Below are 71,082 nucleotides of genomic sequence, written 5' to 3'. Positions count from 1 at the left end.
GTGCAATTAGAAGATCGTTAAGCATTGATTTTAGTTGGCCGAGGAAAACTTAAATAATATTTTCAGTTTTCCATGTTTTGATAAATTCATTTCAAATATGGTTTGAGTGTACTTAAAATAATTAAATGCATTATTATTCCAATTTGGTAAGTTACCTTTACTTGAAAGTTCTGTTCGTTCGAGAAATAATTTTGTAATTCAATTATTCGTTGTTTGTTAATAAAAACAGATGTATTGTTATTCATCATAACATAATTTGTACTTGTTTTCGAACTTTTCTATACTATACGTCAAATAGTTATAGTTCGACTCACCATTTCTCAAGTTTGTACGATCCCAATATGAAAACCTGAATTTTCTTTAATTAAAAACTAATATATAGAAAAAATGTAGGTATACTACATACTAAAGAAAAAAAATCATTATAAACTTTTTTATTGACCTTAACTGGTATTCATCTTAACACCACTACCAGCTATATCAGTATATCCTCTTCTGCGTCCCATCAAATAATAATAACAGTATTGGTTTTCTTTTGCACTGTAGATACGAAATCGAATATTATATAGATACTATTTTTAATCATGTACGTAGGTATTAAGTAAGACTTAATCAACATATGTTATTTTGTAAAAGTTATTGTCGAAAAAAACCAATTGTTTATTATTGGTATTCTTATTAATATTCAAAATTTAAGGCAATTACAGAACTTAGTTGGTATATAGCTTAGCTTATGATAAAAGGATAAAATCAAACTTATCGTCTCGTTACATAGGTTTTAGATTTAAATCTTTGCCAATTACAAAATGCATTAACTATAAAGAATCTAACATTACATTATCAAATTGTGTAATTAATATGTATGTTATAATAAGTTGGCGAAATTCTTCAGAGAATTTTATTAAAAATAAAATAAATTAGTGGGTAGGTTCTAACAATAGTTTAAATACTGAGAAAAAATACCTATATATCATACATAGATCATTGTAATATATTGATCAACATTTATTTTGTAATTGTTTAAATATGTCATGTTAATCTTATTTGAAAGGTACGATAGTTTAGCTAAATTTTTTTTTAGGCAAAAATATAGGTATGATATATTTGAACATCGGTCTTACCTCGTTGCCTATGTGCATGCAGAAAGATAGTCATATATAGTCACCTAGTCGTATAGAGACGACACACGTCACTTAGACAGCTGACATAGTTGGTGAGTAACCTAACTATAATCGCGGGTTACCTGGTTACTGCATTATGGTGGACATCTATAAAATAAAACAATATAATAAATCAGTCTCCTGTGATATTCCCCTTTAATATTCGATCTTATCCCGTCGAGCCTATACCGTCAATTTTTCAAAATATACTACATACCTTATAATTTGTACCTAAATTTGATTTAACTAGGTCAACAGTCAACACTGAACGACTTATGGATACTCATGCCTATACGGCTTACGTGTAGATACGAAAGCAAAAAATGAACAAAGCGGCATTTGTGTGTTTCGGAACTTTCGTTACAGTGTTCAGATATCTGTTGGCGTCCGCCACAATCGTCCAGTCAGTTATGGTGATGGACATGAAGAACAATTTGATCAGTCCGCTCCGAGACTGGCTGTCTAATCTAATTTTCTATTCGATTTTCTCTTCGCTTTTCGTTATATCGGTGACCGCCATCAACTCAGTGGACTATGCGGAAAAAAACATACACCAATTCAAGTAAGCCGAACCTACTTACATAAATAATAAATTTCAATTATTTTATATCTGTCATTTTTGTTTTTTTAAATTTTTTTGGGGGGGGGAAGGTGATATAGAGATATAGTCATTAGTCATACATATTACGTGTGGGTATGGTGTATCATCATAATTCATTATATAATTTTTTGTTATAGTTTTGGTGTATTTTATATTTTATTGTTGAGATGTTGCAGCCAATGCGTTTGTTGTCTCCATGCGTTGATTGTCTCCGTCTTACAAACGTTTCATTTTCGTTAACTAGTTTCGACAGAGTGCTGTTAGTTTGGATGTTAGAGTGAATTGATCTATTATCAAACTTTTGAATAAGAACATTATCTGTGCTTATACGTCAGAGATTTGTTGATATTTTAATTTTCAAGCAAGATATGGGTAGGTACCTACTTGAAATATCACAAATTAAAATTTTTCATATCTTGCTTGACATTTAAAATAGGTACCTACTGAATGAATATATATGAGCAGACGCTTAAGCACAGATAATATTCTTATCTAAGTGTTTCACAATAGGTCAAATCTCTCTAATATCAAAATTAACAATACACTATTGAAACTAGTGAACGAAAATGTGCTACACTGCAACCTATGTCGTTTTTGTGTAGACAACAAATACATGGTTAGCGACGTACCTAGCGTCCTCTTAAATATTAAAATTAGTTGGTTTTTTTTTAATAGTAATACAGTGGCATTGTTATACTGAGTGGGAGAGAACAAATGGGGAAATTTAATTTTAAAAGATCTAACTGGGTCGTACTTACCTATAATTTATTAATTTATAGTATTTTTCTTACATTGTCCTGTAGTTTTTAGTACTTTTGACAAGTACCTAATCTATTCAATTTTTCGTTATGGGTTTGTACTTATAGTAGACGGGATTCTAATTTTAAACATTTTTTACAATACAGGTGAGAAATAAAAAATGATGTGAAGCCTGGTTTTAATAATCTATACTCATATTTTCTCCTCCGATCCTCTTATCCTTCATATTCGATATTCAGTGTTATACTGATGAAGGTGCTCAGACATCAACTCCGTGATGATTGTCCAAGGTCCTGACTGCCCCAAGGTGTAATGCCCTCACCAGCTTTCATATCCACCCACCATGGATTGCCGATTACCATCTAGTTTGCCAAACAGCATATTTTTCCTCCCTGTAATCTGTAGGTACACTTTTCCATCGTTTATGTTGGTGGTACCTACCAATCCCGGCTATAACCTGTAAAAATTCTATGGCTATAGTTTTTATCATCAGCCTCGCGAGGTTTTTTTTTCTTAGAATCGTTATTTTTGTACTATAATACACTCTATAATTATTATTACTTATTAATAAAAAGCCCAGTACACATTATTAAGTCAAGACCTAACCAGAGAGAACAAAAAAAATATCAATTTTTATATACCTACGTAGTCTATAGTGAAACTTCTAAATACCGAATATTCTGTATTTCTGTCATTGAAATGTTCGCAATTCGAAGGCTCTTCAGAGGGTTCAGTTTGTAGTTTGTTACCAAAAAAATGTTCGTTATTTGGAGGTGTCTGTTAGGGGAGGGTTCTTCTGTATATAGATTTAGTCATGTAGGTAAATTACCTACATGTGTAATTATTTGAGATGATGTAATATGTATATTGGGTATAATAATACAATAGGGCTCCAATAGATTATAATACCTAACTATATACCTAGGTACCTTTTTATTTTCCTTGTTATCGAGAACCGAGGGAGGAACTGCTGCTGGCATTGCTGCTCCCCTGGTCAGTGGTCCCCATCGTTTATTGTGTACATATTATAAAATTAAATAAGATACCAATGACACACTATGTTGCGCCTCTCTCCTCTACCAAATGGACATTCCCCATCGCTAGGCATATGTCCACCTGGAAGCGGAGCTCGGAGCGCTTACATTCAAGTAAAACAAACAGAACTATATACGTACCTAACCTAACTATATAGGTACCTACCTACCTACCAGCCAAATAATAGGTTTTTAAAAATTAGTAAGTAATTTCAGTTAAATAATAGTAGTTAAGTTTAATATTTCTACATAATGCATAGGTAGCAAAACTAATTATTTTTATTAATTAAGAATGATTAACCATCATACGTCTATCGACTACCTAATATAACCTTATTTAATTTGACGACTACATTTACTTCAGTATAATATTAATATTTAATAGTATATAATATAGAATATATTATATTCTAAAATCTATGGTATAACATAACCTATTAAATGTACCTACAAACATTTCAAAATTAAGACATTCATCATATTATTAACATACCCGTAGTTGATAATCAAAAATAACTATTACCACCTTTACGCTCTACCTTGCAAATTGCAATAATTGCAATAATTATTATTAAAATTGATGATTCCCCACAATTAATTGTTGAATTAATAAAACATTAAAAAAAAACAAATATGTCCAAAATATTCCTTAAAATCAAACGTAAAATTGAAAGTAGGTATGTTTGTTTAAAATTGTAAATACATTTGTTTGTATTATTTTACATTATTTTCCTGTAGTTAGCAGACCGTGTTAAGAATAGCCACGTGCTTTGGTTTGCTCAACCCTGATATATTATATTATACATTTATTTTTAGTACATTTAATTCAATTAACACATTTATAATGATTATAGAAAAATATTAAATTAAATAGGTACTTATTACAGATATTGTATTTTTTTCTTTTGATATTATGCCAAAAAGAAAATAGGTAGTTTCTAACTTTAACTAGATATACGATAAAAATACAATCAACTATGAATTTTTCATATTTTTACAACAATTTTACAATATTTATACAAAAAGTAATTCATATTACACTATTTTATTTTAATTTTAACAATATAAAATATAATATTCACAAACATGTATGATCCCCTTACATCAATAAAATGTATTTGTTATACCTGAGGTAAACACCGTAGATAAGTGAACTATGTAAAAATAAAACATCCAAATTAAACAAAGTCGACACATGGATTAGATTCTAAATTAGAAAAGAAAGAAGAAAACGTATTCCACAAGAAAAAACATTACTGTATTAAATTAATAATATAAAAACAAGATAAGTACTATGGTCTAACAGCCAGGCTGTTATTATCATGTAATCACGTCACTACTATATTGGGAGAATATTTAAGGACCGAAAACCATCAGTGGGTCTTGTCAGTATATTTTCTCTATGAATAAATACATTATATACACACATATAAATTTGAAAATAAACATTGACATAGTTAAAAATATATAAAGAAACCAACATATTTGCAAAATGAAAAAATTATGCAATATAATTATATTGATTAGGATTATCTTTGTCTCTCTCCATATAGTCTCGGTCAATAAGAGACTCTATGCGTTTCTTTAAATCAGCTGGCTTGGCAGGAAACTTGAGTTGATTAAACAGTTCACTGATCAAAAGATTATGCATGAGTGACTTGCGCATTTTCATAATTCTCACAATAGCTGCATCCATTTGGTACTGTCTATCCTGGTAGACTCGTTCTTCAGTTGCCTTCTGCTCTTCATTTGTCTCCTTCATCTGCACTTGGTTGATTTTTATTCTATATAGTTTATTACAAAAATCATTGTTGATGGAAAACTGATCAATATCACCTATTTCCCGTCCTTTGGGCAACTTTATCAACACTCTAGCTTTACCACATGCCAACGACTGCAGTGTTCTCCTCAATTCAGTATCTTCCATGTTGGTCAAAGTTTTTATTTCTTTAAAAGGGAGCGTTTGATAATCATTAAACAATAACAGCACCATTGCCTGGAACAAGCTAACCTGTAGTTCTTTATTACCCTGCTTGAACTGAGAACGCAGCACACAATGACCTAAAGTTGGTTGCCACTGTAATTTTCTACCATTGTGTTTGGCTAGGTAAAACTTATTAAAACAGTCTTGGTATTCAATAATTTCATTGGGCATGGCCACTTCTGTTACGGCATAAGTTGGCCAGTGCCCCATAGTTAATATATTGACGGTCATGTCAATAACAGAGAGTTGAACATCTTTAACATGTGCCAAATACTGTTTGTAAGCCACATTTATATCTTTACTAATTTCCATATCTTTAAACATGCCTTCAAGTTTGGACGTAAACCCTCCACCACATTCTTGCTTTAATTTGGACAGCATACTTTTTTCAGCATCCACACTCGCAGATTTCCCAAGTAACAATCTTTTAGCTAAATCCTTTTTGTAAAAAGCTTCAAAAACATCTTTGCCATGAATGAATCGAAACAGAACCATAATTTTATCTAAAAGTTTCTCTAGCTCTTCTTCTGTAGATTCTTTATTTCCAACTTTAAGTTTAGAGTCAACAAATTTGGCAATAAGCTCAGCTGGTTTATTTGTTCGTTGGTTAACAAAATGTTCAAATGCTTCTTTTAAACTGTTACCAAATTTTTCATTTGCTTGAAAACATTTTTTTACAATAACGTCCATTTTGTCTTTGAAATCTAATAATTCTTGCACCATAGTTTTATCCTTTTCTGGGTCTATAACAATAGTTCGTCCATACTTTTTAATGTAAGCATTAAAATTAATACAGAGCTCTGTAAGTCCTTTTTTTACACGTGTCAATAAGCCGTACATTAACTTTAGATCATCAAGTCTATTCTCATTGAGCAATTGTTCCAATCCTTTTTGTAATATGGAGCTAACGTGTTCACTTATCAACTGTTTTTCAACAGTGTGTATTAAAGACCACTTTGTAGATGTATCTAAATAATGAATGAGACGTTCATTTTCTTCACTTAAACGCTTTTCAACATGATACAAATATTCGGAAACTTCAAGCTCAAGCATTAACCGTAAACCTTCAGTTGCATAGAGACGTTCAGTGGCCTGTAGGAACTTTCCTTCAAAAGCATCTTGATAAATTTTCAAATCAGAAAGCATTCTAAGCAATGATTTGAGCAATGTTTTATCTACCATATCACCTTGTCTTTCTTTTTCTATGAGTAGAAGCAAACCATCAACTGCTCGGTTTTGTACATTAGTGTTTAACATAATATGATGACGGAACAAATTCAAGCCCATATCCCAAATGGAGTTAACATTAGGATTTTGAAGTACATAAGTTCGGTCAAGAAAAAGAAATATACTGCGTATCATTAACATTTGTTCACAGTGTGATGACCAATGATGGTTTACTTTTTTTAAAAATATGATTTTATCATTTGTTACTTCAGTAAAATTCAATAATAGTTTTTTAACGTGTGTTTCACTAAGCTCAATAAGATTATTATACAATGCTGCTCCCAAATTATTGTTGCACATATTTTCCACAGCTTGATACAGCTCTTCCATGGTATATTGAATAGCAGTTGAAGTTTGTATGGCAATAACAGCTTCGCGTAATTTCTTCCATGTTTGTTCCTGGTAATTATCAGGTAACATTGGTTTCATTTTGAGATTTTTCACTACTAGTTTTTTTGTAGGATTAGATTTTAATGATGCATTTAATGACAGACCATTCAATGCCGTTACATTAGACCTTTTTGTATCTGCCATGATTAAGTTTGTAGGGGAGTTCTTCAATCAAATATCAATATTTCTGAAAAAAAAAAACTTTAGTTCAATTACAGATATAATAAAAAGTAATATACTAACAGGTACACAATTTATTCAAACATAAATAATATTCATAAAATAACATTCACTAGTCAAATGAACACACATAATATTTTATACTATGTCGACCAATGATAATTTCATCATTAACATTTGACTGATTAGGTATACCTATTACATTCCCTATACCTGAAATGAAATCCTTTATACCTGTGGTTTCCAACATTTTTATAACCTCATACCCCTTACACATTTTTAAAAATTTTCACATACCACTTAAATATCATGAGATTATAGGAATGTAAAGAATTATCCAAATAAATTAACGATTTGAGCCCGACCACACTGCAGTATTTTCATAATTCTGCGTAGATGTAAAAACGGCCCAGTAGATGTAAAAACGGCTGTTCAGATGGTAACATAATGACGGCCCTTACATAGGTCAATTTATATTAAGGTAAATTTTTAATACAATACTTTTGTTTTGCTAATCAAAAAATGTATTTCTAAAAAACAAAATAAGCTATTATCTACTCAGGTGAAAACCAATTAATTTTGCCTTTTTTGAACTATCATCTTCATTTTATTAATTTTCAATTCCAGTAGGTAGCCAAATTTTTATAAAGTAGTAATGATTCAGTACCTATAGTCTATTTACGAGAAAAAGTAACTACGTCTTAACAAAATTCCATCATTTTTGAGCATCCTCCCTACCTCACATCACCGCTACCCTGTACACGTTTGCTAGCCACTAGTGAAGTGCAACAACGGATTAGTGGGTAAACACATGACTGTTTAAATACGTAGATTGCATATAGAGGGCATTCAATGGTTTGACAGTGGTGGGGAGATCAGTCTACACTAGTGAAACAGACAATAATCCAATAATCAGTTGGTATATAATATTAGAAACACTATTTTGATTTTGTCATGTTAAATACAATTTAATAAGCAAGATTTAAGAAGACTTTCACACCCACATGTGTTGTCAACATACAAGAAAGTAAATTAGCAGAATTAATTGTATGTTGTTAGCTTTAATATTAGAATGAATTTACCTATTATTAAACTTAAAGATAAGCACATTATTTTTATTAATACATTAGATTTCAATGATTATATTTCAATTTTTAAATAAATTATAAGTAGGTAGGTATATAACATAAATTCAATTAATTTTCTAACCTTTATGTTTGATGAAATGTTCATTAATAATACTATAGTTATCTTTTTTAAATAACAACATAAAGTAATTCATAATAACTACCTACTATTTATATTATGGTGGAGTGGGGAATACATTATTAGCCTCACAAAAAAAATACTACCAGAATCCACTTCTACATTAATATTAAGCTAAGTAGAAATTACTAAATCTAATTATTGAATCAAATTGAGGTGTTAATTATTACCGAATTGACCAGTAAAATATGAATAAGGTATAAATAAGTGTAGACAATAAAAGTACTTACTTATTTTAAATCATTTCAACATTATATTTATATTTTATTTGATTCAAACACAATGAGGACAACATCAAGGAGATTAATGTTAAAAATATATTATAAAAACGGCCTTGAATAGTATGAAATATCTATTGGTCATACAACTATTTCCGGAATTTTAGGCTATCTACACACTTTCGATCCTGAATTTTTAAAACGCAACGGATTTGTAAGTTGTCGTAACATAATAAAAACTACAATAATGTAAGAAATAAACACAAACATACAGTAGACATACTAAAACTACTTTACAGATTACAGTCTACAGAGCTGTACAGACGGTAGTTATCTATTTTCAATATATTGTGGTAACTCAAATTTTGGTATTTGGTAACATGGTACACGCTTATCAGGTTTCTCCAGTTGATAACATATCCCCCACTTCTACTACCACATAATAACAACAATGTGATTACCACAATAAAAATTAAATTTGAAATTTCACTTGAATTTATTATTTTATATTATTTTGTTATATTTATTATAGGTACAAATAAATTTTATCATCGGCGTCGGACTACACAGTTTTAACAATCACGACCACGAAATGTGTGTTATATATTATAGTAATAATTGTTATAATGTTGTAAACACGTTATATATATATAATATTTATATATTATGTATGAAGTTATGTTGTATTTTATATTATCAAGCAAACCAACAAGCTATAAACCACGATAGTAATAAGTACTTTAAAATAGTGCGACAACGAGGGTTGAATTCAGTGGCGGCGGCGGCGGCGTTAGTACCGGACGCCGGTCGCGCACTAGAGCGTCAACCGCAATCGGAAAAATAGGACGCGACCGATCACAATTTTGAAACAGACTCGACAATAGTATTTACTGACATGAAACGCGAGCATAATATGTCTACAACTAACTGATAACTATAACATTACCTCTGTCGGTGTGGACGAATACGTCTAATGCCGGTGCATTGCGCGATGGTTTCCTGAATTCGGGCACTTGTTGGATCACAGAGTACGATGATCCGAGGACAAGCTGCTGCGAAAAGTTTTGGATAATCGGACGAAACAATATTATTAATATAATAACAACAAAATAAGAACGAGTAACACACACGAGTATTAATATTTAGTTTAACATTTCAATCGTGATAACCGGGATTCGGAAATTCGTATAAATATGATTATTAAATCTGTAAACAATTGTATATTGTTATTGCTATGAACATGTTGTGCGCGGACGTTGTTTACGGTGTTGCCAACTGCCAACATGCCTCAATCATGCACGTGCAAATGTTCCGGTGCCAGTGTCGCCGCCGAGAACTGCTGGCATTTCATCGTAGAACATCGTCCTAATAGATTACCGCTTACGATCGGACGTGGCCGACGATCATTTAAGCCAAAATATACCAATCTTTTGTCCTTCATTCTGGTCGACCTAGTAATGCTATAATACTTTTTAAAATGATTTGAATTCGTTATTACATATTCCTGAGGTCGGTCAGTCCACTTTTCTCGATTTCACCGTCCTAACACATCATACTAGTATAATACTACTGTACATTGAGTTTGAATATTTTGAAATTTCGGAATTTTCAAAGTTGATGATTATTTGAAATTCAAATAGGAAATTTTAAAATGTAGACTGACCGATCTCAAGTATACATTATAACGAACTCAGATCAGTTTTCCGAAATTTTTTCGCATTATTAGGTCGATCCGTTAGATCAATATGGACAAAAAGTGCATACAATTGTGCATATTAAATTGGTTACCGCTCACACGCACATAATATGCTGTTGCGCTCGCTATTTCCTTTGAACACCGTCACACACACTAATGACCGCTTACTGCGCACAAATGTACTATAGACCCGCATCCATCTATTTAAAAAAATTGCCTATTTCAAACTCCTTAAAAACTATGGGCCACCAATATTTCCTTGATTTATTTTTAATCGTGCTACCTATAAATAGTGAATACTGATCGACTTAGATGTTGAATGCTACAGTGCAATATACTATATTCTAGATACCTACTTTTATACCGTATGTAGACATGTACCTAGTTGTAAAGAGAGTTATGAGTAGGGCGCGGATTTTAATACCCTAAAAAAACCTAAAAATGCCCTAGAAAAAGGCAATTATGACCTAAAAAATTCAATTAATGACGTAAAAAAATGTACTAAAAATGTGAAAAAAAATGCACAACATTTTTTTTATTTTATTAAAATTTAATTAATGACATAAAAAAATAGAATATTTAGAAGATAGCAATAACAGAAATAGCTGATTAGAAAGATATGTAGGTTAAAATAAAACTATATTTCGTTGAAAAACGGAAATTCTATCCTCTGACGGGACTATTAATAGTGTGGCTAGTCCCACTATGTACACTATACACACGTAGTCCGTTTTATTGTTATTGTCATCGACTATTATCATTTAACACAATTCATAATAATATATGAAACAGACGATAAAGTGTAGTTTTCAATAATTTAGTAAAAGAAAAATATTGAATACTTGAAATTTTTTTATTTCCCTCCAAAAATGCTACATTTTTCGAAAATATGAAAATAATAACCTTAAAAGTAGCGAAAATGACCAAAAATGCCTTAAAGAAGTAAAAACGACAAAAAATGCAAAATAAAAATTGAATGACATGAATCTAACACCACTTGAAACGCATTTTTGCCAAACTGAGCATTGCGTAAGGATTTAGGAAAAAAAATGCATTTTGCATTGAAATCCGCGCCCTAGTTATGAGTATTTGAAAATTGTAAATTGTTTGTACAACTTAAAATACTCATGAAGTCATAACTCTCTTTAAAATTAAAATATAATAAAAAGCCCATGAAAAGACCTCCATAATAATCTTACCTTTAATTTTAATAAGACGTTAATTCACTCTAATTTTTAAGCTAACTGAGCTAAACGTGATCTGTTGAACTTAAAATTTGATATGTTACGCTCTGGTAAGACGAAAACAATACGTGTAGCGTCATCTTAAAAGACGTTTCCAAACAATTATTGTTGATTAAAAAATATCAATACTACCACGCGGCCCGCGCCTCATAATTTAGGAACCGCTGATCCAGATACAAGATACTAGACACAATAATTTTAAATAATCATGTAGTCAAGAATCACGATATATTGTACACTTTCAACTTTTCTTAGTATAGATATTATAATAATATATTTATATCATACAGATATTAAAATTCAAAATAGTTTAAATATTTTTTGGTTTTTAAACTACCTCCACTCTCCAGTATATAGCCTCGCCACACTAATAGTAAACAGCACCCAAATCTGGGTCTCAAAATAGATGTATACATAATACCATTGATTATATTATACTTAATTAATAATATATAATCAACGATAATACATTTAGAACAAATTGGGAGTTTTGCTTTTAAAATTGGACGAAGTAGTAAGATGTAGTCAGCTGTAGAATATTTTTCTTTTTAGATTAAGGTGGGGGCTCAAGTTAGTATTTTATCAAGAGTTGTGCCGAGATATTTGACATCAGGGGATAATAGGAATTGAGTACCCTCAACGTAAACAGGTAGATGGTAGGTTCTTTTTAAGGAAAATGGTACATAAATACATAATATACAAATTGTCTGAATTTATTTTAATTCTCCACTTAAGTGCCCAGTTTTCAATTGAAACTAAGTGGATTTATAGTAGGTTGGGATATATATTAATTTGTGTAACAGGGTGATTACTGATTAATAATAATGTCTTTACGGTATGAATCATAGAGTAATTACTCTATGGTATGAATCAATACTGTTTAATTCTCATTAGCCAGGGTTTCTAAAACAGAGCAATTAATTCCCAAATATTATATTGAAACTACATTTTTATTTGTACAAAATACAAATTTTGAATGATAAAAAAAACCAACAAACTTTTTTTGGTATTTAGAAAAATCGAATCTTCAAAGCAAAGTCTAAAACTGAAATCTTATGTTACGGTGACTGCAGTCGAAGCCGTGGTACTCATTTGTTACTGTGCTAATTTACAATTTACTTTGCAAACGATTTCTGGAGAGGTGGAAAACATATTGACCACAAGTCTCAGCAAATATGCCACAAATAGAACTTGGAGATTATTTTGGAATCAATTTCAACAAAAATATCATTGTTGCGGTAGTTCCCAAAATACTGATTGGTTCCAAACAGCTTGGGTTTCACCAATTGCTGTAACCTCATTTTCTCTACTAAAAAAGTACAAAATAATATTTCATAAATTGGAATGATATTATTTAAAGTGTTATTCAAGATACACACAGCAAAATGGAAAATTCATTATACCAGCTGCACCCATAAGTTGTTGTTTACGTGACGCTATTTGTATTACATTCATCGATTGTGAACAACCTGATCCAGAAAAATATTATCAAAATAGTTGCTCTTCAATAATAGCTAATCGAATCAACTCTATAGCATACACAAGATACTCATTTTACGCTATATTAGTTATCCAGGTAATAATAATACAAGTGAATAAAATAGTTAAATAATTGTATAAATACTTTAATAATGATAAATGAAGTAGATACAAGTGTACAACAATATTGAGGTGATATCAAATTAACATTTATTAATTTTAATAACATAAGTTTTTCTCATCTAACAGTAAGTAAATAAAATCAATTAGTTTTCTTTTAAAGGTAATAATAATTTATAGATCAATACTGAATATTTATAGAATTCTTCCAAAAGTTGTTCATATAACATAATTAGAGTAAATTTAGTTAAATGTTTGTGCATATAATTTTATAGTTATAGCTATATCCACATATTAATTTATATGCTTTTAATTTTAGATTATTTCTGCTGTTGTAAAATATGAAGGCTACATAGAAAACAATCACAATCCAAAAACATAGAAATTATAGAAGAGAAACATATATATTTTTTTTATATTCTAGAAGTAGTTAATGTATCTTAACTTAATTAAATTACTTTTACAATGTTATCATTATTTATCAATTATCACATCATTGTTTTTTTAATTTGTCTGAGATATTGGGTTTTCCGAATCAATTTTTTTGTTCTAAAGAAAATGAAAATAATTTTTTAACTTATTGATTTATTTTCAAACAATATCTTATAACTTACATGACTATTTTTTTCAGATTTCACTTGAGATATTAGATCAGAAAGCATGCTAATCAAAGGATGCGTGTCTATTAAGCGATCTTCTCGGACAGCACTACCCAAAAAATGACCATGTAATAATTCTAAAGTGCTTAAATATAACTGTTTTCCTAGAATTGGTAACTAAAAATCATTGTAATAATTAAACATTTTTTCAACAGTTTCAATTTTTATGTTACAATTGATTAATAAAATATAAAATTAAATTGCATACTGATGGTAGTTCATAAATTTTATCTTCGGAGTTATCTTTATTAGTTTTTTGTACTTTTTCTGGAATTTCACAATCCTCAATTAATGTACGTTTGTTAAAAGCCTTTACTCCAATTAATCTTTTTCTTTCTATTTCTTCTTCTTTTAACATGTCTCTCCTTGGACAACTACAAACTTTTACACCAATTTTTTTTCTACCTAATACTTGTCCACTAAAACAAAACAAAAAAGTATTAGATTCATTGTTTAAAAATAATTAAAAATAATTATTATATAATAGACATCTTACCTTAAAGTTTCTAAAGTAAAAATTACATAAATGGGTCTTCGACTTAGACTCATACTACAACTAGATTTACACATAAATTTATATAACACATTGTAAGTCTTAAAATCAGAACAAGGTACAAAATTATGAACAATGGCAACAACACTGTGCCTTTGGCTTATGGGATTTTGTTCATATACTGCATCTATTTGTTCACACCAAAGTATATGTTCCATTTTTTTTCTATCTAAACGCAAATTAATTTATTTGGTAAGTAAAATTAACTTTGAATTAGTAGGTTTATAGCCAAATATTTTTTTATACCACACAATTTATCCTGCATAATATGTATAGGACAACGTTTGATGCACAATTGTTGAAATTCAGAATTTGCAAAAATTGGTAAAGCACGTATTTGAAGGTTTTTTATTCCTAATAATCCAATATCATCAAAACGCCATTGAAACTGAATAGGTAATACTCGATTCATATCAATGTATACTTTATTCAAAGCGGCAGAATACTAAAACATAAAATAATAATATATTCATCAGACAACTTCCTAATTTAAAAAGACACAACATACTATACAGGATACATAAAACATTTCGATAAATTAAACTACTGCAATATTTTAGCTTTACAAGAAATATCAAAAATGGATTTAATGATTTATCTTATTAATTTATTCAAATAAACAGATATTAACTCTAATAATATGTAAAAGTAAATCAACAATTTTATTTATATTTCAAATGCTATCTAAATAAATAAATCTGTTTTTTAATCAGAAAATCACAAATAAAACATTATTTGATTTACTAGAGACAACAAATAGGTACTTGCCATCCAATGCCTTTTAGAAATTTCTGTAACATCTAATGAAAAATCAAAATTAAATTGCCCAGGATAATCTTCAGTACAAATTTGTAAACCGGTTTGTCTTAAATGTTGGTAACAAGATTCCGATTCTTCACTGAAAGACGGTGATTCAGTGTCAGCTTCGCTATTCGCCACCTATTATCATTTGTAGCATACATAAATAGTTTAGCTAAAACTTAATAAATTAACCTTATGAGTTATAGTTATAGGTACCAATTTATTTTTTTTTTTATTGAACTTAAATACTAAAATACATGCATGGATAAAAGTGAATAATAACTCACCTCAATTATTTCCTCATTTTCAAATTTAATAGTATCCATTACATGTACACGTGGTATAATTAAACTATTAAACCGATATGAAATATGAATAGTAAATGGTTACAAGTTTAAAAGTTTACAATTTTGGGTGATTGTGAAGCATGTAATGACAAGCTATTTCAAGTCTAAACAAGTTCAGACTTTCAGAGATAAGATTAAAGATACCGTTGAAACCACAGCCATGGTATAGTAGTTGTTTTCGTTACCGTAGACGACATATCATCGAAAAACACCTTCCACCACAGCAGAGCTGCCTGCAGCTGTCGACGTGCCTCACGGACTACTACAGTTGTAAGTAAGTTGTCCGTGCCGTGCCTTCAACTTCAACACACACAATATTTTGTTCTATTTACTATTTGTTCCAACAACGATTTGTACTTTGCTTTGCAATATTCTTTATGACAATATTCCATGAAAACGTGACTTATCAACAATCAGTCATTTTTATCAGTAAAATACTGAAATGTCTAATATAAACACGAAGAAATACTTACGTATTATAAATTAATAATTATATTATAGTTTTTAAGTATTTTTTAATCGTGATAAAAATTCATAAATGTTTACCCGCTGTTGTATAAAACTATAAACTGTACGTCCGGACGCATAATGTATATGAATGTAATGTGTATAGAACAATAATCCAAAATATGTCTTACAGTATGTATCTACTGTAAAAATGTCAATACAATTAAAAAATAAAAAGAAGAATCTCAATTTTTTTCACTAAAACCTGATCAGTATGGCTGAATTGAAACAAAAACTAAAGAATCTCTTAGATACCAAGGTGTGTTTAATGTTTATGAACTTAACTACTCTTAATTATATCTTTATGTTGCATGGAAATATCTATTTGGTTAACATTTTCAATCATATGTTAATATAGCCATAGGTATTACTAATTATAGTATAATACTGTGAGGAAGTCACTCTGCCACATTTTCTAGTATTGAGCGTTCCTCTTCATTGAGTAGGTCCAGGCACGTGCGCAAAAAAATTTTGGGGAGGGATTCATAAACAAATTGTCACCGACCAGTTATTGTAATTTGTAGTTATCGATGATTGATATAAATAAATTACACAACTATTAATTTGGGGGGGGGGGGTGAACCCCTAAATGTATAATAATTCATAACTATTATTTTGTTTTAAATTTTTATAGACTGCTGTGAAAGTTCCACTCATAGGATCTCAAGACTTTTGGGATATTTCTAGCAGAAAAAGTGACTCACTTTTATTAAAAGCTGTGAATAATGAAAAATTTGTTGAAAAATGTGATGCTGAACTTATATCAAATATAGATCAAGTATATTTTAACAGTTCTGATTTTGATTTTGCTAAATTTGAACTAGAAGTAAGTCTTAAACCATTATTTAATATTATTTATTGTATATAATCTGTTCACCGAGAAAACAAAATATAAATATTTGCTCTTCAAATGTATGTATAATTGTGACACTATTTTCTCGGTGAACTAGTCATTTTGAATGTTATTTAAATTAACACATTACTTCTTCTAGAAATTGCCAAGAGTCCTTGATAAAAAATTGATTGCCAATGACGTAAAAAAACTAAGGGCGCAACATGAAATCGTTGAGAAACAGTTGCTACAATTGATTCTTGAAAATCAAGCTGCATGTGATGACGAATTAGACAAGTAACTAATTTTTATAATTATTGTTAATTATTTATATCATCTAAAAAATTTTTCACAGAATTGGAATGTTGCAAAATAATTTAAAATCTAGTATAGAAAATTGTGAACATGCTAAGAATCGCTTAAAACTAGCTAAAAGACAAATCACTACAGCTGGTTTGGGTCTTTTGGGCAATTGCAGAAAAAAATCTTTAATCCTTGATTTATTAAATTCTTTAAATAGTGTCAAAATGCTGGTAAGATAAAATGCAACAGTTTGTTTTTGTGTTTTCTTTAAAAAAAATGTAAATTTTTAGTTACAAACTGAAAAAAAACTTGAAGAATTAGTGTCTCAAGCTAACTATGCTAAAGGAATAGCATTACTCTTAGAATGTACTCAAGGTGCTTCCTCTTTTAAACAATTTACTTGCATTGCTGCATTATCTGTTAAACTCCAAGATGCATTAATTATGACAGAAGAGCAATTAGACATTGTCTTGTCTAATGTACGTAAAATCAAACAATTATTTAGACAATGTATGAAAAAAGTGAAATAGCAATATGTTTCTTGTATAAATATGTTGATATAGATGTGTTTCAATTTTGATAATGAAAAGTATTCAGCGGTTCAAGAAGCTTATAGACGCTTGGGTAAAACAAGAATTGCTATTGACCAATTGCATATGCATTATACATCAGCAGTCCACAGTACTTCGTTTGATACAATCAATTTATTTGTTAATACAGATAAGGTGGAAAACAATAAAAACTCCTTTGCCCTTCTGTGCCAGGTTATTTGTTATATTTTATATTTTATTTTTTTAACTACTTCTGTGTTTTAACAATGTTACATTATTTTCAAAATAGTGTGTTCCCGATGAACAGTTAATTCCATGCCTTATTGCATTAAGTAAAATATTTTGGAACATATTACAAAGCTATAAGAAAGCGGCAGATTGGCATAGAGAATTTAAAGATATTAGTACAGATAGTGAAGGTATAAATATTATTAGTATCGTGCACACAACTTCTTAACTTTGCATATTGTTGGTTGTTTTAAGTTTTTCGATACTATTTGTTTTTATAATGTTTACCACAAATGTGTTTCAGATGACATTGAAGAATATGTAAATCAAGAATATATAAGTAAAAAATTTGAAATAGGTCCGACAAGATTATGGGGTGACATCATTACCAAAATATCTAATTTAGTATTCAATTCCAATATGACAAAATTCAAATTTGACGACTTTCTTCAAGTGTTGTCTATACTAAACAAGTATTAAAGTTATCTATTTTTAAAAAAAATTAGTTAACCAGACACTTTTTTCTTAAATTATTTTAATTGATGTAGTTTTACACATTAATTTAAATTTTAAACTGCAATCTGGTATTACTACATTATTAGTTAAACTTGTTTATATATAATTTAATGGTGTAATATTTATAGCCATTTCATCTATGAAGTTCTTAGTTTTTTTAATTTCAAAATTTAACTAATTATGAACATTTTGTGTTATTGCTTAACCATATCATATGCTACTAGCTCTGATTACCATACTAAGTTCTTGTGTACCTCTCAAAGTTTTGGGGCTTGGCCTCTTTCTCTTTTGAGAAGATTTGAAAGGAAACCTGATATATATTTTACCTCAATAGCTATCAAGTGCATTTCTGACTTCAATCACCATTTTAAAAGTCCTGCAAACTATATTTCCAATCCATAAGTAATGAATGATGTATTGAAGTACTTTAATTAATTCATTCATTTTTATGGAATTGTGGTTAAACAATTACACATTACGGATGTGTATTTATACCTAAATGCATATATGATGAAAATCTATATACATATTTTCTAACTGAATAATTAAGTCTAAACAAAAGAGGTTTTAGCTGTATATTTTAAATCCGTAGAAGGTAAACTAATTTTCATGTTTTATATCATATTTCTTCAAGTTTGAGTTAGTAATTTCAATACAATAAAATATCAACATAAATACCATGTTATTTATAGTAATAGATTGATAATGTATTATTTTTAATATAATATTATATCTTAGGCATATTAAAATTGGTGAAGAATTTTGTAATAGTAAATCAGAACAATTACAAAATGATACTAAAAAGTCTTGTATCAGTTATTTTCATACCTATCATAAAAACTGTCTAGACGAGCTTACAATATTTTTTGAAAACGAAAGTTGGACTCCATGTCCAGTGAAACGTGAATTTAATTTATTTCAATTGCAGGTAAGAAAATAATAAAATACTTGAATATTTAGTTATTCAATTAAATTGATATACATTTACTTTTATCATAAGGAATTTAGAACAATTAAAAATCATGTTCAAAAAACTGATTCTTCTCGTCAAACTCATAGTAGAAATTCATCTATGGACAGTAGCTCTATTAGTACAAGCGAATATTTTCATTTCGCATCAGATAAATCACCATTTGATAATGATTTAAATACTACATACTGTGAAGATATATTAGATACAGAAGTAATAACAAACATATTTTAATATATTTTGTACATTTTTAGTACTAATATATTGATATTTTTTTTTTAGATGGATGGAAATAGTGTATGTAGTGATGATACCAATAATAGTTATGAAGACACAGATAATTATAATATAACAGCAGATAACTATGAAAGACCACCTTTGCTTACAAATACAACACTGACAGTAATGAGGCATTGTGGAAAGTACTTAAAAATATGTAACATATTAAAATCAATATCAGAAGATGTAGTCACTTGCTTATGTCAGCTGTTTGAATATTATCTATATTCAGTCCATTTGCTATTTACATCAGACATACTGGTAAGAACAAAAAATATTTTCTACATTTTATCCATGGAATAACCTTGTATGTTATTTGTAGCCTCAGATATGTAGTGGTGTAAATAGTGTAAAACTTCAATCAGTAATAACTAGAATATGCAACACTTTGATTCAATGTAATCATGAAAATGAAACAAATCAAGATCCATTTGTAAGTATTTATAATTAAACATGGCTGTGCAAGGTTACTAATATTTTTATCTACAATTGCTTTAAAGCATTATCAGTCCAAAACTCTAAATTAATTTAGTATTTACAATATTTTGTTCATCAATTATAATTATTTTTTTCTTTATAATATATTTTTAATTTATGGAGTTCATATTAGAATATATATTATGGAAGTATCTCAACAAACTTATTTAGCCTCAATATATTTTTTAATTGTGTATTGATCATACTATATATTGTTGTATGTGCTCTATTGCAGATTGCAATCTACCGGTGGTTATGGATGCATGTGATATATTGTGTACTATAGTGGCAAGGTAGTTAATACTTCAATAATAGTTAATTTTAATTTCAGATAAGATTAGTAACACCTGCCAATATGCTATGCTTTATCTTTCTTAATCTGTCCATCAAATTTAACTGGTATACTTGTATTATTACTTTCAATCATATATTTTAAAGCCAATTAGTGATGATGCTCAGATTAATAGGTATCATTTTATAACATAAACATCATGTTTTCAAAGGAATTTTTCTCTATTGTTCATAATAAAATAACTGACTTTTTAACTGGGAAAAACTCTTAATTGATTTTTAAAGCATGCTATACCCCTAAATAAGCAAATTAAGTAACATTTTTAAAAAATTTTAAAAATAATTGATAGAAACCACTCTGCTGTACAGTAGGTTACAAGTGGGTCACTGTAATGGATGGTGTTACATTTGAATTCAATGATTATATTTGAAAAACTATTCTGAGCGGAGACAATCTGTCAGTTATTCTATATTGTAAAAATATTTTTATATTACAACAAAATAACTAAAATTGTTATTCTTTGTTTAAATATCCGATTTTCTCCAAATTTTAATATAAAATATGAATTTAAAAAATAGAGCGCGTTTAAACTATTTTTAAGTGGAGCACATTTTCCAATCACAATTTACAGTGATGCTGATTAGAGTACATACAACAGATAGCCGAATTTAATTTTGTATATTATTTATAATTTTTCTTGTTTACAATTGTTTGTTCTTAATTAGGTCAAAATGAAAAATGTAAAATATTTGTAAGAAAAATTCAATTTCAGATTCGAGAACCTGTAGCACTTCACGTATTAAGTCTGTCAGATGCAAACAATTTATATAGTGTTTCTGAACGAATTGTTGCTGTTGAATCATTAGTGTTTTTAGGAGAGCAGTACAAGCTATTACATTCATATTTGAATACACTATTAACATCGGATACAAGCAGTTATTCATTACAACAATTTTATAATCAAGTACACATAATTATTTATTCTAACAGTGTTTAATTATGAAGCACAATAACAAATTATAAAACTTTTTGGAATTATTGTTTTGTTACAAACATGATGTATTAAATATTTGTTTAAGACTGTAGCAGTGGCAGTAGATTTACGAAAACCAGTATATGGTCGTGTGATTTGTAAATCTATTGATTATAATCAAGTGCTTGGCATGATGACCAAAGTCAATTGGGAGGTTAAAGATATTATGTGTGAACACAGCAGATATGTTGATTATTTCCTACAAGTATGTTGTATAGAATATGAGAATTTTTTTTTTTTTCAATGACTAAATGTCTAATGACCTAATGTTTTTAGGAATTACGGGCTTTTTTTAAAACTCTTAAAACATCAACATCAAATATATATTTAAATGAGCAGGTGTTAAATTCTATTTGGGAAGCTATAGCTGTTCTAGTAACATCTGTTTTTATTGAAGGGTAAAATTTATTAAATAATTATTCAAATGTATTCAAGTTATTCAATATTACTTTTATTTTAGATTTTCATTAGCCAAAAAATGTTCAAATGCTGGTCGAGCATTAATGCAACTTGATTTCACACAATTTATGTCACAAATAAATTCAATTTGCCCTATCAATCCATTACCACATAAAGAACTAGTTGAAGTGTATATCAAGGCGTATTACTTACCTGAAACATCATTGGAAACATGGACAAGGGATCATCAGGTTATATCAATTTATTAATGTGCATAATTAATTAAACATTAATTACTAATTTTGTACACAATTAAATTTTAGGAATATACACATAAACAATTATTAGCTGTCATAAACTGCGTATGTCAAAACAATAAGCGGTCACGACAAAAGCTGACAAATTTATTGGAAGAATCTCTACAAAGATAATCTCATTTTTATTACTAAATGTATTAGTTGTTTATGTTATTTATTTTTAATTATTTTTATTCATTCAGTTATAAATTATTGCAACTATTAATAATTGGTAAACATGCTTTTTATGTCTACTTCAACAGTTAACCTAAGTCAGTTTATTTCATATCCGTTAAATGAAGTCTTTGTTCTATGATTATTTGGTACTGTATTAGTGATACATATTTTATAGCACACTTTATGCTATATTTTTTCAACTTTTTCAGTAACTTCGAAAATTCAAAATGTTCAAAATTAATATTTATATTAATCAGTTTTTAAATCAAAAGTAAATTTCATGAATTTTTTGTCTCTTCCAGTTCTAATATTTTGGAAATTTTCCTTCAACTTATTATTTATTTCCCATAACTTCCTATATTTTTAACATTTTATTTTCTGCATTGAGTATCAATTTTTTATCTGTGCACCACATGTAAGAATTGAGACCTACCAATGTCCACATTAAAAGGTTGTATAGGTTTTACCTTATAAAAAAAAGTAAGTTATCCTATGTCCCAATAGGTAATTTAAATTGAAAGTATATAGGTATAAACTCACTAAGATTCTTATCTTGCAATTTAAAAATAAATTCATGCACTATTCTTTCCTCTCGACAAAACTACCATACTTGTGGTTTAATTTTCCAATTCTCATTTGTCACATTTTGGTTAACTCAGATATTTCATTCATATGTTCAAACTAAACTATCCAACACCATTTTCTTTTAAGCATTCTTGTTTACGTATGCTCTGAATAGTCGCATTGCTAGAAAGTATGATGAAATAATAGATTATCGCTAATCACTCATACATCTTAATACGTTTAAGTTCTAAAGTAAATGTCAGACGACTCATAATTGTGTTTTATCAGAAATTCTAAATTATTCATCCGACAATTCTGATAAACCCTACAACCATATATTATAATATAATAATATTCAATAGTCTATACTCTATACTTTTGATAGTCCTTATTTTGTAGATCAAGGATAACTTCGACTAAATTATAATATAAATTTAAAATTTATTTATTTGTTACAACATTTTTATACATGTTAACATAGAACTTGCTATCTCATACATTTTTTAGTCTAGATCTAATAACATTGTTGTGATGATGTTTTTTAGAATAATACTGAGAAAAGCTAATACTTACAAAAATGCAACAAATTATATATTGTGAGTGCCTTTGAGGTGGATTTCAAGAAAGATGATCTGTCAACAACCTACTGATCTACGTCAATTTTTAAAGGAAACATGTTGATAAATTTGATGACATATTTGTTAAGCTTGCCAAAAGAAATATGCTAAGTGTCAACACTGGGTTCACTTTTTAAATAATCTTCTTACCCTTTGTGTTAATTCGCACAAGTCGACGATAAATTTATTCTGTGTTGTATAATATAGGAATATATGTATTAGGTATAAGCATATATTATGATATATTCATACTAATATAGCTTTTAAACTGGATGGAGAATGTAGGTTGTTATTTTCAATTTTATTCCTTTATTGTTCATATTGGTATTATACTATTATCTAAGAAATTATAATAAAAACTAAGTTAACAATATTAAATTATGAAATAACAATCTGAAGACATTGGTTTTCATTAATTGTTTACTTTTAAAAACTGGTATACAGCGAAATAAATAATAATGAAGAATATTTCGATGTGAATACTTTCTTTTTTCATTGTATATAACTAAATAAATAAATTATATATATTGAAAATTTCAACTTGAGATCTCTCTGCTATAAACCTAGCCTCTAGGAATTAAATCCAAACCTAAAATAATATAAACATGTATATTTTTCTCTCATTACTGGCTCCCAAATTATTTTTTTTAGTTGAGGTTTGTTTTTAAAATGTCTATTTAAACTCATAAAAATAATGTAACGTTTACAAAACGTTTATGTATTTTATATTATGGCTATAGAAATGTTAGAAAAGATTAATATAAATGTTTGGTGAAAGTCTATGGTTACGATTATTTCAACATCAGAAACTATAACTATAGTAACTATAGTATTTCGTAAATAATTATATTTCCATTACTTTAGATTCAGATCGAAAAATGGAGCTATGAATGTATAGATTTTCTAATAGTGTGTATTTTTTTATTTATTTTATTTTTTGTGTCATCACCTTTTGGGGTAGTAAAAAGATTTGATTTTCTTCAATAGCAACTTTTCTGGTTAGTAAGTGAATTTATTTGGTACTCTGGTGGTTAAAAGTGGCAGGAAAAACAAACAAAAAATTAAGGAAAAACTGAGATTTTTACAGAAAACCTATGTTTTGAAAAATGTACTTTGTTTTTTTAGTGTAATTTTTTATATAGATGAAATTTTCCCTGAATTTATATATAAGCAAATTCTATGCAGTACATGCACCATAACATTTTCGAAACAGTGACTCTTTTTGAGCTATTTATAAGCATATAAGAAAAATGCATGTTTTATTATTAGTTTATTTTTAATTATTGGTTATACAACAATTTCCTCTAAATCAAAATATTTGAAAATGTAGTACAAATAAATAAATAAATAAATTGTTAGTGGAAATTAAAAAAGTTAAGAGTTAAATGTTAACGAATTATTTCGAGTTAAATGTTCATAAAAAAATGTTATATTTATATCTATGTATTGCAAATTTAATGCAAGATTCTTCTTAAGCTTTTCGACATTTAATAAAAAAAAATTTACTTGAAAGTCAAATTAAATTTTTAAGAGCTTTTAAAGTTAAACATTGGATATTCACCATTAAATTAATAAATTCCCATACAACGATTTTCTTATTTTGTTGTTAATCAAAAAAAAAGCTGGTAAGTGGATATCGCTCTGCTGTGCATTAGATGTCTAAGAGGTCGCTGTAATGGATGGTATTAAATTTGAATTCAATGATATCAAATTATTGTATACGAAAAACGATTCTGAGCGGAGACGGTAAATCAGTTTAGGATATCTTTTATATTGTTATTAGTTTTTCATTTTTTATTGATATGGTAGCCGGTAAGTTGAATTAATATTATTGATTATTCTTAAATTATCAGTGATGCTGGAAAAATATTAAATACACCTATGTAAAATTGGGCTGTTTTGGAACTGGATTACAACAAAATGATAACCATTATTCTTTGTGTTAATACCCAATTTTGTCTAAATTTGAACGAAAAAATGTCTGTAAAAAATAACTGTATTCATATATTTTTTAGATTTATTATAATTATGGAAAAAACTGCTTAAGTGACCTTGTTTTAAATTTTCAATCCTTAGCTATACAAATTGAACAGTTTATACATTTTTAACTACAAAATCATTTTCAATTTTCAACTTGATAAATATTGTCAAAATTTGAACTTTAAATGCTTGTAAAAATAAATCGTATCAATGTATTTTTAATATTTTTCAACTGCCATTGTAACAATGTATCAATAGTCTTGTATTACATGTTCATGTATTTTTACCCAACCAATACAATTTTATTAACATATTTTATAGAAAAATAATGGAAATGTCCGTCAACACTTCAATAGCCTATTATAAGTCAGAATATTTTGAAAATGTTATGTATATATGAATTGATAGAATAAACATTTGGGGTAAATTTCAAGTGTCTACAGTAATTCGTTTTTGAATTACAACAAAATAAGTAAATCGCTACAAGAGGAATCGAGTGAATATCCAATGTTGTAAAAATGTCCATTAAACGCTCATAAAAATTTAATTTGAATTTCCGGTAGAATTTTTGTTTTGATAAAGGTTAACAAACTTGTAAGGAATCTTTTATTAAATTTTTAAATTTTAGATATAAATAGAACATTTTTTTATGAATTTCTAACTAAATATAATTTGCTAATTTTCTTGATTTTTACAAATTTTGTCAAAATTCTATAAGTTTATACACTCGTAAAAAATTATTGTGGATTGACGCTCAACTTTTTTTTTAATTTCCATTGTCAGCAGCTTACAAGGAACCTTGTATTACATTTTCAATTTTTTTGACCGAGCGAAAAAATTTTTATCGACTTGGGTTTTTTTTTTGTCGTTTATTTATGAAAATTTACAATCTATACAAAAATGGTACAATAAGTACCTAAATGTGAATAATGATTAAAAGTGGCGATGAGGGGAGTACAATGATTAGAAGTTTCACATTAGAAATTCCTACGTGGAAGGTAATTTATGGAGAAATAGTCATATACATGAATACATGATTAATGTTTTAATGTGCGTTGAGAAGATCTCTGGGCCATTCACGTTTGAGGCGTCTGGCTAGGTTGTCTGGAAGAGCATTGGTATGAAGTTGAGCGATGAGGGGATTTGAGTGATGTTCTATATTGGAGTGCAGGTGAAGATAATATCTGATAGCTGTTTGTTTAACGGAGGGGATTTGGAGGTCATTATGAAGAGCAACATTTATGACGTACCAAGGGGCTTTATAGCAATCATGCGGAGGCAAATGGCTTGGAATGCTAGTATGGTTCTAGTGTTCGATGGTTTAGCGGTAGGTACCCCAGAGAGCGATTCCGTATGACCAGATAGGTTGTAGAAGGGATTTGTAGAGTAGTAGACGGTTGGAGATGTACATATTTGATTTCATGAGAGGCCTAAGGGCTAAGGATGTGTAGGCGGCTATTTAGTTGTTTACGTTTGGTTTTGAGGTGGGGGCCCCTGGTGAGCCTTCTGTCAAACAGTAAGCCGAGATATTTGACTTCATTTGTGATGTGACTATGCGAGGAATGATTGCATTCTCAAATGTTATATGAGGACAGTCACCGGATCTACTTGGGTTTAAAAAAAAAAAAAACAAAAAAAAATAATAATAATAATCGAAAATTTCATTTACCTATAAATAGTTCAACACAAATCAAAATATTTTGAAAATTTTGTGATGTGCAGAAAATGCTTACACAAATATTCAGTGAAAATGGCATGTATCTGCGGTTATTTTAGTTAGAGTTAGGTACTATGAAAATCATAATCAATTCGTTTGAAAATATGGTTTTGTATAAAAATTCCCGTTGTTCCTTAATTTTTTGTTTATTTTTTCTGTTGCTTTTGAAAACTATTGGGAATTTTAAATGTTGACCTCCCGAATGCACCAACTAGATAGTGATTTTATTACAATGTCATTATTCTACGGTTTCATTAATTAATTCATCTGTTGTCTATGGCCTCCATAGATTAATTATTGTAAAACATTTAAACATTTGTGTTAATATATTAATGATGACTGGTGGCCACGGTCTTATATATATATATCAGGGCCATGATATATTTTAGTTAGTCATACGGAGTAAGATATAGGTACCTAAGGTATATCTTAGTCCGTGGTTACTAATAAATAATAATTATGACACGTATTCATGACTCATGTACCTACACGGCTATAGAAGCTATTATTTCAAGCCATGAAATATAGTCAAGTATGATGACTAATGAGTAATGACTATAGACGTGATCTTTAGGTACATAGATCCTTGATTATAGACCTTATACCACAGCATTTATTCTGTTTATTCTGTGCTTAATATACTCAGAGTAAAAGTATGGTAAAAGGTCTATGGACTATGATTAATGATTATGGATGCTATTTAATCTATTCTGTGGTGCTATTAAGAATATCGCGTTGGTGGCCTCAAATTGAGACGGAACTTGATAGCCTGACTAACCTGACTTTGTGGTTGGCAGCACTGACCAACGGCCGTAACGTCGTAGCGGCCATGTTTGTTGTTTACACTTGTTTGAGAACTGAGAAGGGAAGTCGACTGTCGAGGCCTGCGCGATTCGGCGACCTACCGCCTGCCTTACCTTCAGATTTTCTTTTCCAACTGCGAAATAAATAATAATTGTTATTCGGTTATCACAATTCACAAAGCACGATATTTTTTCTATGCTCGCAATCCTCCTCCGCAAAGGACGTGTTTAGTGTTCACCCTCAAAACCCTGTGACGAAGAATTCGCGCCTTTCCGCAGCGTAGTGGGTGATGTGTAAAATGGAAACTGCTACTTCGACGACGACGATGGCGGACGTTCACCATGACCGCCATGTATTGAAACAACCGACCAAGGTACTGTTGACGCTTAGCAACGTACTGTTGCCCAAGGAAAAGCTCACGTCCACGCCGTCGATGATCGATGGGTTAGATTTAGAGACTGAAGTCGACCTAAGGATCGTTGGCTGTGAGTGGATTCAGACCGCTGGCATACTGCTCAAACTGCCCCAGGTGAGACTTAGTTTATCGATTGTACCCACTATGTATGTCTTATAATGTTAGGTATAGTGTAGGTATGCTGCTTGTCCCAACTCATTTGGCATCACAAATATGTTATCGTTACAATATTGTCATCTGGTCTATATTTCTGGGAGAATTTCTTGTTGCAAATCACAATGGTGGACAACAACCAAGACAGATATTATTTATTATGATAATATTTTTATTAAACCTTACGTTGTATTCTGAGGCCCTAACCCTAGACTTGCCAGCTGAATTTTCTACTATTATTTTTCACTGTTTTTTTCTATTTGTTCTTGATTTTGACCACTATGTAATGTAATCCATTATGTTTTCACTTCTTAGATAATGTAATCAGCATTGCATTATTGTGGTTTATTGTAGTTTTGTTTCTTTGACATACTTAAATTGTGGCTGTCAAGTGTTAACATTGTAACATTTGCTGCAGCCTATTAAATTTTTCCCAAATAGGTACCTTTGAAAAAATTATTTTTTTGATTCCGTCAATTTTGTGGTTTTGATAAAACAAAGTTAGAAGGAAAGTTATTACTTCAACATGAAGCCTCAACTATGGGGCAAATTTGAAAACTAATACATTTATTTGAAAAATGATAACTCATTATTTTTTTTTTAATAACACAAAATATAATTTTTAGATTAATGTATCCATACTTGATCACATAATCTATTGACAATCTACAAACTTAGTACAGCATTTCCTGGTTGTAAATTATTACTATTAATTAGATTTTTAATAAATACATTTATAAAAGCATCAATAGATACTAATATTAAATTTAAAATGTTGGGAACTAATAAAAAACACTAGTCACGAGATAAAAATATGTATGGTGCATAGCTACTAAAGACAGACTAAAATATGTATTACAGTAGAGTGTCAATTATCTGGATAGTTGAAATGTAAGTAGATATTATATAACTCTTAAAAAGTTACGTATGTATGGAACAATTTTTATATTATACATTATACATATTGTGTACTAAAATGGCAGATATCTTACCTACGACAAAATACAATTACGAGTTATTAAAAGATTTAGGTACTCATCTGGTTGATTGACGTTTGGCTAATCGGTGTTCTTTTGTACTTATTAACATTTAACATCAATAAATTATTAATACATAATAATTATTAATTTGTAACTCTAGCCTCATTTAAAACTTATTATAATCTGTACATGTATTGTTGAAAATATTACTATCTATGTGATAAAAAAAATGTTCTATTTTTGCTTCAAAAAAATAATATTAATTTATAGGTAAGATGGCTTAAACAAAATACTTAATTTTTATTTTGGTACATCACTGAATGGTTATGTCTATAAATCCTGAATTAATTAAATCATAAAATTCACAGTCTTGCTTACCTATTATGAAAACATTAAGTTTTAAACTTGAGTCACTTAATTTTTAATATGCTACAAAAATATTACAACATGATTTTGATTTTTCAGGTTGCAATGGCAACTGGACAAGTGTTGTTTCAGCGATTTTACTACACAAAATCTTTTGTTCGCCACCCAATGGAAATAACTGCAATGGCATGTACATGTTTAGCTTCTAAAGTCGAAGAATCACCGAGACGTATTCGTGATGTCATAAATGTTTATCATCATATCCGTCAAGTTTTAAATCAAAAGTAAGTTGAAGTGGTTTTTATTTTTGATAATTAATATTTTTTTCATTTGAATCTTGTTTAAATATTTTTAATCACAACTGACTAATATGTTAGCTTATGTTTCCATACTTAAATTATCCATTTTGATTTGGACCTTAAGTAGTATTTACTTTATTTTCCAAATTTATCTATTTAAATTACTTAAATTAGGTAAATCCGTAACAACATTTCTTTTAACCTAGAAAGTAAATATATAGGTTCTATCAGTATTCTTTAAATCCTATTCATTATATTATCTATAAATAAAAAGTAGATATTTTAATTTATTAACTTTAGTTTGAGGTAAGTTAGTGTTACAAAATTTCACTAGAAAAACATATTTGCCTTTCTATCTTATAAGGTGTGTACTGTCTTACTAGTATATATTAACCTATACATTAACCTAAGTATAAACTTAGTATACAAACCTCTTAAGTAAATCTTAAGCTTTGACCCTGTTAATATATGTATGTCAATAGGATAGTTAATTTAAATGAGTTTTTATTGTCTTTGCAAATTTTCATTTTAATCAATCTTCTTTGATTTATTGACTTTAAAATTATATTCTTTGCTTAATTTGAACTTTTTATTGTGCCATATCTTTTTCCTAAATGTATAAATACAGGGTTGAGTATATTAATGTATGGATATTCATTTTGATGGATGATTGATGAAATTAATATCTATAATCTCAACTTCTTAATGAAATCAAAAAATTGAAACTATATCCTATATTCATACATATACTTTTCACCTTATAATTTATTTATTTTATTACATTTTTCTTATAAAAATGTTAAGAGACCGTCACACATTCGTTTTTTTAAAGATTTAAATGTACCTAGGTAGACATTTAAAAAAAATCAAAATTTCAAAATTTTTGATTCCATTTTAGGTAGTTAAACTAATTCTGAGTAACTTCACTTTGCAACGTTACTATTGCTACTTGTTGCGTAAACATGAATTCATAAAAAAAAACCATTTTGTGTAGGAAATAACCTTGTACACTACAATTATAGTAAGAATCACTATTTTCACTATCAGAAGAGCTTTTACTGTAGCATATAATTGTATTATTTTGATATCAAATTAATCAAATTTTATAGAAACCAATTATAAAACAAAATTAATTGTTATCGTGTAGTGATTAAAGGTCTTGAAAATATACAAACTAATGTTAAAGTTTTTCTCTTTTAATAGTGAAAATAAAATTATTCACCTTGGATTTTATACCAAGCAGTTCTTGTCCTTTCAAAAGGCTTTGAATTAAGGCTATTGGGCGTGTGGCGTCCTCTTAAGTTAAGATAACTTAAATTTAATTAGATGTTTAATCACTTTCAGATATCCTACAGCAGTCGCAAAATGCACATTCCTTAAACATTCTAATATTTCTATAGTTATAATAAATACAGAATAAGAGAATATATTTACAGATGACATTATATATTTGTACAAGTTATGTTAGCAAAATCCATTCATTTTTTGTGATAAAGGAAAACATATTTTCTAAAATACATTTTCAACATAATTACCAAGTATACTTGGGTTTAAAAAAAATTATTGGTTTTAAATATTTACTTCAACACGTTGAGTGCTACAACTTGACCTGTCACAACTTAAAGAGTACTCCTCTAATAATGTAAATACATTTTAAAGGCATCTTTATTGCTTTAAAATTCGCTCGGGTATCAACTAAACATCCCTTTTTACATGCAGTAGTCTGTGGTTTTTTTTATGTTGCTTGGTAGGTCAAAGTTATGGATATATGGGCAAAACCCGTCAAATATTATGAGGCACTCAACATATTACTGTACAAAATTTTAAAAAAAGATATGGGAAGTAAAGTCATACCTTACGTAGTACCTATACATAGTATATACATTATATATACAAAAGGTTTAATATAACTTGTACTTCTATTAAATGTTAATATTTATTTTATTCTGTTATTTATACTTAATTTTTATTATTATTATTTTGTTAATTTAAAATTAAAATCACCTAAAGGTTACAATGTGTTGACTTTATGCGATATCTGTAGGGTGCACAGAAATCCATTGTTTTTGTTGCAATTGTTTTGTTCTTATTTATTTTTATTTGTAAATTGTATAATGCAACAAAGTCAGTGGTTGTTAATGTTAATCCAAGTGCAAATATAACGCACAAATTTATTTTATAACTTGCGTTTTCGCAGATACTTTCCACAGCTGACCGCCGGGTGAGTTGCCCTCGGTTTGAATTGTGGAGAGGAAAGCGAACGTGGTGGATTCACGTTGAAATTGATGGTCGTCACGTCAAGAACACTGTTGGACCCCTTAAAAAATTATATTGTAACATGATTTAACCAAAAATAAGCTATGTGGTTTCCCTCCAATAAAGTGTTAGGGTCTGTCCAAAAAAAAATTTAAAAATATATATGTATATATGTATTTATCAAAAAGAGAGGTATAGTATAAAACCAATGGCATAACATAATGTGCTCTAATTTAGTGATTGTACTTAACCATAAAAGTTTTGTATCAAGCAACATAGAATTTCACAGACAATTACGAACTGTTTTTTGCACAATGGCAAACACAATTGGATTCAAGATATCAAATCATGTGTGAAGATAAATCATATGAACCATTTGATGGTTATTCTACATCTCACAAGGTACCTACTCTATTTGTAGACGTTTAAAAGGACTTGGATAAAATCAAAAGTTGAAGTGAACTTTGTTTTTTTTTTTTTCATATTTTTGTTTGAAGGTGAATTGTGTAAAACAATTAATGAAATATGGGAAAACCATGCTTTAAGTATTTAAATTAGTGAATTTTAAAATGTGCATGGAATATCAAGCCAAGAATTCAAAACATTAAATAACAGGACAAATTTAACAATTGTTAAATTACCTGATGGTTTGATAAATAATATTTTTTTTTGTTTCAAAATAATAAATGTGTTTTGGATTAGAGATTTATATGGTTTTTTAACAATGCATTACTTAAGCACTATACAACACTATTATTTATAGGGTCTACAGAGACCTAATTATTTTTCTATGAATATAATATTGGTAGATGTGATAATATGATACTAGAGTTTAATTTATTCAATATATATTTAGTGAAAACTTACATAAAATCACTATTAATAGAAACACATCAGATTAACTTAATAAATAGTTTATGCATTTAATTTGTTTAGTAAATAATAAATATACTATTATTTAGAAAATCTAATAATTTAATGAATTTGACATTTTATAAACATTAATATAAGTTTAAAAAAATTAAGTATTATTTATGATTTAAGAATAACTGCAAGTTGATAAAATTAATAAATGCAACAATCAGTTATTAAAAGTCAATAATTGAAGCATTTTAAATACATTATTCTTATTTTAAAAGTTATGTACTTTTGTACAAACAAATAGTATTTCAAAAAAAAATTATTATAAAATAGTCAGTTGTGGTTGATCATACATCCATTCATTGTTGTCTTACCCATGCTATTGCCATGTGATCACTAGTCCAAAACAAGACCCAAAAATACCCCGCCCCTGTTGCAGATTGATTACGCCGTTGGTCCTTGATCAAAATTATGTACAGAAAAAGACGCAGGTAATAAAAGCGGAACGACGCGTGCTCAAGGAGCTTGGCTTTTGCGTGCATGTTAAACACCCACATAAACTCATTGTCATGTACCTACAGGCACTTGGATTTGAGAAACACCAGTCAATAATGCAGATGTCCTGGAACTACATGAATGATTCATTGCAAACTGATGTATTTGTCCAGTTTGATCCAGAAACTATTGCTTGTGCCTGTATTTATTTGTCGGCCAGGAAATTACAAATACCATTACCAAAAAGTCCAGCATGGTACTCTTTATTCAATTCAAATGAAATGGACATCCAGGACATCTGTCGTAAAATACTTAAACTTTATATGAGACCTAAAGTGAGTAGAAAATTATAGTTTGTATGTTCAGTATAACCATATTTGTTTGTAATTATTTTCAGGTTATCACAGAAGACTTGGAAAGGAGAGTGGAAGAGTTGAAGAAAGAATATGATCATGCTAAGGAGAAAGCTAGAGCAGCTATTGTGCATCCAGTAGTTCAAACAGAAGTTGTTGCACCTCCTCCTACTAATGGAATAACTGCTGTTGCCACTGAAAATATTAGTTCAACCACCCCAAATAAGTATGTATTTTGGTACTTTCAAGATGTCACTGAAATATATTTGTTAATTATATTAATTTTTTTTTATAGAAAACCAATTAAAAAAAGAAGTAGAAGTAGAACACCTTCAGAAACCAAGTCTGGAAGTAGAAGTCCAAGACATTTAAAGAAATCCAAAAAAAGAAAGTAAGAAAAATATTGTGCTTAAGTTAAAAATATGTAGTGTTTTAAATGATTAAATTATCTTATAACTTTGTTTTGTATTGGTTAGTCATGAGCGATCTCGTTCCAAATCAATATCAGATAGAAGAACTCATAAACACCACCGAAAATCAAATAAAACCCGTAAACGATATTCAAGTTCGTCCTCTGGTTCATCTAGTTCTTCAGGATATCGTCGTCATAAATCGTCAACCACTAATAAGTATGCATAAAGTTATACGTTAGAATTTATAACTAGGTAATTCAGGTTGTGGACTTCCCTTGTACATTTTAATCTGATACTGGTTTTTACATTTTTTTTAGTGTTTTCTTATGATCATCCCAGTCAGTAATTTTTTAGATTCTGATCAGAGTGATGAATGTATTGATTTTATATTGATGTGTGGTTTTTATTTTTGTACCTGAAGACATTTTTTTATTAGGAAAATACTCTGATCATTGTCTTCAAGGGAGGTTTATGGTAGCAAATTAGACCTAGTTTTTACTTTGATGGATTAAAAGTAAAATCTATCAATAATTAGAAAAATAATAGACTAATATTTGTTAATAATGTAGTTCAAGAACAGAATATTTTAAAATTTAAATTAAAAGTTACTCATATTAATTATTCTACCTATATTTGTGTTTTTATAAATATGAATGTTTCATTGAAGTTATGGAACCAATAATTGTTTTTCTAACATGATTTTTAATTGTTTTTCAGATTAGTACCTACTTACAGAGACTACAAAGATTACAGAGATTATAGGGGCGATGAAAATTATAAATCCAAGTCTAGGAGTTACAACTATTGGAAAAAATACTATAGCTATGAATAGCTTAACTACAATTCTACTTATATTTTACAATGTATTAAAATGTGTAATATTAAAACGTTTCTTGGTTTTTGTTATTCAAACCACATGCATTTTTTATAGATGTTTATTAATACATTACAATGTATAGAAATACATTGTTTTTTCATTATTTTCAGACAGGGTTTACTCACTATGTTAAAGACATTAATTGTACATATTAATGTAAACTGTAGGAGAAAGTAAATATATTTATTTTTCATTTTTACCTGTACCATCCTAATGTTAAAAAAAATTATAAATTAAATAACTTTTAAGTGTAGCTCTTGTATGACTAGATTTAAAAAATGATTAATAAAAAAACTGTGATATACAAATTTATTATGTATAATTTGAAATTTTACGTCTTGTGTACTTTGTGTGGATGAGTCATAGATTTGGCCGGTCCTTCTTAATGTTATATTGTAAATAATGATAATTCATAATAAATGCCCAAAACATAAGATAATGTTATTATTGATATTTTTTTTAAATTGTATTATCTTGGTACCTATAATCTCGATGCATAGAGTTTATTTTTATGCACATAAAATAAAAATTGGAAAATTAGTAATTTGAGATGAAAAAAGGTTTATATGTACTATGTTTCAGTTTAGATACAGGTGAAAAACATTTTTAAGTAAAAAATTGTTGTTTTTTAACTTTCTACTTGACACTTGAACTGTGTTTAACTATTTTGCCACTTAAAAATATAAGATTAATAAATCTCGGTCAAGAAGCACGTACTCATTTTTTTATTCAGACAATAAGTCTGAAAACGAAATATTCTAATGCATTTTCATTAATAATTGTATAATGTATTACATAGGTACCTATAATATAGATGTATTATAAAATAAAAATTAATTTAAAAATGTAGTTGGTAACTTTTTTACACAATATTAATACAGTATCATATTTGATGACTATTCCTTATACTTACCTATGGGTTACTAATATTATAATTCTATGCATGACAAAATAAATCTGTTTTCTCATGGTCCCATATAAAAATTTAAAATAATGGTCCATTCAAAATATATATAAAAAGACAATTTTTAAAAAATAGTCAATATATGCATCGATTGTTCTAGTATAATAATAGATAATTGTATTGAGCATTATTTTGAATAGAGGTAGGTAACTATAAATAATAGAAATCAAATATTATAATATATTTATATTATTTAAGAGAACTAATTACATTTTTAAAATTAATATTAAATATATATATTGCTATATAATTTATTATATTATTAATTATTAACACAACTATAAATTAAAATTGAGTGGAACATTTTGAATATTCAGAATTTGATGGAATTCATCTAGTTACAGTAAACTTGTAGTACTTGTACTAATTATATTTGTGTACTGGTTACACCATAGAATAGGTCAAATAGGGGGAAAAATGCACATATTCTGTGGTTAGTGGTTACATCGTGTTCTCTGACTTGGAGTGCTAAGCCGCACAATGAAGCATTTTACTCAATCTATTTTGTGATTCTGGCACAGGATGGGTGAAACAAATATTTTTAAGTACATATAGATACCCATTGGGAAATACATTTTATTATTTCGGGAAAATTCGCAAAGTTTTAAATCCACACAATCGGTTATCACTATTATTTCTATTATCAAACAGACATGTGGTCGGCGACNGATAAGACCAATATGTCCTATCCATATCTTTATTATCTATGTCGGCGACATAACAATAATAATAATATAATCACGATGATACTCATCGAAGCTGCAGCTGGCGCTGGATTTTGATATTTTATCAACATTTTGTCCTATCGTGTTTGGCTTTTACCGGCGGCGCCATATCGTTCTGATACTGAATTTTTATTATTTTTTTTATGCCAAAATCTCTCAACCATGCAAAATTTGTGCAAAGTCGAATTGCTGTACGGCAAACTGCTGGGCAAAACTAAGGCCATAAACCAGCAACCGGTCAGGTACACCAGAAAACCCAGATGGTTGCCGAAAGCGCCGACCAAAATGTTTCGCGTGCCCGTTCGGCCACAGATCTCCACCGAAGAGAGTAATGAACTGTTCCGGCTTTTTACCAACTACAGGACTACCATGAAATCCATACAGTGAGTGTGTTCAATGTCATGTGCTCGAGTACCCAACTTGCACCCGGGGCGGCTTTCTCACTAATCTGTTGTACACGTCCATTTCAGGAAACAACTGGAATATGAACTGGAGACATCGTACACTGGTCAAGAGGTGTTGCAAGAAATTGCCAATAAGGAAGAAGTGTTATGGGCTAAGTGCATGGATATCAACGACAATTGGAATGCCGAAGTGGCTTTAGAAAGGGAACAGAGGTTGGCTAATGAACGTGAGGCCCGTCGTGAAGACATTTTAGCTCAACTCATTGAAAAAGAAGAAAATAAAAAGAAAAAACTAGCAGCAGTTGAGGAAATTATCAGATTAGAAAAGGTATACACGCGCATATAGTTAAATAATTGTACGTTGATTGTTATTGTAAAAGTATTTGCTTTGCTTTTAGGAAAAATCAAAAACCTATATAACCGCTGAAAACATAGATGAAGCTATAGAAAAGGCACTAGATCATGTGGTCGATCACAAGTATGCTTTGGATTTAGCTGGTAATATTTTGAAAGGTAATGATCCGAGCGAACCAACTACAGGAACAACGAGTTCTCAACAAATGCGAGTCCAGTCAATCAACTAATTTGTGTTAATTTTTTATTTTACGTAAACATGTACAAATATAATATTTTTTTTTTTAATGAGAACATGTAATTTAGTTGTCTAGTTGTTATGAATATTGTTCTATAAAGTAATTTGAAACAATAAGAATGTGATTGGTCGTACATTTGTTTATTAATTAATTATTTGATATTTTATATTGGTGTAGTTTTCATACTTATGTTTTATAATTTATATTTTATTGTATTAGTGTAGAGGGTTAGGGCCTTAGGGGTCCATTGTTTGATCTGTTTTGGAAATTTCTTCATTATTCTATAAATACTTACAAAGTTATGATACAATATATTTCCACTTAAATATCCAATGGTAGTGCTTCGGAGAGCAGCTCCAGCATTCTTTCTACCAGAAAAGTTTAAAAGTGAAAGTTGATCAAATATTTAAAAACACCTCACCTTAATGACTTAAATTATTAGACTGGAAAGAATAAAAATAAAATCGTAATTGATTTTCAAGATTTGTTTAGGACATCTATTTAGAACCAACATGACCCACTTTGCTCAACTAAACTTTAAATACTTATAACTAGTACCTGAATTTTAATGCAATATGGCAATGCATTTCATGTACAATATCAGTTTCGTTCATCAGAGAATTAAAAACATCAATTCTTATTCGAGCATTTTAGTTTAATATTTTGTTAAATTTTAGTGTATATTTATACCTTATACCTACACATTTTTTTATTAAACATTGTGAGTAATTCAAAAAGTGTTGTTCCGACCATTCATAATTTAGCCCAAAATATTTGTGAGGAGGGGGTGGGGGTTGAACCCTTCAATAAACGCTCCTAAAAACGACGAATAAAGATCATGCTAAATACCACGGATATAGATACTAGTATCTACTAGTATCTATATCCGTGCTAAATACTAAATAGTAAGGAGCTTTATATCCACCACGCTTTCGTCGTTGTAAATCGTATGTAGCAGCGCCATCTGACTAGAAAATCGAGCAGCTTTGAGGGCCAGTGTTATTCACTCACGCGTTAAAAATAAAGTTAAAAATAATCTTGCGACATTAGATGTGACTACCCTTATCGAATTAAATGTAAATAATCGTAAAGGCATTTATTTTTTCCAAGAAATTACATTTGAAAATGTCGTTGTGTGTATAAAATATAATAATGTACCGACGTACCGTGAAAGTCTCAAGAAAATCGTTGTATGAGAATTTGTTAATTAACTGACGAATATATTCAGTATGTCTAACTTCAAACAATCGAAAAAATTGTAATTAACTTTTCGGTTGACTTTTTTTTTTATGATAAATGTAGGAAAACTTTGGGGTAATACAATATTTGTGGGTACTTGAGACTTTTAAAGCACAGTAATATATTTTTTACGCACAAATACCTACACAATTACATTTTCAAATGTAATTTTTTGGATGATATTTTAAATATTTTAGTTTAATGCTTAATTGAACCTTATTGGGGCCCCACATGATGATGATTTACTCAAGTGATGGCACAGATATATAGAATAAACATGTATTCTAAATATATATCTGTGGGTGATGCACGTTTAACACATTTTTCATGGCGACTATTAATAGTACCTAACAACTATTGCAAGTGTCTGTTGCATTATTTATTGTTATTTAAACCAAACAATAAGACGCGTCGCGAGTATTATAGATTTATAATGTTGTTTACTAAGAAAAAGTCCGAGGTATAAAAAGTCCGGTACGTATAATTAGGTAATAGGAAAAATAAAATGTGATGCACAATCAAACTTCCTTATGTGTAACTTAAGTATTATTACAACGTGTAATTTTAGCCATTTTTGTAGAAAAAATGAATTCGAAAATTTCGTTGTGCTTGCAAAACATTAAAATAGAATAATACTCTAAGTAAAACGTTGCAAGTACCCACGAATAATATTTTTAAATTACAACAAGGATTGTCGATGCAATATCGCTCTCGTCGGAAAAAAACTTTACTGTACCTGTATCTTCCTTGATGTATCCCAAGCGTTCGACAGAGTTTGGCATGACGGGTTATTATTCAAGCTCAAAAGTTTTCTTCCCCACCCGTTCTTTCTCTTAATTAAATCTTACTTAACCGATCGATACTTTCGAGTACATTATCGCTCTGCATACTCAGAAATAACCAAAATCAATGTTGGCGTCCCACAAGGGAGCATCCTATCTCCAACTCTATTCAACATCTACGTCGCCGATCAGCCCACCACGCCTCAAACCATGGTGGCTGATTATGCTGATGATAAAGTCATTTTGTCAATTAGTGAAAATCCGGTAACCGCCTCGTCAAACCTACAACTTCGCCTCGACCTAATGACTAACTGGTACAACAAATGGCGTATCTAAATAAACCAAAACAAATCAAATCACACTACATTTACTCTCAAGAAGGGTGAATGTCCAACTGTTACATTAAACAACATCCCAATTCCCACATCGGACACAATAAAATACCTGGGACTCAGTCTTGACAAACGACTGACATGGAAAAATCATATACTTATGAACCAAAAGACTGACTCTCCAACGTCCGTATGCGCATCCTTAGTCCGCTTATATCGAGAAATAATAATACCAATCTAAAAGTAAAACTTCTAATCTACAAAATCCTCCAGGGATCTATTTGGACTTCTGGCATACAGCTCTGGGGCTCAGCAAAAAAATCTAATACCAATAAAATCCAAGTATTCCAAAACCTAGCTCTCCGTCGACTCTCCAATGCACCACCGTACGTCTCAAACCTAACATTACATAATGATTTTCACATGAAAACCATCAACGAAGAAGCTTTTTACTCACGCTTCCGCATTCGACTCCTATCCCACCAAAATCCTCTAAATTAAAAACCTCTCCTCTCTAACTCTCCCGGGAAATTCAAGGCGCAGGTTAAAAAGGAAATGGTGTCGTGACCTCCTACAATTACCAATTTAAAATATAATATGTATACATATTACATGAAGTCATGAATAATATATACAATTTCAACCATCAACAATTAAAAAAAAAAAATAAAATATTAATAATATTATATATACGTATAAATAACTCATGCTAAGTGTTGCCAGTGGGTGGCTTCTTATTCAATTTCTCAAGTCCTGTATTATCTTAACACATAAGCTTATTGTACATAATTTGTATAGATTCTTTATTTCTACTAAAAAAAATCACAAAAAATTACTAAAATCGTTATTCTGTAAGCTACCAATATTCAATTAGTCAAAAATCCTCACACCAACTTTAAAATTGGTTCGTTGTGTCGTAAGACAAAAATAAGCAATATTAAAAAAAAATGATGGGCAATCGAGATGGGAACCACTCTGTGCTCCTGGCACTCTGATTTTCGGTATATGTCATCTAGTTCACTGTAATGACGTAATGGTGTATTGTATCAACAAAAATGACTTCCAAAACACCTAGCACGAGTAGCACTTGTTCAAGGAACCCTGCAATTAGCTGTTAAAGATGGGAAGACTAAAATAAACGAATGGTCTTACGGTGGGTTGGTTTATGAATTGGTCCAACTGAAGCCTTGTGCTCATGGACAGCTAAAAAAAAAGCGAATTTGCTCTTATGCTCAACTTGAAATACAATCATCTCAAACTAACACTTCAATCGTCCTCTGAAATTAATTAAATTGATCAAACATCTTAGATAATCTACTATACGGTGCATTATCCCATATCAGTTACCAAAAACATAATCCACCATTTTATAAGAACCTAAACATGAAATACAATATATTTTAGAAAAAAACCGTGGTAGTTTAAAGTTTAAAAAAATAAATAATTTCAAAAACGTCATAATTTACAGCTACATTGTACGTACATTTATAACTATGCGAAAAATATTTATTACCACGCCTACTATTTTCTAGGGTAGGTTTAACCTAACCTACTCAGTTGTTTATGGACATATGTTTTGCTTTGCATAACACTATAAATATCAAAATTCGAAAACATTTTATACTATTCTTACATTATTTGTATTGGCTGTAAAAAGTATTAATTTATTGTCCATAAAAACATGGTGAAAAATATTAATATGTTAGCTATATTTTTTATGACAATTTATATTGGTTATATATACGCTGGAGAAAGTGAGTACCAATACATTTTAATTTTTGGGAGAAATTTATAACGCCTTATTATCATATTGAAATATTCATGTTTTTTTACTAACCGTTAATTATTTTGGATCTAGATCAACAAATTTGTTTGGGTAAGTATTATTAAATTTTTCTTACTTTTCATAATGTCATTGCTCATTACTTTCTACTGTACATTTTTATTTATTTTTTTCATTAGCTAAGGGAACAATTTATATTTTGTCTTTTGTTATAGCCTTATAAAATTTCCTTCACCAAAATAATCTTACAAATACGTAGTTAATTATTAATTATTAAAATATTTTTTTGAAAACTGGTTTTGCATAAAAATTCCCATTTTCCTTAATTTTTTGTTTGTTTTTTCCGTTACTTTTGAAAACTATTGGGAATTTTAAATTTTGACCTCCCGAATGCAAAAAATAGATTCACTTTCCCACCAGAAAAATTGTTGTTGAAAAAAAATTTTAAAACAGTTTTACCGCCCTTAACCGTGATGACAGTCAAAAAGAAAAATATATGCATAAAAAACATGTCTTATACATGCGGGTATCCAACTTCAATCAAACATATCATTACCGAATGTGCAAACACAAAAGAGGCTCGACAAAAATAAAATATACCTGAAAATATACCTTCAGGGCTCACGGGGCCTCGATGAGAATCCATCAAAAATATAATTATACTTATGAAAAACATTGAACTGTGCAATTTTATTTAAATTATTTAAGGCCATATCGTCGCTTATACTGCAACAGTGCGTACTTCAGTTTTTGATGTTTTCCACAATCATCAAAAAAATCATTTAAATGATTTAATCTGACTAAGTTTAGTAGGTACATATCATGTAAAACAAGCCAATGGTCACGCCATCGAGGCTTCTTCTATAGTAAAAAAAAAACATATTCATCGCTCCGCTCAGAATCTAAAAATGTGAAGGGAAGTTAGTAAATAGGTATTATGAAATAGCATTGTCCTTGGAATCTGGCCTTTTAGAACGAACTTATTGCGTTTTATATCGTGTGACGGTGTATTTAATAATATTGTTAGATGGTTTGATTCGATCGTTTCTCTAAGGATACCTATACAGTTGAAATATTAATCAAATATATTCCAAGGAGATTCGCGCATAATATTATAGGTTCCTAATTCTTACATTTGGTCTTCCATATTTTAGTTCCACTATCAGTAAAGATATAAGCTGTTTGAATATGCTGTTAAATCATACATTTATTGTTTGTTCAAATAATACATAAATATGTATATAACCGAATATCGGGGTAAATTATGAAGTGGAATTAATGAAGGTATATCTACGTCCTTAACGTACTAAGGAATAATTTGTATCTATTAGAAATTTAACTTATAATTTTATTTAATGTAATATTTGTTTAAACATTAAATACATATTATATTTCTAATAGGTACTTATATCGGTTCATAATTTTAATAATATTCAATGTTATTTTAAACATCCTGTCATTGCAGAAATATTGAAAAGTGCAAAATTACTGGAGGTGATCGGTTAGTAGTAATACTCTTATAATTTGTATTATATAATTTGTGCACCTAAATCATCTCTTTTATACATAGATTCATTATTGAAGGTTTCAGCATAATGCAAGGAACACATCATTAATTTATCGGATAATAACATTTATTGTCCAGATTTAATGTAACTGACCCAAAAAATGCTTAAGTGATTAATATTTGTGTAATCTTTTAGTGGTCTTCTTTCTTAATTTTTATATCAATACAGTTTACTTTCAAATTAAAATAGTAGTAGTCTCATGGACAAATATAATATTAGGTGTCATACTTCATCTCCTTCAAATTGGTGATCATATGCATACGTGTAATATGGGGTAAATTCTTAAGGGTAGGATGTATTGGAATATGCATTCCTTGTAATATACTGAAATCGGGAATTTGTACAATAACTTGAGTACATTTTTGTCATTTTATAATATTTAGATTCAGAGTATCGAAATGTAGACAAGTGGACAGATACAGCTACAATGCGTTAAGTAAGTGTACATAAATTATTGATAGTAACATTCTATTGTAGGTATTTTAATATTCAATAATAAACAGTGCACGAACTGGACGGTAAAATATTTTAAATACTTATTAGGTAATTAGTGGCACCGAGTTTGTAGCTACTAGCATTATTCATTGTGGACTGGTGACTGGACGGAATACATATATATTCGATTCAGTGGGACTAGTTGACTCTAAAACAAATGTTGAAAGAACACCACCCAAATATCATTAATGTCATATTAGGTATGTAGCAAAATTATGTATACGTGATACGATACTGATTTATACTCCTAACTGGCATTTTAGGTACCTACTCATTGTTAACATTATTTGTAGGAGTACATTTATTTTGCAGATAATTGTCCGTACATGTTCACAGGAGTAGGTCCTGATGATCAGCCGAACTTCTTGTTTGTATACTTATTAATTTATTATATTATATAGTATTATACATATTTTTCCAATTGTAATTAAAAATTTAATAATGTACACTGTTCAAATGATATGATTACATAAGTAGATAGTTCAAATATGCAAAAACCTTATAAAAATGTATTGCGATACAGCAACATTTCGATTTTTTTGGCATCATTCCTAACCGGCAAAATACCTTTTTTTTTTAACTTAAGAGTGAAAATGTAGCCACCCTTCACGGGATTCAATAATCCACTCAATCCTTAACACCTTAGCGAGTCTCGCGGGCCCTCTATTTGTCACTGACAACTCCGGGTGGAATTGTGAGTATTACATTGTGATAGTTAAGTTTTTTTATTATTAATAGTACAACTTTTGAATGACTTGACCGAGTGAAAATGAAAGTTATGCCAATAGATTTCTTGAGTCATGGAGAGTTGTTAAAGCGATTTTTCAATCTCTATAGGACACTATATAAAATATTTATAAATAAAATTCTGCCCAATAGTAATCACTTGAAAACGACTCACAAAAAGGTTATGAGTTCTAACCTATGATAAAAATCGAAAACAATTTTTCTTATATAAAATGTACATCTTTAAACATATATTATGAGAATTGAATGTATGTTTGTAGCATATAAACTCAAAAACTACTTGATCCACATTCTAGAACTTTCAAATCGTTCTTAAAAACAACCGGAAAGGTTGTACACAAATATGTAGTAGAATTATTGGTTACGTATTATAATTTTTAAGAATATTATAATGAATAGAAGACTTATTAAACATACATTTTTTATAAAAAAATGTTTTGACACGTGCCACTCTGTCCCTTTCATTCACATTGTATTACTTTATTGCTTAGATGGCTTTGGTGTCAATAAACTCAAAGGTTCGTTAATTTTCCATTTTCTATTATTTAAAATATTGTTTTTCAATAAAAAAAAAATGTTTAAATTATAAAGCGTTTATAATTCATGGATATCAATATTACTGTGCATCTAATTAAAAAAATTATCTCTTTAATAAAGTAAGTAACAATAAGTGATATTATTTCTGGACATATGAAAGACTGTGTAACTGACTTTGTGAATGGTAATAATTGATAATAACACAATACATACCTGACATATTATATCACTATGATATAATATAATTAATTAAAATGCATACTGAGTACCTAGGTACCAATAATAAGTTCTACATTTAAAAATTAACGTTTTTATTCTTATTATTTAGGTGGCAAGTTAAGTCCAATTGAATTTTATTTAAAAAATGTTAAAGATTGAGTTACATTTAAATAATACATACTTGTCATAAACATTAAGTTTTTTAATTATGATCCAGTCAGACCACTGGATAAAGAAAAGCTGCCTGAACGGATAGGGTGAGTGAAAATCATAGACTTGTTAATATGTAGACTCAATAATATGATTTTTAATCTAAAGAGTTCATATTTATAATGTCTGTTAGTATAATTATTGTGTGGGATTATGTTATGCAATAGCAAAAATTTCAAATGTCATTAAGTTTAGTAAGGTTGTTCCTGGAACACCTCAATCATACACACCAAAGACGGCACTGCTGTATGCGCCAAACGGAGTCGTCGTACGTCTTCCACAGAGTAGTCAACACCGGAAACGAAATGCCTGGAACACAGCTTAGAGTTCAGGTTCGCAACATGACCGTTGTTGACCACAAATTCCACCCACCGGAGACGACGTGGCAGGTCAGTTGGAAATCTAAAGGGGGATGTAACGACATATATATTATAATGATGACGTGATTATTTTTAAGCTTTTAAATTATTAGAAAAATATATGAAATGTCGTAGAAACATTTAATTTAAATCAGAATCCTTGGGTATCATGAATGAAGATAAATTTGTTTTTGCCAAGAAAATGACATTTGAAATGTCGTGCTTGACAACTTATCAACTTGTCAATGCTTGAACTCTATTTTCACAACAATTTTTGTCACTCTTTGAGATATTTTAAATATTTTAGTTGAATTCTTAATTGAACCTTATTGGGGCCCCACATGATTATTTACTCAGGTGATGCACATTTAAGTATTTAACACATTTTTCATGGCAAATATTAATAGTTACAACTGTAAGTGTTCGTTGCATTTTTTTAATGTAATCTGAACCAAATAATGAGACACTTGTGTATTTTAGCGTGATATACTACCAAAAAGTTGGAGTGAAAAAGTCCATGATTCATATAATTATTGAAAAGGAAAAATATTATGTGATGCACAATCAAATTTCCTTATGTGTCACTTATAAGTTCTAACTATATATTATAACCTGGTATTAATACAACGTGCAACATTAATCATTTTTGTCGAAAATTTGAATTTGAAAATGTCGTTGTGCGCATAAAATATTCAAATAGAATAATATACCAACGAATAATATTTTTAAATTATTTAAAAATTACTAAAATCGTTATTCTATAGACTACAAAAATTCTATTGGTCGAAAATCTTCACACAAACTCTAAAATTGATATTTTGTGTCTTAAGACAAAAAACGCAATATTAAAAAAAATTATGGGCAAACAAGATGAGAATCACTCTGTGCTCCTGCAGGCACTCTGTTTTGCGGTATGTATCAACTAGTTCACTGCAATGACATAATGGTGTATTACATCAACAAAAATGACTTTCAAAACACCGAGCAGTTGTTCAAGGAACCTTGCAATTAACTGTTAAAGATGGGAAAACTAAAATAGACGAATTGTCTTACGGAAGGTTGGTTAACCAACTATGGATTGATAAAACTAAAGCCTCGTCCTCATGGACATCTGGAAAAAGACGAATTTGCTCTTTTGCTCAGTATGCAATACAATCATCTCAATCTAACACTTCAAATGCCCATCGTCCAAATCCGATGACGGAAATTAATTTAATTAATTAAGGACCCCAGACAATCTAAACTATGCATTATCACTTAGCAGATACCAAAAACATAATTTATCATTTCATAAAATTCCAAAAAAATAACACAATATAGTGTAAGAACAAAAACCGTTTTATTTTATAGTGTAAAAATAAATATTTCCAAAACTTCATTATTTACAGCTACATTATGTACAATAAATTTATAAGTTTATAACTATACAAAAAACATTAATTACCGTGCCTACTATTTTCAAGGTACTAGGGTAGATTACTCAGTTGTTTATGGACACATGTTTTACTTAGCATAACACTATAATTATCAAAATTCCAAAAATATTTTATATTATTCTTACTTTTACTTCGCGTATTGGCTGTACATTGTATTTCTTTTATTGTCCCTAAAAACATGGTCAAAAATATTAATATGTTAGCTATATTTTTTATGACAATTTGTATTGGTTATATATACTCGTATCCTGGAGAAAGTGAGTAACTATATATTTTAATATTACTTTTTATGATACATCACGGATTAATACTTATGGAGAATCATATAGGTATAAAATACATAATTGAAATTATAATAAATAGACTATCATTTTAAAGAAATAATTATTAAATAATATTATTTAATATAGAATAGTATGATAACATGTCCAAAAAAATTAAATTTTTAAAACAATTATCTTTTTGAATTTACGCAAGCAAATTATTATTATGATAATTTTTATTATCGGAAGATAAAAATTTATACCGGCTTACTTGAAATATTACATATTTTTTACTAACCATTATTTATTTTGGATCAAGAAATAAAAAATTGTTTCGGTAAGTACCTATTATTTTATTTTTTCTTACTTTTCATATTGTACATTTTTTTTTTACTATGGCTTGAACAATGAAGTCATTAGCTAAGGAGAACAATTTACATTTTATATTTTGAGCTACAACCGCAGATAGCTAGATAGCTGACTCCATATTTAACAACCTGATTGAATTATGACGTCCTACTCCTTTGTCAATTGGGAAATGTAAATTATATAATGTATTACAAGTATATATTATATATTATCACTCATGCAATTTTGACCCGATCTAGGACATCTTGGCGTGGCCGTATTGGCGTGGCCACTTTGGCGTAAACCAATTTAGCGTATGGAAATTTTGGCGTTAAGTTTTGGTCTAATATGATTAGTACCTATGCCAGTAGTTGTCTGTGCGATTAATATAATAAATAATAAATATAAATATAAATGTATATAAATAAAAAGTAATAGACTTTGATAGTTAGTTCATATAAATAAAAAAAATTTAAAAAAAAAATAGAATTTAGTAACAACTTATATTTTGAGCTATTCCCCTTAAAAAACTAACCATGTTGCGATTGTTGTAATCTTCTACAATTAAAAAAATTCTTTTGTCGACATCTATACATTTTTTTTTCTTTTTTGGAGGACTATTTCCAGTTTCTAGATGTTGACAAAATGTATCACGTCCTGTCTGAACTTTTCTTAAGTTTGTAATAAATGTCCACAATGTTGGATGTTGTACATCCATTTGTAAATTCAGTCGTCTATTGGCTGCTTCAGCGTGGTTATTTGTCCTGTCTTCTTTATTTAATACCCGTTCATGATCGTTCCACAATACAGGTGGAAATCGAGCAGGGCGTCGACGATTTCTTAATGTTCTACCAACATAGAATGCTTCGAACCAATCTAAAAGAGGTAACACCTCTGGAGGTATGTGTTCAGTTAGTTTCTCTATTGCTTTGTCTAAATCATTAATTTTAACAAATGCCAATCCTAAGACCATTTTTAACCCTATAGAAAATTCTGCATTATTTTTGTACTTAGACATTAAATCTAATTCACACATTTTCAACCTAAAGTTTTTTGATAGGTGAAATAGGCAACCAAATATTTTAACCTCAAGAAATATATTTTGAAAAGCTTTAATAGCCACTTGTTCGAAGTCGCATGCTATTGAAATCGGTTTTAGCCCGGGTTTTATGTTTATAATTATTTGTAATAACTGTTAATATGTTTGTTTCTTTTGTCTGGTAAAAGCGCATAAAGCAAAGGATGATCACTGTTCATATATTTTGCCAATATTACATAAATTTGAGAAAAAAGTGATGGCGCAACTTTTAGAGTACCATCTGTATACCGACTAGTAGATTCAGCTAAATATTTCTAAGCTCCGATAACGACCAAATATTAAAATCCTATTTTCACCTGGTCCGCTGTCATGTAGTAAAAATTATTATACAATACCCTCTGATGGCGAATAAGTTTTAAATTCATCAGGTATCATAAGTGTCATCAAGTCTTTTGGTGCATCCGGGGCTGCTTGTATTTCACGACGTATTCTCCTGATTTGTTTTTTATGGCTCCGTCTGCTGCTAACGCTCCCTTAAAAATATAGAAATAGGCAACATAATGTAGCTCTAAATTTTCTTATTTTTGTCGCAACCACGGAGATAACACATGCGGGTGCGACGTCTTCTATTCCTTATATAAATTATCATTAAACGATTGTACGATTGAACCCAATCAACTGTGACAAATTGACGGGCATAAATTGTACACTATACTGTATATATCTAACCAAAAATAAAAATTATGTACCTTAGCCGCTTGTGAAATCCCACTGGTACATTCATTATGTCAATAGATGTACAGTAGAACAGTAGTTCTCAATCTTTTTAATACCGCGACCTAAATTTCCCCCGAAAAATCTTTCGCGACCCACATTGTTTCAATTTTCGACAATTTGTGGAAAACAAAATTTGTATTATATAAATATGTATACATTTTTATTAGGTATTTAGTTTTTTTATAGATTTATAATTAATATGAATAAAAATATAATTAATATAATTAAAATGTACTTTTTATAATAAGGTACCTAACATAAATTTCTTGGAATCTATATAATTTAAAAAAATGTTCCCGACCCACCAGTGGGTCGCAACCCACACTTTGAGAAACGCTGCAGTAGAACGTAGATTATCTAACCAAAAATAAAAATTATGTACCTTAGCCGCTTGTGAAATCCCACTGGTACATTCATTTATTACGCTCGACGTTGGTTCTAGAGTGTCTTTTGCTCGTTGTTTCATATTTGTAATTGCCACATTTGCTTCAATCAAAGCTGCCTCTGAATCATGGTTATGATCATTTAGAATCTTTAACACCTATAATATTTTCCACATTATTATTTAAATCACTATTAATTAAAACATATATACATACATTTATTGAATAGTAAAAATATTTTTACCTTGGACGTTTCAGTTGACGTATGAATACGACAAGGACAATCATTTTTGTATCGGCATCTCCAAAATTGTTTTGTTTTATTAAAATTTTATGCATCAAATGTGTACATATATCCATCGTGGGTGTATATTTCTCGACCGCGAATGCTCTTTACTTGAGCCATAGTCGATTACAACTGATTAGGTGAATATACCTCGACCTCGAATGCTCTTTATTTGAGCCATTGTCGATTACAACTGATTAGTAAATATTAAATTTTATGTCAATTGATTACTAATAACTGATTACCCGCAACAAATATTCTATTACGCCAAAACCAAAATTTGCCAAAATTGTCAATACTATCCTGGAGTCTGTTATCTAGTTATGATATATATTTGTGGTAATAACATATACATTCATCTTAATTATCTTATAAGTATATGCCTAATTAGGTAATAATAATAATAATAATAATAACAATAACTATATATAGGTACGTTTGTGAAGTATTTAAATTCGGTTGTACAGATTGTTTTTCTTAAGGAAATACATTATTTAATTAGCATGGCCATTCAAGGGGGAGGTGCTCTATGGATATTAAAGATAATATATGTTGCGAAATTCGGGTGTGAGTCTTTGTTCTTTTTTTGGAATTTCTAGTCGTTTATAATCAAAGTACCTACAATGCTATTATAATATATGGATAACAACATAATTTAATAATTTAAATTATTTACTTTTATTCTGTAATATATAGATATTTAGACTTATAACTATTGTGAATGTGTAAACATAAGTTTCTCAAAAAAAAAAATATGAAGGGAAGTAAGTAAATAGCTATGTATGATGAGATGACAATGTCCCTCCAATCATCTAGCCTTTGAAAGTGAAAAAAATGTGTGGATAAGCCTAATGCATTTTATATCGTGTATTCGTGTGACGGTTTATTTAATAATATTGTTAGATAGTTTGATTCGATCGTTTATCGAAGGATACCTATACAGTTGAAATATTAATCAAATATATTCCAAGGAGATTCGATAATGTTATAGGTTCCTAATTCTTACATTTGGTCTCCCATATTTTAGTTCCACTATCAGTAAAGATGTAAACTGTTTGAATATGCTGTTAAATCATACATTTATTGTTTGTTCAAATAATCATATGTAAATAAATTAATATGTATATAACCGAATATCGGGGTAAATTATGAAGTGAAACAATGAAAATAATTTTTACACTTATTTAATTTACTAGTTGCGTAGACATTAAACACATAATATACTTATAATATTTACTTACATTGGTTCATAATTTTAAAAATATTATAAATGTTTGTTGTTATTCTAAACAACCTATTATTGCAGATGAATTTGAAAGCCTACAATTATTGGAGGTGCATATGGACGGTTATAGTATTAATACTTTTATAATTTTATATTACATATTTTGTGTGCCTAAAATATAAATATTATTCATAGATTATTTGAAAACCGAAGGTTTCAAAATAATGCGAGGAATACATCATTAATTTAACGGATAATAACATTTATTGGCCTAATTTATTTATCTGGCCCAAAAAATGGAAAAGTGATTTATGTAATATTTTATATTCTTCTTGTTTAATTTTTTTTATCAACATAGTTTACTTTATAGGATAAATAGTAATAAACACATAGGCAAATATAATATTAATTATTAGGTGTCATGTTTCAATTTCCTCCAAATTGGCAATCATATGCATACGTGTAATTTAGGGCTAATAAGTAAATTATTGAAGGGGGGGAGCTATTGTTATATGTATTCCTTGTGATAGGCTGAAATCGGAAATTTTTACAATAACTCAAGTGTCTTTTATAATATTTATAGTGTCGATGTCAAAATACAGACGATTGGGTGACGAAAGCTCATATTATAAGTGAGTTTACATAAATTATTGATAATATAGTTCTATTGTAGGTATTTTAATATTTCGTGGAAGTAATGCAGGTCGTCGATTTAAAAACTGAAAATAAAAAAGGTATTTTAATATTTAATAATATTCACTATGCATGTATTTAATTCAGTGGGACTAGTTGACTCTAAGACAAATGTTGAAAGACATGTATGTGGAAAAATTATGTACACGTGATACGATACTGATTTATACTCCTTAACCGGCATAAGAGGTACTCATTGTAATCATTATTTGTAGGAGTACATTTATTTTGCTGGTAATTGTCTAATCATGTCCACGGGACGGGCAGCCCAGGTTATTGTTTAGGTATACATATATGTATATTATATAGTATTATACATATTGTGAAAATTGCGACTAAATATATAATAAAGCACACTGTTCAAATGAGATGAATACGTAGGTAGATTAAATAAGCAATAACCATTAACCATATCATAAAAATGTATTAATAATAATATTATAGTGTTTTAATAATAATAATGATAATCTTACCTAACATATCGATTTTTTTTTTTGGCAACATTCCTAACCGGCACTATACCATTAATTTAAACTTTAGAGTTAGAATTTATTCACCTGCGTATCACGATTTAAGATTTAAGTGGTTAGCAATCCACTAGCATAATCCACTCAATCTTTAACACCTCAGCGAGTTTCACGGGCTCTGGAACCGTCAACTTCGGAAGGAACTGTTAGTATTATGTTATAATTTTTCAGTGTATTCTGTTATTAATCACATAACTTTTGAATGACTTAACCGATTGAAAATGAAAGTTAAAATAATAGAATTTTAAGTCTAGGGGTGTATTTAAAGAGTATTTTCAATCTCCATGGTTAGAACTACCTACAACATTTATAAATTAAATTCTGGCCAATGGTAATCACTTGAAAACGACGCACACGATGGTTATGAAACCTTACCTATGGTGAAAAACATTTATATATGTATGCAAAATGTATATCTTTAAACATATATGAGAATTAAATGTATGTTTGTAGCATATAAACTCAAAAACTATTTAATCGACATTCTAAAACTTTCAAATTGTTCTTAGAAACAACAAGAAAGGTTGTACACAAATATATAGTACAGTTATTGGTTACGTATTATAATTTTTAAATAATATCATAACAAATAGAAGGTATATTAAACATACATTTTTTATAAAAAAAAAGCTTTGACACGTGCCACTCTGTCTCTTTCAGCTAATGTATTATATATTTTATTCTAATTGTATTAATTGTATTGCTCAGGGAAATCCGGTTTTTCTAAACTCAGAGGTTTGTCAATTTTCTAAGATTATAATTGTTTAAAATATTGTTTTTTAATAAAATAAAAAACGTTTGAATTATAAAGCGTTTATAATTCATGGATAATAAATTACTTTGCATCTAAATAAAAAAATGATCTCTATAATAAAGTATGTAACAAAAATATATATTAGTATATTATTTCAGGAAATATAAAAAACTTTATATTTGTATTTGCGAATGGTAAAAATTATTTAATTGACGACAGTGCAATATAAATATGAGTATATGACATAAAATAATATAATATTATTAATTAAAAATTAACGTTTTTATTCTTATTTTTTAGGTACCAAGACTACTCCTACAGAATTTTGTTTACAAACCTTTAACGATTGAGTTACGTTTAAATAAATCATACTTGCCACTTGGCATAACTATTAAGTTTTTTTCATTATGGTTGTTAAATGTAAGAAAATCGTTCTTTATTAAATAAGATGGTTTTATATTATTATTATTATTATGGGCCACACCAGGCCACAATTCTATATTATGTTATGTATTAATAAATGTCTCACCATAATTTATTGCAAATATTTTTTTTTTAAATTTAAACTTGCACATGTTATCAACATATTTTGTATTAAATTGAATTGCATAATACTAATGGATTAATAAAACTATATCTTATATCTGTTAATTTTGTATATAGGAACAACTGTTGGTCAGGGACTAGAGTTATGGAACTTAGGTAAAAATATAAACACGGAAAAAAATATTTAGTTCAGTTAACAGAATTTATTTTTATTTTAACTATAATGGGATTATACTTACTAGTAACTAGTTACTTAAGCTTTTAAGTGATTATAAATATAATTGGGTATAATAACATAATCAATTTAATGTATAGGTTTCTTCAATCGTGCTGAACAGTTAGCTCGTAATAACTAGTTCAGTGGCACCACTAGATAAAGAGAAACTGAAATTGTTTGGGTGACCGAAAATCACAGACTTGTTAATATATGGACTGTACTTCCCCCATACCCTACAACCATATGTTGCCTTGTGCCAACATTGTTAGAAAGAGATGGTCAACACCCAAGTAATATGCGACCTGACTACCTAAGATATATGCCAACTTCTTCAAAAATGTTGTTTTCTTTGTTGTTGAACTAATCTTTCTTACTCACTCTTTCTCTCTCTTTCTCGCTATCAATGGGTACAAATTTTACCTAATTTGTATGCCATTTTTTTCTAACAATGTTTTTTCTTAGTTATCTCTCTGTTATCAATCCATTTATTTATAGGTATATGGCTAAAATACAATAAAAGTGTATGTATAAATATAACACGAAGGTTTATGGGTTGATATGATTATCATACAAATTCAATTTATTAAAAATCAAAATCTAATCCAATAACATCACCATGTCATTTTCTGGACATACATTATATGTGGCAGGTGACAGCGCAGTTATATCAAAACATTTTTAGACTTACTTATAATAAACGCTATGCTGATTTTAATAAACTTAATAATAAATATATTCACTTTAACCCTTTTAAAAATGTTGGCGCATTTACAGTTGGTTGTATCAATTAAACTGCTTTAGCTATATACAAAAATATCATGCTACCTACCTAACCTAACCTGCCTGAGCACTGTTCTCAATAAAGTATTCAACAAATTTGGCTGTTGGAATATTAATTAAAGTCGACATTTTACTTGATTAGACAGTATTCACTATATAGTAACCACAAGTTGGTACGTAAAACACATAATTTCTCATTTCATCACGAATCTAGGGTTTATTCTATGCACCCTACGAATGTGTTCTTGTATGAAAATTGAACATTTTTCGTATGAAATTCCATTGCTGTATTTTTTAACATATTTCGTATCATAACAATTCATTAAAATATAATTGAACAGTATAAAATCATTATGATTTTAAATTTGTTCATATTGTCGTAAAATCCAGAATAACTTAAAGTAATTCTGTGCACAAAATGGTTAGTTTTGCATACAACTTTAATGATTTTCAACAATGTCATATTGAGTACTTTTATATTAAACATACCAAACATAACAGACAAATTAACATCAAACAATAAGTTATACTTGAATTGTTAGTGTTCTGAAGGATTAATAAAGCTTAACATTCAAATTTGTTTTAACAAAACAAATTCATTTATGAAACTATTTTACATAAATTAATATTTAAGCATTAAAATCGAAAAAAATTTCCATTATTATTCGTGAGAAAGTAAAAACTTTAACAGGAGATTAGAATAGGCAATTTATACTACGTGTACACAATTTTTTTAACAGCTTACAAAAATATTTTTAAAAAGAGTTACGCTGAAACATCCTTTCCACACTTCTGTTCTGGCTTTTTGTATTTCTTTTTATAGACTGTGTGAACAATAAATTCGTGAAACCAAAAAAATATTTTCTACACTGTTATTAACAGTAAATGTATATTCTTAACTAAAAGTGTTTGTAAATACATCTTTGTAAAACCAGTAGCTCAAAAGACATTCCTCACTTACATCTAAAATTTAAACCAAAACAAATTATATCACCTTTATTTCTTACTATAGGTTATTAAATTTTAACAAATATTAATTACTTGAATTATTTTCATCGAGGAGTGGCTGCCATGTTTAAAAAGTATCGTTATCCCTCTCCTTATTTTTGAAGTACCTCATTACATTTTTAAAATTATTTTTATGATTCAAATTGTGTGAAGTGATAAAATTTTTGTAAATATATAGATATTGCTATAGTGCTAAAACATTTAAATACTTTATATACTGAATAAAGAATTAATGAAAATTAATTTATTTTGAAAACTTTATCATGTACTGAATATGGTTATATTAACATTTGGTGAAAATTTAAAGTACCCACGGGCTACGGTTAAAAGTTTTTGGGTTAAATATACTAAAAAGCATTTCACACATCACTGTAATATGATAAATCCATAGACCCTGTACTAAGTAAGTAATCATATGTTTTTTTTTTTTAATCTCATGGTATTTACTATTTACTAAATAATATACAGGGTGTTTCTGAAGTGTGTGAGGTAATTAGTATACGCGTACTCACTGTGATGCCATAATGAAGATTTTTTTGGAATTTTTTTTCTAACTTCAAAATCTAGGTTTTTTAAAGTTATTTTTAGAATATTATCTTGAATGTAAAAATAAACACTTTAGTCTTATTTTTTGCAAAATTCTCATACGAATCGAGATATCGCATCATTTTTGCGTTTTTCGCGTTCGAATCGCCAACTAAAACAAAAGTCGTGCGACACGTCGATTTGTATGAGAATACTGCAAGATAACCAGTGGTGATAATTATTTGTTGTCATTGATAATACACGATTAATTAACACATTATTTTACATTATCGACTAATAAAAAATATGAAATAATAACAAAATTAGGGTTAACAGAGTTTTAAACGATCAAATTTACTAGCATACATTTGTGTGTTGTGTCAGACCTTTATTAAATAACTTTTAACTTTATAAAGTTATAATAGTTAGATTTAAAATAAATTACCTATTTGTGTGTTTATACTGAAATTCCAGTTTTTGGATATCATAGTACCTACCTAACATAATTATTTTGACTCGATAAGATAAACATTTTATTTTATACCAGTATTATTATTTATTAGTGAATCTAATATTATACTTTTATCGTTAAAATTTAATTGGCCGTACTCCTTACAGAGTACATGATGAACATTAGTTGGTCTGAAATCTGAATAGAGTCCAATACTTGTCATTGAACGACATTTAAAATATTAATATTTATTTTTAAGATTTAAAGTTTTTAATTTAAATTTTGATTTTTGCGCAATGGCGTACACAAACATTGAATATGCAGACATGGTTTTTATGTTGGGTAAGTACTAATTAATTTAATTAATTATTTTAAGTATTTAACTAATATCACCCATTGGTGATTTATTTTATTAAAAACTTAAGGTATTTTACTTTATCACAAAACTTCCCCGTGTAACTATTTTAAGTTGTCATAACCGACATGTTATACGAAACAAACTATTTATTTGTTTATTAATTGTGACTATAGGTTTAGCTGATGGAAATGGAAATCTTGCCGCTAGGTTATGGGCAGAACGCAAATAATAATAATAGTATAAAATAAAATGTTTATCTTATCGAGTCAAAATAATTATGTTAGGTACTATGATATCCAAAAACTGGAATTTCAGTATAAACACACAAATAGGTAATTTATTTTAAATCTAACTATTATAACTTTATAAAGTTAAAAGTTATTTAATAAAGGTCTGACACAACACACAAATGTATGCTAGTAAATTTGATCGTTTAAAACTCTGTTAACCCTAATTTTGTTATTATTTCATATTTTTTATTAGTCGACAATGTAAAACAATGTGTTAATTAATCGTGTATTAACAATGACAACAAATAATTATCACCACTGGTTATCTTGCAGTATTCTCATACAAATCGATGTGTCGTACGACTTTTTTTTTAGTTGGCGATTCGAGCTCGAAAAACGCAAAAATGATGCGATATCTCGATTCGTATGAGAATTTTGCAAAAAATATGACTTGAGTGTTTATTTTTACATTCAAGATAATATTCTAAAAATAACTTTAAAAAACCTAGATTTTGAAGTTAGAAAAAAAATTCCAAAAAAATCTTCATTGTGGCATCACAGTGAGTATGCGTATACTAATTACCTCACACACTTCAGAAACACCCTGTATATATATGTATGTATGAAATTGTGTTTTCGAATAATAATTTATTGTTTTGCATTAAGTACCAGCTACATCATAAGTTATTTCTCATTAAAATATACAGTTTTTTTAACATTTTAATTTTGTAGGTATGTGTAACAAACTTAGGCTGCTGTAAGATCTATTTAGGAGAATCCTTGTACTAAATTGTTGGGAATATTTTTCAGAAATAAATGCTTTATAGTGCATAAGCGACAAAAAACTATTTACGATGAATGTTAATAGTTATATACTTATATATTATAAGCTATTAAAATATTCATTATTTGAATTTATTTGTTAATGATGATAAGACAATATTAGCAGTAATGGTGTTCCACTTACAAAATATTGTAGATTACAGATTAATAATACCTATTTTAATACTTTGCTCAAACCTAAGGTGTTACCCGGCGTATAGTATAGGCAAAATGGGGACGTATTAAACTTGATGTGGTGAAACGAAGACGACGTTTGGATTGTTGCCGTGGTAATAAATGTTTTATGTTTAATTCAAGTCTAAAACGTACATTTAAGCCCCAAAATAATATATGAAAGCAAACTTACACCTAAACATTGACTCTTCCGGTGAACACTAGCTGAGCCATATTCGGATATATGTTGTAGAGAATTATTATGTTGTATGCACACATAATAGAGTTGCTTATGAAATTATTTTTATGTTGATAGGTCACACTACTTAGTGAAATCAAAAATGATGCTTATTTAATACTTATTACAGAATGTATAAAAAAACATAAATACATTTCTTATAAAAGTACGTTATATTTTTATGCTTGTTAATTGTTGTACTAGCTATAATTCTCTAGCTTTTTGAAACTCTCTAAAAGTTTAATATTAAAAAAATACCTACTTATCATCTTAGTAACTTTTTTATTATTAGAATATTATTACAAAAAATCCTTAAATAATTATTATTATTCATATTAAAAAGGCATGACAACTGGTCAACATATTGTTCAATAATTATTTAGAAATTTAAATGAATAAAATTTTCTTATTTTAGGTTCATGTTATCATGAACAACGCATTGTATTTATAATGGAGGTTTGTGACATTTTTAGATTCTCATTGTGGTCTGTTGTTAAATATTTTAGAATGTGATAAAAAATGCGGTCCAGGAGAATTGCACATATTACAACTATTCTGTAATAGTGTGTCACATTACATATACCTAAGTAATGTAAGTAAACATTTTCTAGAATAATATTATGTTATAATTTTTATACATAAACACATTTTTGTGTTATTTTTAATAATAGTATGTGTAACGTGCTTCTTCATAAATTAATATTTACTAAAGTTAACTTTGATAATTGATTGTAAAAACTATTTGTGCGTATTTTTTGATACCTCGCTTATACGACACTACAGTTAGATGACGACAACTGTGGTAGATTGCTTATTACTAATAAGTTTTGACTCCGTTACCCAAATGGCCAATGTTGACTTTGAAAGTCGGAAATAATAAACACTAGATAATTTATTCACTAACATATAAACACTAAAAGAATGCACAATTACAATAATTAATAGCTATAATAACCTAAATAGTAAATAGCCAAATGAGCATGGGTAAGACATTGTAAAATGGACTAAATTAAGTTGACCTTGTTGATATTTGACATTTCGTCTGAATATCAAAAACCAAAATTATAGCAACTGGTTAGTGAACTAATAAAGTCATATTCATGGTTAAGACTAAAAAGTGGAAGTAGTGACTGCCTATTTTGAGTTACCTATGTAATATGTTAATGGTTATAAATTTATAATATAATGATTAACATGAGTACCTATGTTTAAATATAAAATAGATATTAAATTATATATATTAAATTTTTTATGGATATTCAATAATATAATTATAATAAAGTTCATAAAAATAAAAATACAGCAGAACGGGAAAATACAAAAGAACATGGTTATTCATAGTCAAATTAGTATATTATTATACATTCATTGCTCTGCGCCTCTGGTAAGAATCTTAAAAACAAAAACAGCGAAATTAATATGAATACCAGGCAGCTATGTTAAATAAATATGGATTAAAGGTGGTAAATACTGTTGAGATGGGGTTTGAGCGTTTGATGTAAATACCCTCCCAAAATATATCTTTCTTTTATAAAATCTATTAACTATATTATGACATTTTGGGAAGATTATAATTAATTTGTAAAATCCCTGCATCCACCAGAAAAAAAAATGTTGTAAGCGCTACAGTAACTTATTATTTAAAAATAAATGTTTTTATGGGAATAACTACTTAATACTTAACTTAATATTTTGAAATTAAAAAAAAACAAATTTTAGAACTACCAAACCAAGAATGTTTATAAGAAATTTAATTAACACAAATTTTACATTTCTGGAAGGTAATAGAAAATGGAAATTTTCTACTCATTGCTCTGAATAATTTAAATATGCTTATTCTAAAAAATTTAATCAGTTTGGTTTCAGGTTAGTAGGTTACGTGATAAATTTAAACATTTTACTTTCTAAAAAAACTGCAATAGTTATAGAATTATGAAATCTACAACCTATATTGGAATTATCTAATTTAAAAGAATGGCATAAAATATAGATTGATTCCATAAATAATTTTGTAAGCCGTTTTTCTAAATACAAAATTTTTATGTTGTTATTTTTTACTGTTGTTCACATTATTCCTCCCACTTATGACTGATCCTTTTGTAAAATAATATATATTTCATTGCTCTATTGAAGCTTATTTCAGAAATAAAATATGGTATTATTTGAACATATCCTAATTTGTTATCAAATCACCATGTATGACCTATTTGTATTTTTTTCTCGTTATCAATTTTTTTTTCATGTTCTTTGTGTTTGTCACAAGGTCAAAGAAATAATGTTAATAAGCAATATTATACAACGTTAATAGTGTTCTTTTTTATTTTTGACACAAAACAAATATGTGTAACAATAAAAATAACTTAAAAATATGATAATATTAATTTATATATAGAAATATATGTAAAAAAAAAATAATGTTCATTATTATATGATCAACATGCATATTCCACTAGTCAATAAAGACAGGCGTGAAAAAAACTAAACATCTAAACATTATCAAAGTTCAATTGGTGGATTTTCAATTCACTTGGTATTGGTGGGTGGTTCAATGTCTTCTATATCAAAATCTTTGACCCATTCATCTGAATAAAAAACAAAACACCAAAAATTATTTTAATGTCGCTGAAAACTTCTTTGCATTATAAAGACTTATTTAGTACTTAATTAGTCATTTATTTATTCATTGGAACAATTTGTAATTTTGCAAATGATTTAACTAAATAAATGTGTGCTATTTCAAATGATTACTACCTTAGTGACTTAGTAACACTCATCACATTCAACAATTACCTTTGTCCAAACTTGAAGTGGTAACCGAAGAAGCATTAGATGGGACATCTTCTTGTTTTGATTTTGAATCCTTTTTTACATCTGCAAAAATTATTAAGAATATATTACTATATTTGTCACAACATATATTACAAATATTCTATAACATTAACCTTCAATAGGACTGCTGGACTTTGATGATACTCTTCGTTCCTGATCATATGACGACAATATCTCTTCTTGTTCTTTTTCAGATAGCTCTATATCAGACAATGGAGTTAACTCTGTAAATTGAAATTTAATAATATGTAAGCCCACTCTCACTGTGATATGATAAACTACCTTTGTTGAAATCTATTCTTTCGGCTTCTCGATTTTCCTTTTCTGATCGCCTCTGCTGTTTGGCATCTTCATCTTCCAACAATGCCTTTCGAAACAAAAACCTATACCAAAAGTCAGCATGAGAAACAGAATCTGGCACAAGTTTTTGATAGTTGTCACGTAATGGAGTGCACTCATTTAAGATCTTTGTGAGTTTATCATTAGATAATAAACTACTATCACCACTTTTCACCCAATCCAACCAAGCCTTATATCTTTTATCAAGTTGGTCATCAATTTCCATTATAAATGTATTCTGATCATTGGCCAGAGTATATATTTGCGCCTAAAAATTTCCAAAATAGGATGTTATAAATGACATAACATTGAAATAAAAACAAATCAAGCATTTTACTTGTAGTCTAGACAGTGTAACTGTGTCTGAGCCAACAATCATTATTGCCTCATCTTCATCATCTGGCAAAGGGTTTAATGCACTTGACATTTGATCCAGAAACGAACTTACTGATTTCTTCATGGTATTAGCAGTAGATTCTGGATTTTCCAACTAAAATATATAAAAATATAGTAAATACTTTTAATTTAAATCATTATAAATTATATATATAACACATTTGCATACTTGCAATGTATCTTTAACGACATTTGTAGTGTTTAAGACAATATTGCTAGTTTCGGTGGTGACTATTGTTGTTAGTTCACCGAGATCACGCTTAACTGATTCCAATACTTCAGCAGACTGCAATTGATTTTTATAAGAATATATTTAGTTGGAATCATTAAATAGTGAGAAAAAAATATATATACTTTAGACTTTGCTGCAGAGTACAATGAATCCCACCACCCACCACCTTCATTTTCTTTTGAATCTGAATTTACTACGGCTTCTTCAATGACTTTTTCAACATCATCAGGTTGTCTGTAATCAATAATAACAATAGTTTAAATATATTTCTACATATTAGGATGCAATTTAAAATATAAAGTAGGTATTTGACATAGTTGAATAACAAATAGATTTTCTTTGAAAGATTTATAATTGGTCCATTTAAAATAGTGATCTCAAAAGCATACCTAGGAAATTATAAAATTCAACAAATGTTTACCTAATAAAATTAAATAAGGTTGGAAATATTAGTTAGAAAAATAAGTAAGTAGTTAACCTAAAGTTTAAATCTTTAGGTTAGTATTTACACGGTTCTTTCTTAAATAATTATCATGTATTCTATTTGATGCCACAGATATGACATTCCTTCTATACATTTTCAACATCTACTTCCAAATTAATTAAATTAATTTACTATTAGAATGTAGTATAGTTGCAGGAGCCCCCGGTGCATATTAACAAAATAGTATCGTTTGCAAATTGATGCACTTTGTTCTTCAAAGCAATTGTTCAACTTTCATATCAGAAATCTTATATCATCGATTGCCGACAATGAGCAGCGACATAAATGTTCATACAACACAAGACCGCTACCACTGCTAGTTACTCACTTGTCGGCCATGGCGCAGTTAGTTCCGCAGCCGTATGTGTCTTCCGAAAAGAGTGTCTGAGGTTCCGTCTCACCAACTGCTTGGCACCTAGAGAGGTGGGTAAGCGCAGTTGTATGTTCGAGCTTAGGCTATACCACCCGACGGCCAAACGGCATCGTCCGGAGAAATGCGCTTTGAGCAAGCTTTGAAAGCTGCAAAGTCGAGTCAAGCTTGGTGGCGTAGGATCGTTGTGGAGGCGGTTACGTTTGGGAAATTTTTTTAAGCGCCCGTTCGGTAAGTCGAAAGGCGACCGTAGTCGATCGTCTCGGCAATGCAATCAGTAATTACGTGACCAGAGGGCCAGTAGTCAGATGGAGAGCAAATGACGGACGTCTAGCTCTAAAATAATATAGACTATAATATCATAGGCTATAATAGCTACTGCAACAGTCGCCCAGTCCCCCGTACACAATCTGATACAGACAATCTACGCAGAATATAATATGTTATCTATAGTCGAACTCGTTGGGTGATAACGTTATTGTTACCGCGTTCACAGTAACCATCACACGTTTTTGTTGCCGACACTAGAGGTCGATTCTGATGTCGTTACAAACGTGAGCATACCGTAGTAAATTCGTATTATATATAGGACGTAGTATATACTCACATAACAATAATAATATTATTATTCCCCACATTATGGCACCCCGTTCACGAAGGAAAATCGTGGATGTTGAGCGTTGAGTGTAGGGCCACGACGACCGTCGAATTTGAATTACAGAAGTTTAAAGACCCGTGAAGTAAACCGCTTAATCCGCATTGTTGTTCACCACGTGCCGCGTCTGGAAGACGTCGTTCACATCGATTTCAAACATCCGTCGTGGTCCGTTTTTGTTTTGAATTATCCATCTCCGTCATGACCAATGAAGCGCGGAACAACCTGATCCTGGCCATGAACGACCCGTCGAACATCCTCTACTCGGACGAATTTGTGGTGATTATTGCTGACCAGTACCGCAAGTCCGAACATCACTATCTAGTTATGCCCAAGGAAGACTTGCTGGATGTTCGCTCGCTCAAGGCGCACCATATACCCAAGCTCATCTATATGGAGCTAAAAGGCCTCGAGTATGTGATGCATACATCCGGACTGTTTGCACAAGATTTACTGTAAGTGTCTGCCATACCCGCACACTAGAAGTTTGAGATTCAAAGAAATCTTTGTGGACAAAATTGATTTTATAGTCACTTTAAAGTAATTTAAACAAAAATAATCAATTAGATTTTTAGATATTATTTTGTAAGCTAGGACCTGTAAGTAGCCTTTATTATTTAATAATGGTATTAAAAAAAATGCAGGTTATTTCTATATGCTTATTGCCTGTCTACAGTATGAGCTTAAAACTAACTTTGTAAAATATTTAACATACCTAACTATCATTATTATGATTTATACATTGCCTAATAATGATTTCACTAGGATATACCTATTTCACATCATCATTGTCTAGTTCACATTGTTAAAAGAATACATTACTTACCTGCAATTGGCTATTAAATATTGAATATTATTTTAAATAAATTAAAGACATTTTAAATTAAGATTTAGATACTGCATTATAATTGCTATAACAAAAGCTACTGATGTTATAAAAATAGAGATATCTCCAATAGACTAATTGAATTTCTCACATAATCTTCTAATAAAACCAATAATTTTTACTGCCTAACAAGCAGGGGCGGGCTGGGTCACTGCTACTGTGTAATTGCACAGTAGGCTGGTGTCATTTAATGTACCACGTGCTGGTACAAAATAATCCACCTCGACTCAACCTTATATGATTATAAGTTACAAGTTATTACAACATAGGGTCCGTACTTGAAAGCAAAATGCATTATTTTTTGGGAAGTCCCCGGCAATACTTTTCAAGTACAAAATCCATTTCCTACTAGTACATCAAAGAATTTAAAACTATTAAACTTTTATTTTGCATTTTTATCAGTTGTGTTGTTTTTTAAGCAATAATTATTCCAATTTTCAAGTAATTTTTGTTAATTCTTAGTGCACATTTATATATAAAACATACAGGTACATTTTTATATTTTAGATTAAATTGAATTGGTGATTTCAAAAATTTTGCTGCGACCATTCATTTTTTTTGGGGGGGCATTGTACTTTAGATATTATCTATGATTTAATGAACGATATATATATATATATATAACAAAAAATTAATATTGCCTCAAATAAATTTTAATTTTAATAATATTTATCCCCTGTTTATTATGGTGATTGGTGAATAACCGAAATTAAAAAATAAAGTACCTAAGTCTCAAAGTTTGGTTTGTAATAGTATAGGGCCGATTATTTTTCAATAATAGTGGACCAAGTGGGTCTCATTGTGCCCCTGCTAACAAGTTACCACACAACTTTTACTAAATGTGAAAAATTAATTGACAGCCAAATGTGATATCCAAGTCAACCTAACAATTTTATTTTTAATTTTATTAAATAATATAATTTAACAGTTTTTTTAATATTTTATGTGTAAGTATATATTTTGTTCATTTCTGGGAGGAAATGTCCTATGATATATTATTATGTCTATCACAATTCACAATACATATGTAAATTTCAATACACTTTTAAAACTGTTTACTTAAATATTCAGCCTATTTTTGTGTTATTCCTAAGATGATTTATGATGGTTTTATTTTAATGTTACAGAGTTGGATACCACAGTTTCACATCAATGAACCGATTGCACTTGCATGTGTTGAGTAAAGACTTTTGTGGCCCACACATGAAACTGTCTCACCAGTGGAATTCATTTAACACGGATTTCTTCATACCTACTCACAGTAAATATAAGCAAAACACTGATCATTAAAAAACAACATTTAAAAATTATATTTTTTACTTTTTGAATAACAACATACAGTTTTAATTTCATATTCCAAAGCATTTCAATGCATAGTAATTGAAATTAGAATGAGTGGCTTATAAGTTATAACTTAGCTCATAAGCTACTTAACTTATAAGCATTTACAGTTAAGATGAGCGGGGTGGAATGTGTGTACATCTCAATAATATGTTGCTCTGCTACTCAGCTAATCTAAAATTTAAATACTTATAGCTCAGAACTACTTTTCCTTAATTTGTGTTTATGTATTGAAATGCTTACAAAAATCTTCTTTCATCTTCAGAATATGAAATTAAAAGTAAAAAACTTAAAAAATGTTAAAGATAAAAATCTTTAAAAATATAATCTTTTGTTAAATACGTTGCAACGACTTGAAGCCATGTAAAACAAATATTTTCAAACGCACTAATACTTTTGAATAGTACTTGTTCTACGTTAAATGAATCACCCAGTATAGTTTTGTTATTTTCATAAGGATTGGTAGATTATATTGATAACTATACGATACTTTCAACTACTACAATCTGGAGAGCCTATACAAGGTAAGGTTAGATTAGGCTCTCTACAACAAGTCATCAGTCTTGCCTATCTTTACGTAATACAATTTTCAGTAAATTCTTGACTTAGAAACATTAATGTGAAACAAAAAAAAATTGAATTTTTTAGTTAATTGTTTGGAATCTAGGTCAAATAATTGAGCTTAAGAACATTTGATCTGTGGAAACATAACTTTTAAGGATATTAATTGGTCCTTGGGAATTATTAGGCATAGGTCCATGAGCGGTGTATTTTGGTTGTACGTCATTGGTCCCTCGGTTTTAAATATCATTTTTTTTAAATTTCTTCAATAATATTTGATAGTAAATGTCCCAATTGTGTGGACCAAATGCCCAATCTTAGTATTTCCTGGAAGTGAAAAGTCCTAAATTCAAATTTTTAGTGTGGGAGAAATAACCATTTACCATATTAGTTATTAGTTTTTGCGACACTTATTTTATAACCAAATTATTTAAAAAAATGTTACTATATATGTTTTTATAAGGTCAGCAGTCAGCACATATATTTTTAGTGTTGAAATGATTTTTTTGTTATGTTTTTATACTTCATAAAATATCCATGAAAAAAAAAACTTATAATTATCTTAATGTTAAAATTATATTATAACTGGTTTTAGTAGTTCAATTAAGGCATTTGCTTATTTTTTTGGACAGACATAAAATCTAGCAAAATTATATGAAAATGTATTTCATATATTAATATTAATACTATGATACCAAATATTTTTATTTTGCTTCTTTCGGTGGTTTTTATCCAATGCTTTTGATTATTTTAGTGCTTTTTTGATGATTTTATATACGTAATGTTCCAAACCTTGTATAGTTGTATATCACTTTGTAGGTACCCAACCATTTTTCATCAAACTAACCAAAATCTATAATTGAGTTATAAAATGTAAATTATTGAAAGAAATATTCACTTAAATGTGTGTTTCAATACTTAAAAATAAATACCTAACCTTTTTCATAACATTAATACTCAGTTTTAAATAAGAATACACCAGTACTTCACGCTTTCTTTCCTCCCACCAGTCACTACCTATGTCATTATATAGGAGGTGGGTGTTGCCGCCTGATTTATTCTTTTGTAACCATGTATAGGTATATTATTTTACACTGTTACATGCAGCATAATATTCTTCTTTTATTATTTCTCCATCGAAAAATTGTATTTTTTTCTTTGGTAATTAATATTTTCATTGTATATAAGATTACTCACAATTTCAACCGATAGTATAATAACATTAGTTTATTTTTATTAATACCATTAACCAATATTCCTTTAAAGATCAACTGGTTGGCAGGCTTTGCTATATATCATATATGATTAAGATTTTTGTTGAATTAATAATTTGTAATTTGCTTTCAGAAATAATTTCTGAACTACAAACTGTAGGATATTTAGTACTGCCACCCAACAAGAAATGTTTGCATCAACCACTTCAATGCAATAAATGTGACTACTTTACCAATGAAATTAAGCATTTAAAAATGCATTTGAAGATGGTTCACTATCTGCCACAAATTTTTTGATATTTTACTATAGAGTTATACTTAAGTATTGATACATTATAATATATTATAATTTATAAATGTAAAACTTTTTAAATTTTGACTTCTACAAATAAATACAAACTTTTGGATCCAACATTGTTATTATTTATATATTTTTTTTAATTAAAAAATCAAAACAAGAAATACTACTTACATTAATACAATTAACATAAAAGAAAATAAATTGTATGAACAACACATTGTTTGACTCTAGAGTCTAAGGCTATTGTATTATTGCCTAAGCTCTAATAACATACAGGATATTATGTACTCGTAAAGTATTCCTTTAAGTCTTTTTCGCAATTCTCATATGCTAAGCCCAATCCAAAACCAGAACCCATGATCATTGGCCACTTCTTACCTAGATAAAACAAACAGATGAACAATAATTGGCTTTAAGCAACTGTACTAAAAATAGTTATTTTGTTTCATAAGTTTTTGTAAATATGTAATTGTTTTAATAATATATTTTACAGTTATTATGAATAAAAATTTAAAATAAAATAATTTGAGTTATGTAGTAATTCTGCAGCTGAAAATATGAAGAAATGACTAACAGTATAATTTACTCCAATATTAATGACCGGTTCAAAAAATATAACAATTCTTTACTTACTTTTAAGTCCCAATAAGTCATTAATATTAATTGTTGTCAGGTACACAAAAGTTATTTTATTAAAAAAAATGTATAATACACTTACGTTTGAAGAACAACAGGGATGCAACAACACCTACACTCAAGCCGCCACCTAGAATGTTTAAAAATCATCATTACTCAACAATATCTCTATACTTTGGCAATATCAGTCACTTCAGGGTTTTTTTCTAGAATCTAAGCTACAATGTCACAAACCAGAAATAGCTTGTTATGTAAAATGTTATCATACTTGTTACTTTTGAATTTTTATTGGTATAAGATTGGTTAGTATAATAATTTAAATAATTTAATTAAAATAACTACTAGGATATTTTTGTATATTTGACATGTTGTAAAATTTAATTTATTGATATAGAAATGTTATTCAAAACTATTAAACAAGTAATCAATGAATTATAAATTAAATTCATAATTATATACTACATTGACAATGATAATTTGTCTGCATTATTTATTTATTGTTATTGAAACATGAAGTGCTGTATTATAAATTGTTTACAATAAAATCTATCAGTCTAACAATGAGTTGGTTATTATATTTGGTTAATTAAAGTATTACGTAGGTTTATATAACATAATATTTGGTTAAAATACTAATCAATGTTACAAAAGCATACTTATTCTGTAGTCACCTAATATTTTTAATTTATTAGCAGTGACAGTTGATTGTGTAAAATGTCTGATACATTAAAGTTTAACTACAATCTATTGATGTTTTCCTAGCAATTTAATTTTAGTTATGTTTTACAAAACCGATACGTCAATGTTTTTAAGGATAATTAGCGTAAGCTTAAGCATAATAATATGATTTACTACAGAATTAGGAATTGAAGAAAGATGTCATGACAATATGTCTAAATGGATAAATAAATGTAAAACATATTATAAAGATATAAAATAGCGATGGGGAGAACACCCAATAATTCATAGTGAAGTAAGTGAAGTAAAATGAAATGCTTGTGGCAAAATTTAAATTAGTTTTTGAATATCACACGAACAGCGACATGGAGACTGGTGTTTACCTGATACAATTA

General features: G+C 28.8%; 10 protein-coding genes across 17 annotated transcripts in view; 5 read left to right on the top strand and 5 right to left on the bottom strand.

Annotated features, from left to right (window-relative positions):
* Positions 1-4,429: 4,429 nt before the first annotated feature.
* On the bottom strand, positions 4,430-10,011 carry LOC111035267 (cullin-4B). Of its 2 annotated transcripts, none has more exons than XM_022316807.1 (2): positions 9,766-10,011; positions 4,430-7,342 (listed from the first exon to the last, which is right to left on the bottom strand). In XM_022316807.1, the coding sequence occupies exon 2, from the start codon at positions 7,297-7,299 to the stop codon at positions 5,056-5,058; it is 2,244 nt and encodes a 747-aa protein (XP_022172499.1). In that variant the 5' UTR covers positions 7,300-7,342; positions 9,766-10,011; the 3' UTR covers positions 4,430-5,055. The 2 variants fall into 2 exon arrangements, with proteins under 2 accessions (XP_022172499.1, XP_022172500.1); XM_022316808.1 differs by lacking the exon at positions 9,766-10,011 and adding an exon at positions 8,832-9,145.
* Positions 10,012-12,715: 2,704 nt separating this feature from the next.
* Positions 12,716-13,740, top strand: LOC111035261. Its single transcript, XM_022316799.1, has 3 exons — positions 12,716-13,076; positions 13,131-13,335; positions 13,678-13,740. Exons 1-3 carry the CDS (start codon positions 12,736-12,738, stop codon positions 13,738-13,740), a joined length of 609 nt encoding a protein of 202 aa, XP_022172491.1. The 5' UTR covers positions 12,716-12,735.
* LOC111035259 (cellular tumor antigen p53-like) lies at positions 12,952-15,925 on the bottom strand. 3 transcript variants are annotated; one of them, XR_002604633.1, is made up of 8 exons: positions 15,659-15,925; positions 15,339-15,509; positions 14,817-15,015; positions 14,514-14,739; positions 14,226-14,436; positions 13,973-14,134; positions 13,139-13,228; positions 12,952-13,068 (listed from the first exon to the last, which is right to left on the bottom strand). XR_002604633.1 is itself a non-coding variant. In XM_022316798.1 (7 exons), the coding sequence occupies exons 1-7, from the start codon at positions 15,695-15,697 to the stop codon at positions 13,211-13,213; spliced, it is 1,026 nt and encodes a 341-aa protein (XP_022172490.1). In that variant the 5' UTR covers positions 15,698-15,925; the 3' UTR covers positions 13,066-13,210. The 3 variants fall into 3 exon arrangements, 2 of the variants coding, with proteins under 2 accessions (XP_022172490.1, XP_022172489.1); XM_022316798.1 differs by having other exon boundaries at positions 13,066-13,228; XM_022316797.1 differs by lacking the exons at positions 12,952-13,068; positions 13,139-13,228 and adding an exon at positions 13,369-13,907 and having other exon boundaries at positions 15,659-15,697.
* Positions 15,926-16,152: 227 nt separating this feature from the next.
* On the top strand, positions 16,153-22,556 carry LOC111035258 (syndetin). Its single transcript, XM_022316796.1, has 17 exons — positions 16,153-16,484; positions 16,860-17,051; positions 17,218-17,354; positions 17,413-17,590; positions 17,651-17,839; positions 17,924-18,124; positions 18,201-18,330; positions 18,444-18,612; positions 19,394-19,583; positions 19,656-19,838; positions 19,908-20,165; positions 20,227-20,337; positions 21,446-21,637; positions 21,753-21,911; positions 21,983-22,104; positions 22,167-22,356; positions 22,429-22,556. Exons 1-17 carry the CDS (start codon positions 16,440-16,442, stop codon positions 22,534-22,536), a joined length of 2,754 nt encoding a protein of 917 aa, XP_022172488.1. The 5' UTR covers positions 16,153-16,439; the 3' UTR covers positions 22,537-22,556.
* A 5,926-nt stretch (positions 22,557-28,482) lies between these two features.
* On the top strand, positions 28,483-36,172 carry LOC111035256 (cyclin-L1-like). Of its 2 annotated transcripts, XM_022316795.1 has the most exons (8): positions 28,483-28,789; positions 30,274-30,458; positions 34,030-34,081; positions 34,172-34,420; positions 34,483-34,664; positions 34,734-34,829; positions 34,915-35,067; positions 35,569-36,172. In XM_022316795.1, exons 1-8 carry the CDS (start codon positions 28,550-28,552, stop codon positions 35,681-35,683), a joined length of 1,272 nt encoding a protein of 423 aa, XP_022172487.1. In that variant the 5' UTR covers positions 28,483-28,549; the 3' UTR covers positions 35,684-36,172. The 2 variants fall into 2 exon arrangements, with proteins under 2 accessions (XP_022172487.1, XP_022172486.1); XM_022316794.1 differs by having other exon boundaries at positions 34,030-34,420.
* Positions 36,173-37,434: 1,262 nt separating this feature from the next.
* LOC111035297 (probable 28S ribosomal protein S26, mitochondrial) lies at positions 37,435-38,549 on the top strand. The gene is made up of 3 exons (XM_022316856.1): positions 37,435-37,800; positions 37,888-38,149; positions 38,220-38,549. Exons 1-3 carry the CDS (start codon positions 37,580-37,582, stop codon positions 38,403-38,405), a joined length of 669 nt encoding a protein of 222 aa, XP_022172548.1. The 5' UTR covers positions 37,435-37,579; the 3' UTR covers positions 38,406-38,549.
* Positions 38,550-48,926: 10,377 nt separating this feature from the next.
* Positions 48,927-51,441, bottom strand: LOC111035271. Of its 2 annotated transcripts, XM_022316811.1 has the most exons (3): positions 51,176-51,441; positions 50,931-51,089; positions 48,927-50,304 (listed from the first exon to the last, which is right to left on the bottom strand). In XM_022316811.1, the coding sequence occupies exon 3, from the start codon at positions 49,766-49,768 to the stop codon at positions 49,223-49,225; it is 546 nt and encodes a 181-aa protein (XP_022172503.1). In that variant the 5' UTR covers positions 49,769-50,304; positions 50,931-51,089; positions 51,176-51,441; the 3' UTR covers positions 48,927-49,222. The 2 variants fall into 2 exon arrangements, with proteins under 2 accessions (XP_022172503.1, XP_022172504.1); XM_022316812.1 differs by lacking the exons at positions 50,931-51,089; positions 51,176-51,441 and adding an exon at positions 50,521-50,556.
* A 10,713-nt stretch (positions 51,442-62,154) lies between these two features.
* LOC111035280 (BSD domain-containing protein 1-like) lies at positions 62,155-64,836 on the bottom strand. 3 transcript variants are annotated; one of them, XM_022316825.1, is made up of 8 exons: positions 64,374-64,836; positions 63,684-63,795; positions 63,499-63,615; positions 63,271-63,423; positions 62,877-63,201; positions 62,708-62,794; positions 62,556-62,636; positions 62,155-62,347 (listed from the first exon to the last, which is right to left on the bottom strand). In XM_022316825.1, the coding sequence occupies exons 1-8, from the start codon at positions 64,382-64,384 to the stop codon at positions 62,289-62,291; spliced, it is 945 nt and encodes a 314-aa protein (XP_022172517.1). In that variant the 5' UTR covers positions 64,385-64,836; the 3' UTR covers positions 62,155-62,288. The 3 variants fall into 3 exon arrangements, with proteins under 3 accessions (XP_022172517.1, XP_022172518.1, XP_022172515.1); XM_022316826.1 differs by having other exon boundaries at positions 62,517-62,636; positions 62,708-62,818; positions 64,374-64,835; XM_022316823.1 differs by having other exon boundaries at positions 62,708-62,818; positions 64,374-64,835.
* Positions 64,837-64,856: 20 nt separating this feature from the next.
* Positions 64,857-69,422, top strand: LOC111035281 (aprataxin). The gene is made up of 3 exons (XM_022316827.1): positions 64,857-65,525; positions 67,084-67,217; positions 69,206-69,422. Exons 1-3 carry the CDS (start codon positions 65,272-65,274, stop codon positions 69,367-69,369), a joined length of 552 nt encoding a protein of 183 aa, XP_022172519.1. The 5' UTR covers positions 64,857-65,271; the 3' UTR covers positions 69,370-69,422.
* A 50-nt stretch (positions 69,423-69,472) lies between these two features.
* LOC111035270 (MICOS complex subunit MIC10-like) overlaps positions 69,473-71,082 on the bottom strand; it is a 2,268-nt gene continuing 658 nt past the window's right edge. Inside the window, exons 2-3 of the mRNA XM_022316810.1 lie at positions 70,092-70,139; positions 69,473-69,751 (exon numbers count right to left, since the gene is read on the bottom strand). Of these exons, the coding sequence (XP_022172502.1) occupies positions 69,654-69,751; positions 70,092-70,139 (146 nt within the window). The 3' untranslated portion in view covers positions 69,473-69,653. The remainder of the gene's footprint in view (positions 69,752-70,091; positions 70,140-71,082) is intronic.

The sequence above is a fragment of the Myzus persicae genome, unplaced genomic scaffold, assembly GCF_001856785.1.
Source record: "Myzus persicae strain clone G006 unplaced genomic scaffold, MPER_G0061.0, whole genome shotgun sequence".
NCBI lineage: Eukaryota > Metazoa > Arthropoda > Insecta > Hemiptera > Aphididae > Myzus > Myzus persicae.
Note: the sequence above shows the minus strand (reverse complement) of the source record. Positions and strands in the feature narration are given on the sequence as shown.

What these genes read in the sequence shown, in the direction of transcription:
- LOC111035267 (XM_022316807.1), bottom strand. Translation starts at nt 7,299, where the DNA reads ATGGCAGATACAAAAAGGTCTAATGTAACGGCATTGAATGGTCTGTCA.
- LOC111035261 (XM_022316799.1), top strand. Translation starts at nt 12,736, where the DNA reads ATGATAAAAAAAACCAACAAACTTTTTTTGGTATTTAGAAAAATCGAA. An exon ending in TCATTTTCTCTACTAAAAAA is followed by an intron (nt 13,077 to 13,130) that starts GTACAAAATAAT and finishes GTGTTATTCAAG; the next exon opens with ATACACACAGCAAAATGGAA. An exon ending in ACGCTATATTAGTTATCCAG is followed by an intron (nt 13,336 to 13,677) that starts GTAATAATAATA and finishes TTTTAATTTTAG; the next exon opens with ATTATTTCTGCTGTTGTAAA.
- LOC111035259 (XM_022316797.1), bottom strand. Translation starts at nt 15,697, where the DNA reads ATGGATACTATTAAATTTGAAAATGAGGAAATAATTGAG. An exon ending in AAATTTATGAACTACCATCA is followed by an intron (nt 14,135 to 14,225) that starts GTATGCAATTTA and finishes AATGATTTTTAG; the next exon opens with TTACCAATTCTAGGAAAACA. An exon ending in AATCTGAAAAAAATAGTCAT is followed by an intron (nt 13,908 to 13,972) that starts GTAAGTTATAAG and finishes CATTTTCTTTAG; the next exon opens with AACAAAAAAATTGATTCGGA.
- LOC111035258 (XM_022316796.1), top strand. Translation starts at nt 16,440, where the DNA reads ATGGCTGAATTGAAACAAAAACTAAAGAATCTCTTAGATACCAAG. An exon ending in TAAATAGTGTCAAAATGCTG is followed by an intron (nt 17,591 to 17,650) that starts GTAAGATAAAAT and finishes GTAAATTTTTAG; the next exon opens with TTACAAACTGAAAAAAAACT. An exon ending in ACATCTGTTTTTATTGAAGG is followed by an intron (nt 22,105 to 22,166) that starts GTAAAATTTATT and finishes CTTTTATTTTAG; the next exon opens with ATTTTCATTAGCCAAAAAAT.
- LOC111035256 (XM_022316794.1), top strand. Translation starts at nt 28,550, where the DNA reads ATGTGTAAAATGGAAACTGCTACTTCGACGACGACGATGGCGGACGTT. An exon ending in TACTGCTCAAACTGCCCCAG is followed by an intron (nt 28,790 to 30,273) that starts GTGAGACTTAGT and finishes TTGATTTTTCAG; the next exon opens with GTTGCAATGGCAACTGGACA. An exon ending in AAATCGTCAACCACTAATAA is followed by an intron (nt 35,068 to 35,568) that starts GTATGCATAAAG and finishes ATTGTTTTTCAG; the next exon opens with ATTAGTACCTACTTACAGAG.
- LOC111035297 (XM_022316856.1), top strand. Translation starts at nt 37,580, where the DNA reads ATGCAAAATTTGTGCAAAGTCGAATTGCTGTACGGCAAACTGCTGGGC. An exon ending in ACTACCATGAAATCCATACA is followed by an intron (nt 37,801 to 37,887) that starts GTGAGTGTGTTC and finishes CGTCCATTTCAG; the next exon opens with GAAACAACTGGAATATGAAC. An exon ending in AAATTATCAGATTAGAAAAG is followed by an intron (nt 38,150 to 38,219) that starts GTATACACGCGC and finishes CTTTGCTTTTAG; the next exon opens with GAAAAATCAAAAACCTATAT.
- LOC111035271 (XM_022316811.1), bottom strand. Translation starts at nt 49,768, where the DNA reads ATGTGTGAATTAGATTTAATGTCTAAGTACAAAAATAATGCAGAATTT.
- LOC111035280 (XM_022316823.1), bottom strand. An exon ending in TTACACTGTCTAGACTACAA is followed by an intron (nt 63,202 to 63,270) that starts GTAAAATGCTTG and finishes GGAAATTTTTAG; the next exon opens with GCGCAAATATATACTCTGGC. An exon ending in CACTTCAAGTTTGGACAAAG is followed by an intron (nt 62,348 to 62,555) that starts GTAATTGTTGAA and finishes TTTTTTATTCAG; the next exon opens with ATGAATGGGTCAAAGATTTT.
- LOC111035281 (XM_022316827.1), top strand. Translation starts at nt 65,272, where the DNA reads ATGACCAATGAAGCGCGGAACAACCTGATCCTGGCCATGAACGACCCG. An exon ending in CTGTTTGCACAAGATTTACT is followed by an intron (nt 65,526 to 67,083) that starts GTAAGTGTCTGC and finishes TTAATGTTACAG; the next exon opens with AGTTGGATACCACAGTTTCA. An exon ending in TTTCTTCATACCTACTCACA is followed by an intron (nt 67,218 to 69,205) that starts GTAAATATAAGC and finishes ATTTGCTTTCAG; the next exon opens with AAATAATTTCTGAACTACAA.